This window comes from Theobroma umbraticum, unplaced genomic scaffold (genome assembly GCF_002168275.2).
Source record: "Theobroma umbraticum cultivar Fairchild unplaced genomic scaffold, ASM216827v3 scaffold_20.0, whole genome shotgun sequence".
NCBI lineage: Eukaryota > Viridiplantae > Streptophyta > Magnoliopsida > Malvales > Malvaceae > Theobroma > Theobroma umbraticum.
Window position 1 is genome coordinate 3,282,284 of NW_018397266.1, and position 60,667 is coordinate 3,342,950.

General features: G+C 33.3%; 6 protein-coding genes across 8 annotated transcripts in view; 1 reads left to right on the forward strand and 5 right to left on the reverse strand.

The window, feature by feature from the left end:
* Positions 1–7,396: 7,396 nt before the first annotated feature.
* Positions 7,397–9,465, reverse strand: LOC110423000 (myb-related protein 308-like). Its single transcript, XM_021437080.2, has 3 exons — positions 9,191–9,465; positions 8,932–9,061; positions 7,397–8,333 (listed from the first exon to the last, which is right to left on the reverse strand). Exons 1-3 carry the CDS (start codon positions 9,318–9,320, stop codon positions 7,880–7,882), a joined length of 714 nt encoding a protein of 237 aa, XP_021292755.1. The 5' UTR covers positions 9,321–9,465; the 3' UTR covers positions 7,397–7,879.
* Positions 9,466–14,609: 5,144 nt separating this feature from the next.
* LOC110423410 (uncharacterized) lies at positions 14,610–20,325 on the reverse strand. 2 transcript variants are annotated; one of them, XM_021437633.2, is made up of 10 exons: positions 20,179–20,325; positions 19,925–20,059; positions 19,719–19,835; positions 19,211–19,339; positions 18,774–18,878; positions 17,691–17,831; positions 16,753–16,938; positions 16,460–16,531; positions 15,080–15,278; positions 14,610–14,859 (listed from the first exon to the last, which is right to left on the reverse strand). In XM_021437633.2, exons 1-9 carry the CDS (start codon positions 20,302–20,304, stop codon positions 15,117–15,119), a joined length of 1,173 nt encoding a protein of 390 aa, XP_021293308.1. In that variant the 5' UTR covers positions 20,305–20,325; the 3' UTR covers positions 14,610–14,859; positions 15,080–15,116. The 2 variants fall into 2 exon arrangements, with proteins under 2 accessions (XP_021293308.1, XP_021293307.1); XM_021437632.2 differs by having other exon boundaries at positions 18,774–18,950.
* Positions 20,326–27,420: 7,095 nt separating this feature from the next.
* Positions 27,421–31,234, reverse strand: LOC110423053 (multicopper oxidase LPR1-like). 2 transcript variants are annotated; one of them, XM_089784687.1, is made up of 5 exons: positions 31,153–31,234; positions 30,818–31,038; positions 28,195–29,652; positions 27,821–27,911; positions 27,421–27,721 (listed from the first exon to the last, which is right to left on the reverse strand). In XM_089784687.1, the coding sequence occupies exons 2-4, from the start codon at positions 31,034–31,036 to the stop codon at positions 27,858–27,860; spliced, it is 1,731 nt and encodes a 576-aa protein (XP_089640813.1). In that variant the 5' UTR covers positions 31,037–31,038; positions 31,153–31,234; the 3' UTR covers positions 27,421–27,721; positions 27,821–27,857. The 2 variants fall into 2 exon arrangements, with proteins under 2 accessions (XP_089640813.1, XP_021292832.1); XM_021437157.1 differs by lacking the exon at positions 31,153–31,234 and having other exon boundaries at positions 30,818–31,125.
* Positions 31,235–34,007: 2,773 nt separating this feature from the next.
* Positions 34,008–42,677, forward strand: LOC110422953 (nucleotide binding protein). The gene is given in 8 exon segments (XM_021437020.2): positions 34,008–34,488; positions 35,042–35,203; positions 36,002–36,188; positions 38,000–38,422; positions 39,643–39,810; positions 39,812–40,051; positions 40,971–41,260; positions 42,170–42,677. Coding segments are annotated over 7 exon segments (1,830 nt in total). The 5' UTR covers positions 34,008–34,096; the 3' UTR covers positions 41,229–41,260; positions 42,170–42,677.
* A 915-nt stretch (positions 42,678–43,592) lies between these two features.
* Positions 43,593–46,417, reverse strand: LOC110422955 (Heavy metal transport/detoxification superfamily protein). Its single transcript, XM_021437021.2, has 3 exons — positions 45,819–46,417; positions 45,561–45,636; positions 43,593–44,961 (listed from the first exon to the last, which is right to left on the reverse strand). Exons 1-3 carry the CDS (start codon positions 45,855–45,857, stop codon positions 43,895–43,897), a joined length of 1,182 nt encoding a protein of 393 aa, XP_021292696.1. The 5' UTR covers positions 45,858–46,417; the 3' UTR covers positions 43,593–43,894.
* Positions 46,418–59,611: 13,194 nt separating this feature from the next.
* The window catches only part of HIPP20 (Heavy metal transport/detoxification superfamily protein), a 2,188-nt gene continuing 1,132 nt past the window's right edge, over positions 59,612–60,667 (reverse strand). Inside the window, exon 3 of the mRNA XM_021437022.2 lies at positions 59,612–60,332. Coding sequence (XP_021292697.1) covers positions 60,040–60,332 — 293 coding nt within the window. The 3' untranslated portion in view covers positions 59,612–60,039. The remainder of the gene's footprint in view (positions 60,333–60,667) is intronic.

The window sequence follows — 60,667 nt, forward strand, 5'->3', positions numbered from 1 at the left end:
CACTTCCAAGTTTCAGTCTCTACCAACCCCTAATCTCAGGAGTTAATCCAGCAAAGGGTCTACTCCATGCTAGCCATAGCAAGAGCATTTTTTCCAATATTCTTGTTCATTTCTAGTCAAACAAACAGAAACTGGAATGTGGATTTTTGGGTTGATTTCGTGTTGAATCCGAAAGATGATACAAGTCACACTTCACACCCTGCTATGTTGGCTGGCTGTTTTGACAAATCCCATTACCTTTTAAACTGTCTCCCAAACCAAAAAGAATCTCTCCTTTTCTTTTCTTTTTTCAACACGCAGAATGCCAAGTTTCTATCTTTGGATATTATAATTATTGCCATGTTCCCATAGTGAGCTAGCTTGCACCCAGTTTGTTTGTTTATTGACTTTATTCCCTTTTTAATTGTTCAATGAAAAGAATCCAAGAGAGAAAAAAAAACAAAAAACTTAAACTAACTAATCTCCTCGCCTCGATTGCATTGCTTACTCCTTACCTGATCCTTATTTTTATTACCAGGGAACTACTGCCAAACCAAATTTTTGGGTCCGATACATGCAAAATTCACTGAGGAAATGTGTAAATTTGATAAAGTGATCCAAATTTGATAAAATGTCTAACTTATCTGAATCCAAAGTTAAATCAATTCGTTTTATTATAAAAGGTCAATAACTCAAAAGTGAATGATCTGTATCCATGATAATTCGATTTTTTGTTAACCAAAAATAACTTGAACTAATTAACATTTAACAATAGATCAATTGAAACTAGTTAATAGCCTACCAAACAACAGCTACAAAAAATTAGCATTTAGTAATATTGTTCATTTAAAATTTTATTAAAATAGAAGAAATTATACATTTTGTTTATCAAATTTATTATTTATTCAACCCTTTTGACATAAAATTTCAGCATTTCCATTTTCCATCACACAAATTATTTTAAGGCACTCGTTTCTTGTACCAATTAACGTGGGATCCACTATCGGAAAGAGATGATTGCGGTACACATAAAGTATTTGGTAATTATTTAAGGACAGAATTTATTAATTTCTTGATGGTTTGGGCATACGCTGTTTCAACTTTTCTAACTTATATGTACAAGTTGTTTGTGTATATATATACACATAATATACATGAAACCAGATTCGTTTGGTATTAGGTATATTAAAAATTAGATGTGGTTTCGACAACTTGTTCGTTTGGTTCGGTGGACACCCATAATTATTCGTGTCTTAGGCTCTAACAGTTGTCTTCGTGACTATCCACAAAAGCTTTTAAGCATTCCATCCTGTCTCCGTCTATTACGAATCCAAAGCAAAATGGGTCAATTAACTTGGTTAACCCATTGCAACTTGGGTAATTTCTTAGATTAGCTTTTTATTAACAAGTGTAGCACTTGGATATCTGATTCAATGTTAAATGTGTCTTATCTCTTCTTTCCAAATATCACATCTTGTCAAGAAATAAATTTATTAGTAGTAACAAATATGAAAACGAAGTAAAAAAAATAAAAAAATCAATGAAATATTGGCTCAATGTCAAAGAGGAGGTTTTAAAACCATGCTAAAGTCTTATGTTAAGTGTAATTTTTTAATTTCTTTGTTAATTTTTTTCATCCATACAATATATGATCTACATGAGAATTATGTAATTATAATTGAAATTTTACTTGTAATTGTAGTCCCATTGAAAACAAAATATATCAAATAATATTTTAGAAATCAATTCAATCATTACAATTATTATAATAATATAATAATAAAATTTTAAATAATAAATATTCAAATTAGGGACAAAAGAAAGTAAATATAATCGAAAGAAAGAAATCAATGATTGTTGCGTTTTCACGGATACAATAAAAGAAGTTAAATATGTAAATAAGTTCTTGAATTATATTAAAAAAGTTATTGTAGTTTATATTTATTTATTACATTCAAATAAGTAAATGAATTCTTATTTTGAGTTAAATAAGCTCAATTCCTTAATTGTTGACTTACTTTCATTAATCAACGTTACAATCAACAATTTTGATGTCATATTATTTGCCCGTAACATATTAACGTGTCATTTTAATGACATCAATGTCACATGATAGATAATGTGGGATAAAAAAAATTACTGATTAAAAATTGAGTTTTTTTCTCTTTAACCTATTCAAATATCTAAAAATTATTAGTTAAAAATTTGAAAAAAAAAACTTAATTGCTTCAAACTGATTATCATTGTTTCTTAATTGATTACTATCCTTTTAATTGAAGTTACCCTTTCTAACAAAAAAAAATCTAATTTTGACAATTGAAGTCATAGTTGCTTTATTAAAAGTTAGGATAGAGAAATTTAAGAATACCTAAAAACGATTTTACGAAGAGGATAGCAAAATTAAAATTGTTGTGTTTGGGATTTTTGAAAGTGATTATTGGAGGACAGCAAGAAAATGGAAAACTTTTGTAGAGAAAGAGGGGGGCAATCAAAGATTTGTAAGATATGAGAAGTAAAGAAAATATTTATTATGATTATCCATCTCAAGTGTAAAGCTTGTGCCTCTCAACTCTTGTAAACATCTTCTTGTCAAAATCGTTTATTGATATTTTTAGATTTTTCTGCAGTAACCTTTAGTAGCGCAACAATGGTTTCAATCTAACTAGAAAAGTTGGATTAGGTTTTTTTGTTAAGAAGTATGGTTTCAATTCAAAAGATAGTAATCAATTATGAAACCATAGTACGTAATTAGTTTGAAACAATTAGATTTTTTAACTTTTCCCTAATTAATAATTTTTAGACATTTGAATAAGTTAAAAGAAAAAATCTCAATTTTTAAGTAATAATTTTTTATGTCACATCATTTATCTTGTGATATTGATGTCATCAAGATGACATAACAACATGTCACATGACAAATGATGTGGCATAAAAAATTATTAACGACATAGTTGATTAACGGAAGTTAGTCAATAGTTAAAGAAAAAGATTTATTTGATTCAAAATAAGAGTTTAGATACTTATTTAAATGTAATAAAAAAAATAAAGACTATGTTAATTTTTTTTGTATAATTCAGAAACTTATTGAGTATTTAGCCATAAAAAAAAATCTGATGGTGTTGGTTCTTTCTGGGATATATTTCCAATGTAAACATGGTGACATGGAATTATCAAACAAAACGTGTAAGTGTGTGGGATATATTTTGGGCCGCACCAGGATTATATTTTCCAGACCAGTGTGATTGCACCCAGTTACTTGGAAACATGGGCCTGAGTTTGTCCATAAACCAGCCTAATATTTCAAAAGCCAATAAAGATTGCACCAAGTTGGTTATATATATATATATATCAATACAGTAACTGATTAATTGCAATTCCTTGTTTACATCAAAGACCCTTTGCCAATCACCTTGAATTACAAAGAATCCAACCCTAAAATTTTAAATGTGATTTTTGTGATCGACGAGGAATTGCTTCAATTAATTTATTCATTCGGCTAAATAAAAGATCTTATAATTAAGTATCGATTTTCTCGTGAGCAGAAAACTATATATCTATGTCTTGGGCCAGGGGTTGGACCTAGCAGTCTATCTACCTCCGAATTTTTGCTAAAAAAATTGATTATGCAGGAAAATATTAGGAGAGCATCATAATTTCTCTTACATTTATTGCTTGATGGTGTGTCCGATCAGATGCGTAATTGCATTTTATGAGTCATTATTTATTTATTTTTCTCGATCGAAAAGGGATTTTATTGAGTGTAGAAACATGTTGATAGAGTCTGGTCAAAGAAGGAGAGACCAGAAAGCAGAAAGTGATAAAACACACTCAGATACAGTAATCAGACAGGGTTGATAACTACCAAAAAAAAAACCAATCTCAGCAGAAACAGCACCAAAACAGACAAGTCACTCAACCATTAATGAGAAAAGAGGAAGAGGAGCAGCACCCTCAATCAACCACAGGAAAATCAAGTAAGAAACGATACAAACAACATGCAGCGTGTAACAGATCTCGTAATTACTTCCATTCATGGAACTGCAATAGCAGGTACAGTTTCTTGCCCAAAGAAAACTATCTATCAGATTCTAGTTTTGTCGTGGGAGAGGGGAGCACATGAGAGGTGCCCTGGGGTAGTGCTGTTATCTTCTAACTAATGCTGATAAATACATAACACCAAAACTTTAATGCCCTTAGCCTTAGCCTTAGAAAGTGATGAAGCAACCAAAACCTTAATTATCGAGTAAGTATTTTTGGTGTCTATTCAATACAATGTTAAACAATAGATATTTCCAACATTTTTCAAACGATGATAATAATAATAATAATAATAATAATAATAATAATAATAATAAATGTCTACGCTGCTTATTCTCAGATACCGAAAGTCGCAAACCGTCCCAAAAAGATGGCATTTATATTGTGTTGCAAAACCATTGAAGGAAGGGAGTTAAGAAACATAAATTTTTGAAGACAGTACTTCCAATCATACAAAGTTGCTTGTGGATTACTTAAAGTCTGACAAGTTCAAGGATCCATATTTAACGGTCTGTCTCCCAAATGCAGCTGGCCTTAACCTTAAATTTCACGAGGAAAAGACACCACACCAAACAGCGAGCATGCTTCAAAGGAAGACTTGTAGGTAAGAAAGATTTAGGAAACTCTCATGTCTCACATGGATCTAATGCTAGTTACCAGCTTACCTATCGCCATGGAAAATGGGAACTACATTTCCCTCCTCATATGTGTGGCGTATACAGAAAACTAGTTTTAAACCTTGAGGCTAATATTCCAGCGTAATAGCCTTTGTTATTGAATTGCATTGAAACGTAGGAGCTTTTTGAGTAGGAAAGTGGCACATGCAACACGTGTCATCATGAACTACGTTACTACGTTCTTTTCACTTGCCATCAAATTTTTTTTTTTTTAAATCTTTTCTTCTTTTGGTACATGCCATCCGCTTTTAGTTTTGTGTTAGAATTTGGATCGATCCATCACCGTGCACACCGCCTTTTTCCTTTGATGCATGCATGCAAGATGGTATTCTTGCTTGATAATATATGAATGTCAGATTCATTGGATAATATATGAGTTATTTGTTAAATTTAATAATTGTTTTGTCAAATATTAATTATATATGATATTATAAAAAATAAAAACTAGATTATTATTAAGAAAATTAATAAGGTAACAACTCTACAAATCCATTTGTGTAGGTTAAAAATCTAGTTAAATTTCCCAATAGTCTAAACTATAATTTTACAGCACAATATGGCTTGAAATGATGCTATAATATAAGATGTAACAGAAGATGTTTATAATATGGCTCTTTCATTTATTGTTATTCGAGTAATTTGCGTTCTAATTAAGCAAGCCATAATGTCGAATAAGTTATTGCTCACATTAAACTAAGACGGCTCCACTTATTATTTATCCTCAAGGAATTGAGGGAAAAGGGGAAAAAAATGGAATATGATAATTGACTTTGTTGAAACGCTCATGTTGGAATGTTAGATTCAAACACTTAACCTAAAGGCGAGAATCTCAATTACCTCAGTAAAAGTTCTCTCTCCTAAGCTCTCTTCCTAACCTAATACTTGGATTTCAACCAAGAACCCTACGACTTGGATTGTGGAAGATTTTGGACAACTCTAGTAGTTGTTGCATAGATGAGAAGGATTAAAAGGCAATTTAAGAGTAGATTAACAAGTAATTAATTACTTGGAGGTCGTGAAGTAAGCATTGGTTAAAAGGTCTTGGGAATTTTTATCAGCAATGAAGTAGGTGAACCTAAGGTTTTGCTTGGTAGAATGGAAGATGATGAAACGGGATAGTTGAAAATGCGAAAGGAAAATGAATTCCACTAATGCCTGGTATAAGAAAAAAGTGAGAATAAAGAAAATAAGAGGGAATTATCATTTTTCATCTTTCATCGTAGTAATCATTTAGAATTGGAAAGTTTAAAGGAAAGAAAATGGAAAAGTTGTGAATCAAGTGTTGCATATATTTACAAACTTGTTTATTATTTTTTAGATTCTACTTTTTTATCTCAACTTAGAAAGGACAGATTAGATACAATCAGATTGAACTCAAACCTGACTTTAAAAAAGGAAGGCTCAGCTTGGTCCATGAGCACCTCTCCTCTCTCACTTTTCCATTCATTTTCTATCCACTCTATTATGCAATCTAAGGGCAAACCTATTAGTTTGTATGCATAAGGGCACTACTGTTTCATAGTTTATGAGGTTTCTTTCACATCTTTCAGGGGTTCTACAATGCCATTTTTGTATGGGTTTCAGGGTTTGGGTCTATGTTTATGCTTGCCTTTTATGTTGGGAAGGCTACCTATTTTACTGGTTAATGATGCTCGGAAACTGGAAGTATATAGTCGTTTATATGTGGGTATAGCGTCCAGTACCCTATTCCTTTTCTTCTTTGATGGTGGAGTATCTTTACTTCCCATAGCTTAAAAAAAGCATCTTCATAATTTTCAAAAACAGAGAGAGAGAGAGAGAGAAAGTGGCAAAGAAGGGAAAGTGAAGTGGATTAATTACCTATAAATGGACTGAAAATGACTTACTCAAATTCAATTTGAATGGTAGATGGATCAACACTCTTGTCAAGTACCCAATTATATATCATGAAAAATGTTTAATTATCCTGGGTGAATTGTGTGACAAGCGTGAAATTTAGAAATTGTGACCTCACCTTAAGTAGTTTGGCCTGGTGCGTACGTAACCCGGTATGTGTAGAAGCTGAAGTTAGAATACATCAGTCATACATGAAGGTCCTTTGAACGTTTGGTACTTGAAGAGAAATTGCAGGGATTTGAAATGCAAAATTAATGGAAAACCTTGTATCACCTCCGACTTGTTATGTTATCCTCAACCAACCATGCATTTTCCATGATGAATTAATTTTACATATAAAACGTGTATATATATATATATATATATATATTATATGCATAGTAAATTAATGGTCTTAGGGTAGAGACATGTTTTGGATGAATGGAATTGATTTTCCGTTTTTCCTGAGCATAAGGATAGATATATGTTGATTCCATGCACTATCCTTGGATTAATGCATATTTTTTACTTTGAAGAGACATTAAAAGGCCTCCCACAAAATTATATAATCGTAATGTATATCCTAAGATCATCAGATCCTTTTCTCTTGCATGTCGTGTGGCCATTTCCGATGTCTTCATGACTAAAATTTTGTTGTGGACGTAATAGATTCTCTATTTCCAGCATTTATAACAACATGGTAATCAAATTGCTGAAGGTTCTTGTTTTGAAATTTGAACAGCAACCTAGCTGGTAGAGTGGATACATTATTTGTTACAAAGAACAAATTAAGCCATACCCATGCAAAAATAGCATCAAAACCAGTACAAGGAGGAGAGAGAGCAACATTAAATTATAAAATTAGATCATTCTCAGATCTATCAGGTTTAAAGCACATACATACGCCGCTTAATTATTGCTACATGCATGTATGTTGATGTAATGGATTTTATATTAGTGTACAGCTTATTTACAAGGAAACAATATTACCCAGTTAGCTCGGTGATTACTCACCTTTTGAATCTCTCCCCAATGTGTGTATGCACCATCATGCCTAGGTAGTTTTAGGGATTCCAAGCACTGCGTTCAGTTTCAAAAGTGTTCATCTGTATCTATTTTCCCTTCCTTTTTGGAATAATTATTAATTATCTCCAATAGCTGTCGCTTCCAGCTTTCATCACCCTTTTTTTCTTCGGTTTTCCACATGCCTTGGAGAGATGACTAAGATTTAGATAATGTGGACCTATATCCAATTCATCAACCTAACCCAGCCTAACTAGTTAAGGGTTTTAATTTGTCAAATTATATCTCCCTTTGGACAAGCAAATCGACTACTGAAAGAGAACAAGTGTGGGAGATGGGGAGAATTCCAGGTCCTTTGATATGTTGCACTCTTTGTGGTTTTGTTCCTCTTCAACTTTAGCAACGGAATTAGGAGCTGAAGTACTGATGGTGAGATCTAGGTTCAGGTTCAGATCAGGGATAAGCTCACCATATGGCTCATCCTCCAAGCAACTTGCAGCATCAGAAACTTGATCATTGTCGCATCGCGATTTCACTGCTGGATTCTTCTTGTTAGCTGCTGGGACTTTAGAACCAGATGAAGTTGCACTGGTATTGGAATATTTATGTGGACTTTGAGGGCGAGGAAGCATAGTGATGCTCAACCGATGGTTATTTGGATCAATACCCATGTTCATAAGCTTCCTTCTCAAATGAGAGTTCCAATAATTCTTCACTTCATTGTCCGTTCGTCCAGGCAATCTTCCAGCTATCAAGGACCACCTGAAAACGTTTCCACCATAATTGTTACTCTATAAAAGAATAATAGGCATAAGTATAGGAACAAGCTCTATATATTGTTTAAGCGTTTCGGGCTGTGTAACCCAGGTTAGAGATTCATAACTTCGTAATGCATGCCATTAAGCACATTGGCAATTTCTCTTGTATAAAAAGGAAAAGGAAAAGAAAAAAAAAAAGCTCTATTAATGCTTTTTGTTACATGAATTGACAAACAGAAGACCATTAATAAAACTCTTTTTTGGGTTGATTATGTTACTGGATCTTAATTTGAGTTTCCCCTTTTTATTAGGAAAATCATACTTGCATTTCTCTAATGAGACTCCATCTTGGTTTTCAAAAGATAAAGAAAATACTTTTAACACAAGAGAATTAAAATTAATTTCGGCTGGAAGAGACAGCGATGCCCACTAGTACAATCAATAGGGTTCCTCCTAATTGTATATTGAATCAATATGCACCTACTTTTTACGTTATTTTCCCTCTTATATGGTTAATCAAATAATTGAGAAACTTTTCAACAACGGAAATATATATATATATATATATAGCAGCTACGATGTTGAGAATATCGTATTCGTACCGGTTGCCTAAGAGTGCATGAAGCTTGATAATGAGATCCTCTTCGTCTTCAGCAAAGTTGCCTCTTTTAAGGTCAGGCCTTAGATAGTTTATCCATCTCAGCCTACAACTTTTACCACAGCGAAGAAGGCCTAAACCAATTGAATGAACAAGGTTAAGGAAGAAGAACAATATTTTTTTTCTCGTTTTTCACAATTTTTCTCATAAACAAGTGTTCTAATTTGGTTTTTCACTTTTTTTTTGTCCATTGAGTTACGTACCTGCAGCCTGGGGGAGAGTTCGCCAGCAACCTTCGCCATGTTTCTGAATGTAATTTATGAGCTTCTCATCCTCTTGCTTGGACCATGCCCCTTTATTCGTGTCTTGCTTATCACAGCACGGTTTCCTCATTGCCTCCAGTACAACTAATTACCCCCTTAACCCTAATAAATCAAAATGGCAATGGAAAGAAAGAAAAGGAAGAGCGCAAAGGAAAAGAAGAGGAATTGTATAAGATATAAAGAGAGTATATTAAGGGTTGATGTTGTAATAAGTATAGAGATAAAGCTATTGTAGCTAAAGAGAAAATCAAAGACAAAAGGGTTGAGTTGACCGGTGGTTAATTTGCTCGTGCCTGATTGCACACTCGAGAAGGCAAAGGAAAGTTTGAACAATCTTTTCGTTTCTTGGCATGTGTTTGTTAGTTGCCGTTAAGTATAAGTCTTTGTCCTTCACCAACAGTCACTCTACTCCCATCCTTTTTCAGATTCATTTCCTCTCTAATAAAATGAACTTAAACTTATACCTCCATAGAGTTTCGTCCCTCTGCATGTAAGGCTAAGTTGGTAAATAATTGCATGATGGGCCATCTCCATCGGTGAGAATGGGGGTCGTCGCCAAAGGGGGTTGGCACTATCACATGTTTTTGCGTTGACTGATGGTTGTTTTATCTTTTCCTTTAACGAATAACTTTAATATATCTGAACAAACAGTCCCTTTATTTTCTTGTCTGTTGTCTCTGCATATCATAGGTATATTCAACCAATGTCCTCCTCTTCTTCTAATCCACAAGTATCGTTTTTTGCGAATAAAGTTGAACTCTCTGTTTAGCTCTTCCGTACGAGCTGATTCTTCATGGGATTTTTTTTCAGAGAGAGCATCACGGAATATTTGTATCAGCTCAGGTTCCTCACAGTAATGATTATCAACTTTCTAATCATGGCTGCTGATTAGAATCCTTCACTCTTATTAAAAAAAAATTAATTTCTTTTTTGGATATTAATGAACATTAATTCGTATTGGAGAAACGAAAATCCTAAATTAATCCATTTAGTAGATTTATATGGTATGTTGATTTAAAGCTAGCAGAATGAATCCAAAAACTCATTTGACAAGGCTTAAATTCAAACTCAGACTAAAGTTAAATATTTAAATTTAAAAATAAGTTAATTCGAAATGATTCAAATTTAAAATGCTTCAAACCGAGAAAAAAAATTGAATTTGAAAATTATGTTGAAATAATTATATTATAAATAATTTAAAATTTATCCAAATCCAAAACAATCCAAAGTTGAGATTATTTGAATTCTAAAATGAATCAACAGAACTTGCTTGTTTTGTCATCTTTGTATTGAAATTATAATTGATTAATTAATTTAAAATTTGGTTGCATTATTAATCCATAATTTTTTTTTTTTACAGAAAAGACGTATTGAATAAGATGGAGAATTTTATTTAACGGATACTATAGAAAAGTAATTAAGTTAGATACAATGGCCTTGAACAAAACCCTCGGTAAACTTAATATAAAAAATCCAAGGGCCTCTGGTTATTCCTTGAAGATTCCTGATTAACTAATAATTATATAGATGAAATACTGCTCAAACTCCTTTATTATGCTGTGCCAAAAGGAAAAGAAAAATTCCTTAACACTGTCAGTATTATACTGTTCGCTTTCACTCACATGACCTTCCGCTGTGAAGACTGCAGGTGTGTTAACATTTTGATTGGTAGTTTAAGCATTCCCTCGCAATAACCTAACCCAATATATATCTTCAACTTCTCTTTATCCTGTTGTCCCATGCGACATCTTTAGTTTTGTGTACGCTGGAAATTAAAACTGCTCCACTGACAGGCCATTCACGTGGACTTTCTGACAGCAGCCGACCATTGACAATGTTTCGAAGCAGCTAATTATCCTTCACGGATAATTCAACAACCATTACACATGATATGATAACCACCTATCTATATTCATAGCAAACTTATCAAACCTTCTTTTGTCTGAACAAATTAATAATAATTCTTAATTTTATAATGCTGGGTTCTTTCTTTTTTTTTTTTTTTGAGTTTTATAAACTTTTCCATCACCTTTAGGCTTCACCCATGCATATAGTTTTTGGGTAAATTGTCCTGTCAGTCACCTAATCTAATTTTGAGATTTTTTAATTTCTTCATCAAAATTTGAAACATAAAAAAATAACATTTTGATTATCAACATTACATAAATAATACATTCTTGATTATTTTGTCTTTAAATTCTAATAAACCTCTGCAATGACGTTTTACATTATCATTTTGTGCCAAATTGGATAAGCTAAATCACATGGAAATAACAAAATCAGATTAAAAAAAAGAAAAATTGTTATGAATATATATGAATGTCCGGTCCAAATGTTCAGACTAAACCAAGCAATTTAGATAGGTCAAACAACCTAGCAGATCAAATTAACTTAATAGTGCAATTTGATTTGAATTTTTAAATTTGATTATATTTATCTCGTAAATCTTATAGAGATAACCTCCACCTCATTTGTAAATATACATTCAAAATAAGATTTTTAATTTTCTTAATACTTTATTATATAGCACGTTATCAATAAGATTCTCAAATCTTTCAACTTTTGATATCATTTAGTTTTTATTATTATAGTCAAAATTTTATTTTTTCAAGCTTTAAAAAGATTTTAATAGTTAGTTTTTAATTTTTAGATTTTAGCAAATCAAGTCAATAGCTTGATATCTTTTTGAAGTTTTCATCTCTAAAAATTAACTTTAATGTGCATTTGCTATCATATAGTATGTATAATATTTTGTTCTTTTATTTATTAAATTGAAATGAGAATTTGCTATCATATAGTATGTGTTATATTTTAATCCTTGATTTATTAAATAAGATTGAGCACATAAATAGATATAATTATATATGATCTTTTTATTCTGATGTTGGAATATGTTTTACACAATACATCAATTTTTTGTTGATTCCCTTTTGGTGTTTTCATTCTCTAAAAATAAACCTTAATATAAATTTTACTATTTTGTAGTATTTATCATATGTTTTCACTTGATTTGTTAAATCAGCTTGAGTATTAAAATATATGTTATATATAGTATCTTTGTTCTAATTTTAGAATATGATTTTTTTGTTGAATTCTAACTATGAATTTACGTAACATATGTAAATCTATTTTTGATATTATAAAATTTTATATAAAATATTTTGAATTAAGCATATGAAATTGACCCTATATGATATCTATTTTTGTAATAAGTGGAAAATATTGTACTTGGATAATCAAAAATATGTTTTGTTTTGGATTTCTTGTCTTTTTGTAGTTAACAAAATATGGATTTCTTGTCTTTTTGTTGTTAAACAAAGTAACAAACGATTAATGAAAAATTATAAACTGAAGTGAATGCAATATCATTTAATAATTATAGCCATAGACATGAAAAATATCAATATAATTATTGCAATTGTGGTAGTTATACTAATCATTATTCTCATAATATGAATATTTTTATTTTATAAGTTTTGATCGAAATTACACGGAAGTTTATTGGCTTTCAAAATGGACACTTCATTTAAAAAAATATTTTTCGTTAGACACAAAGGCATAACTGTTCGTCAACCGTTAGCATATCCATTAACTTGATGATATGGTAAGGGTAAAAATATAATTTTATCCTTAATTAATTTTTAAAATTATTATTATATAATTTTATTAATTTTTTTATTAATTAAAAAGTTCTCGATCTAAGGAGGCGTGCCACAAGTGTGAAAGACTGGTTCAGAAAATAAAGATTCTTGAAAAAAAAAAGAACAAATATTCAAGATGCTCAAAAATAGGAAACAAAAACTCCATAAAAGACCTTAACATAATTAATAGAATTCCAAAAAAAAATTATGTACCTAAAATCAATAAAAATATAGGAATCTCAATAAATTATATCATGACAGGAAAAAGATGAAATTGGAATGAAATAAATGTCAATAATAGAAATGATTAGCCGATGTGAATTGAATTCATTTGCAAAACGAGAAATTTTTAAACTTATAATTCATACAACAAATAATATAAAATGAGTAAGATCTAAATGGGTATTTATGAGAAAAGAAAATAAAAAAAATGAAATTGTGAAATATAAAACACGACTTGTTGCATAAAAGTTTACCCAAAGACCTACGCAATTGCATTTCTATATTTAATTAATCTGGCAATGTATGAGTAGATTGAAACATGTCTAATGAATGTAACTACAACCTATTCTTATGGCTCAATTGATATCAATATCTATATCAAAATCCTTGAAGGATTTAAATTGCTTGAAACATATAATTCTTGAATAATTTATTCAATGAAATTAAATAAATACTTATATGGATTAAAACAATTTGTACGCGTGTATTATAATTTTCTTAGTGAATCATCTTAATAAATATTTGTTGAAAGAATGCTATAAAAATAATTTTATATCTTTATGTATTTTTATAAAAAGATTTGGATTTGAATTTGTCATAATTACTGTTTATATCGATGACTTGAATGCCTACTAACACCTAATGTTCTTAGGTTTGATTATTTAGTTTGATTTTGATTTGATTTCTTGTTTATTTTAGCTTGTGTTGATCAAATACTAATTGTTTTAATTTGTTTTGGAGCACGTGAAGCACAGGAAATACTCCAAAGGAAGAGAAAAAGGAGTAGAAACTGAAACCAAGGAAGAATTTTGTGGTTTTCAGGCGAAACACATGTATCTCCTGCTAATTGACTAAAATTGATACAAATCCAGTTCTATCCGGTTTTATCAGAGGATTGGTCGATTCTTGACCAGTTTGACATCCCTCTAGTTTAGTTACTCCTTCATAACCAAATAAGGCAACGATTTCCAATTGAACCGTTCCCATCCACAGATCCAATCTAATATTCAAAACACTGAAAAATTATCAATAAAATTGAGATATGTAAATCATATAAGTTTTCTAGTATACTGTCAAAGGGCGATGTTAGCTGCCATTGACAATGTAATCACTTACATCAACATGGTTGAAATTTTCAAATATTTAAATTTCCATATTAGGAGATTTGTTGAACCCTAACTAGGTTACCCTCTCTTCTGAAAAAGCAAGCTTATGAACAATATATTTGAAATACTTTAGATGCTTGTAATGTATTATATATCCTAATTCCAAAGTGCTGCCTTAATCGTTCTACATGACCATAATGCAGAGGACAAACCAAAATATCTGGGCTTTAGCTACTTTGTAAAGGCAATAGCTGTGGTTAAACCCTACGGTCTGAATTCTATGCAGGGTCAGTATCATATAAGCTTTGTCACAGGCACTGCTGCCTCTGGAAACAATCATAGCATAAGTATTAAGCCAATCTGATAAAAGAAAAAAAAGTATACTGCATCTTCATCAAGTTAAACTATTTTACTAACCAGTATAAGGCAGTCGTTGCATTGACTTACAGTTTTATGTTCCATCATAAACAGAACAACATTTCTCAACAACCTCTCACCAGTGGTTGAATATTGGTACTTCCTGTCAAATTGCAATGATGCTTCCAAAGTGATAGCTTCAGATTCAACTTTGGAGCTGCAAAAGCCAATCACGGTGCTTCTTACCAACTCACATGACTTGATAGCATGAATATTGAATCACCTTTCAACCAAACCATAAACGTTTCAGCACGTTGAATTTACTTGGACATTATTTTTGGCAAACAAATATCACTGTATCATACATGTAACAATAAAAATTTTCAACCTACGAATATTTTATATTCAATTGAGGTCACACCCAAAAGATGCTGGAAAGAAACAAAAATTCTTGTACCAAGTGTGATATGAATCAAAAAATGATGGCTTCATTCAACACATACCTTCAGTTTTCAACGAACACTGTCCATATTTTTATGATTAAGTGATGGATGTAGCTCTTGAAACTGCAAAGCCATTAGCCGGGACAATGGAAGAGCAGTTAATGTTATCAATTCTGTTTCTACGGAGAGAATTTGGGTCTATTCCTGCCTTATGAGCTGCAATAACACCTATAGCTTCCCAATAGTTTGAGACCTGGACCTGCACAAAAGATGTCATTGCTATTGTTATCAAGTGTTTATGCTTTTGATTTTAACACTAACTATGATTCCACTGCATTAACTGATTGAAATGCTTGCACTTGATTTGTAAACAAATGATGGCTTCTTAATGCATCTCTCTTTCCATTTCAAGGAAAAAAATCTTCATCAGAATAAATTTTGATAAACCCTGAAACTAGTTTGCCTTGTTTAACAGAATAAAATTATGCACTCAAAGGATTGAGAAGGTTTCTTTCCTTAACTTTAGAGAAGCAAACTCAATGGAAAACAATCTTTTTCAACAATAGGTGTTTCTAGAGACAATAACTCACCACTGTTGTAAGGTTGATGGAGGCAATTAAAACTGAAGGAGGCATATTAAACTAAGCTAATGAAAGACTTATATGCCTTATTTTACAACATGAATTTGGATTTTATTTGTTACAGAAAATGTGATGATGACTACACATATTATGTATCGACTGTAAAAGATTTAAAAATACCGAAGTACTATTTGTGAGAGCATGAGATGAATTTCAAATTCACTTTATTATCCAACCATTTCCAATTCACTATTTTTTTTTTTGAAAGGCAAATTCACTACTTAATAGAGATGTAACAAACCACATATTTGAAAATATAATCATAAGTGCACAAGTTTACACTAATTTGAAATCCAAATCCTCCATTTAACATTCAAGTTCCAAACACAACCATGATGTATTTACTAAAACATAACTATGATAGTAAATATCGATATTACATGATCCATGAACTGTTTAAAATGTTGCAAATTAGGCTTATAAAGCTTTCCAAGGTTATACAGCTTACATGGCACTTCTCAAGAAGTAAATAAAATTTTGCATTTAAATTAATTGCAAAATCTGACACCACAACATTTTATGCAAATGCACAAAATCTGCTGTTTAATGAGTTCAAGGCACACGAAAGAATAGTTTAGAACATGTGCCTTGAGTCACCCCAAGGAACCTCTACAACCACCTTTAATTCCCAAACCTGAATACCTAGCTACTGAACCAGAAATTAAACCAGGCAGTTAAAACAGAAAGAGGCTGTTAATATGAGCATCCTTTCTATCAAAAACCTCTCTAAAGAAAACTATTGAATGAAAACAGAAAGAAATTGAAAACAAAAAAATTGAGCCAAGAATTAGATGCATACCACTTTGATCCCAAGTTTATCTGCAGTGTCATTCAGAACTGTTTCATTTTCCTCCACACAGATTATTAGAGGCTGGAAAGGGGTGACAAGGGGAGGGGAGAGAAGAAAGAAGGACTGTCATTATATTTTAATTGAAGCTAATTAAAATTATCATGGTTAAAATTAGAAGATGTTTTGGTTGATCAAAAAAGTAAGATACCAAAAATGCTAAAGCATATTTCTCTTTAATGAATTTGCCAGCCATTTTGAACCAGAAAAGGAAAAACATAAAAAGTTTGCCTTCAAATTAGTACCTTATTTTTCTTGTTTCTTGCAAAAGCAAGAGCAGCATCTCCTGCACAAGCATCTATTGGAAGAATAACGCTGTCAACATCACTTGCCAAGATACAACCCTTCTCCAAGAATTCAGGGTTTTTAACCAAGTACTGTGGTGCGTTACTTAGCCCCGCAAGCACACATGGCAAAAATGAGTATCCTATCTATTCAAAAGGATTGGAATAGACATAAGCATAAAAGTGTGCAGGAGAGTGCATTCCTGCATGCATACATGTGTTTGTGAAAAGTTTGTATCCATGAATATTCACACAGAAATTGGCAGAATAATCCACCATATGTTTTCTTTTGCATTGTCTAATCTATTTATTTATTTCCCATGTTATAGCATTATGCTTTCAAACCCTCCCTTATTCCAATTACTAAGAAAAAGAAACTTATTGATGCCATCAAAAGACAATAGCGTTCATAAGCTTTGTTACTCAAATCTGTGAACATGGCATACACCCTTTTTCATCTTTTCTAATTTTTATTGGCTTAATCAATGAATATTTCATCAATCAACCTTCAAAATATTTCCATCCACAATGTATTTTGGCCCTTTTGCCATCTATTTTAGTTTATTTATTAATAATTCAGGCTCCATTTGACTGTTACTTTTGCTACTTGTTTTTGGCTTCTGTAAGTTAAAAACAACCACCAATTAAGGGCTTAGTTCTTTAAATTGATTAGCAAGAAATAATTAACATCTTGAAGAGGACAGCTCCTAAAGATAGCATGTTTTTCTAAGAAGATATGTTACTCAAGAATAGTAAGAAATGGCTTATGCTGTACTTAAGTTCACATGCCAAACCCACGAAAGAAAAATGAAAAAGAAAACACCCAGTCACACATAAACATGCACACGCACATGTAGAAAGGGAGAGAGCAAAACTTCTTTTCCTCAAGCTTCACAAACCTCCTCAGCAGCTGATTTTGGGCTAAGCGATGAGGTCAAGGGAAGGGGAGATAGTGCAGGCGCATGTGCACAAGGTATCTGAAATTCCTTCACCACAAGATGACTTATTACTGCCTCCACTCCAGCCAATATATCTATTCCCTGGAAGCGTGTGCATGATAAAGAGTCAAATAAAAACCAAATCAAAACCGTATCAACCTTCATAAGTGGCATTAGCAGTATCTGCCATCCCTTTTAATTTAAACATGAAAAAGGAATTGGTAGCTAATTGAACTTAACAAGAGAAAACCACATACAAGAATGATCCATGCAGGATGGAAGGCAAGCCATTTGAAGAATAAAATTATTTAATATTTTATGGGTTTAATTGTAATTATTTTACATAAATTTAAGATATTTTAGATAATTTGGGTTATTTTATTAGTTCATATTTTGCTTATTTCTCAACTATTAGGGTTTAGCTTATGAAAAACCTATGTTCTTTCACTTTCTAGCAGGTTCTGATTTATGAGATGTTGACTTTTGGATATTTTGATATTTAGACTTTGAGAATTCTTGAGATTTTGGAGATATTCATACAGATTTTTATACTATCACTGGAGTGTTATTGTTTGAGAGTACATGTTAAACATCAATAATGCTTATTTAACTTAATACACTTTGTAAGTGTAAGGCAAATATAGCCATGTCTCAAGCTAAGCTCATGGGTACAGAGAGATCATTTAAAATTAATTCCAATGCAAATCAAATCACCAACGACTTACTAACAAGACAAAAAGAAAGTTGAGAATAAAGGGAAAAAGAGCAGCATTACTAGCATCTATTCTTTTATCTGTGACATTCAAAAGCCAAAAATATCAAAACTACTTAGAAGACTTCAAACCATGCTAATTCTCAGGTAATTTGAATAAATTTATAAACAAAACAACTGATTGCAGCTGCAAAGTTGGAGTTTTCAGCAAAGAAAAAAATCACAGAAACTTCCACCTTCTTTGTGCACATATACCAGAACTTCCAAATGGTAAACATAATAGATTCTTTACACCTTACTCACAATGTCAAGGAGAAGAATAATTGCCTTACAATTCCTTGTCTATAGTCATCAAGATCATCAACTTCATCATCTGGGAAACGCCCAACAACCGCAACAGCATCCACTTGCGATCGTTTGACTAAGTTCTTAACAGCCTGCAGTAAAGAATTAGGGTGTTTAATCCTACCTGTTGATTGCCCAGTTGTTGGATTGACCCACTTTTCCACCTGCAAAACTTGTTTTAGTTTATAGAACATCAAATTATTCTCTTCTTTCAACTTTATAAAGTCAAATTTTCTCCAACTAAGATCAACAACAACAATATTACACAGTGACATGCCAACTCCAACCTTCAGCTGACACAACGAATCAGCACAAAAATTATCCCTAAAACATTTGAGCCTGAAACTTTTTATTTTTCATTTTCACAAATGGCAGATTAAGTTCAACACCTAAATATCTCTTCAAAGCAAAATCAAATTGGTACCTGTAATGGGGTGTCAGTGACAACATATTCAACAACTGGCAATCCAAGGGAAGCCCTTGAGGCGTCAGCCACTTGCAAATGGCGGATTCGAAGGTACTCTTCTATGCCAGCATCAAGAACCAATCCCACCTGCATCAAATCAAAGCTCAGTACAGTTAAATGCTAGCCACTAACAACAACCAGATATAGAACATATCAGAGTTATAATGCTTATTATATCCCATCTCAAATTGAATAGTCATCTTTCTTTTTAAAATGTCCCAAAATTATGTGTTTTTTTATTGTGAACACTCAAAAGTCTAAACTCTTACTTTTTCCAGTTCTATATGAATGTTTAGCATTAAAAATTACTGAACATCTGTTTTAAAGTTTTAATATTATGATTAAACAAATTCAAAGTTCTTTATTAATTTGCATACCAAGAAACTCAAATGTGACAATTGAACTTGAAAGGGGCATGATTAAAACAAGCTAGGCATGAGTATTTGAGAATTGGGTAAAAAAAAACCTTGTTTTGATGAACAGGTTGCAGAGCCCATAAGCCTTGTGCGAATCTGTCCAGCGCATAACCTTCAACGTACATTACATTAGGCATGGGCCAGTATAACATTGCCGCATTAAGAACCTGCAGAATTTTAATAAATAATTCCATACCTCTACATTAGCATTAAATTTATTTCTAGCGCTAAAAAAAAGAAAAAAGAAAAGTCTTACGTTAGGATGTGAAATGAGACAATCAACGACGGAGGATAAGGCGCGAGCAACAGGCAGAGCATCGCCAGCAAACCCTCCAATGCTGGCGCCCACTCCCGTTGGCACTATCATTACGCTTACATAGTCCCTCTTACACTGAATCCCAACCCCAACCCAGGAAAAAAAAACACTCCTCAGAAATTATACGTATGTGCTATCAAAAAGAAAAGGAAAATTCTTTTGAAAATTTCCGTTAAGAAAATGAAGTCACTGACCTTGTTTATGGAGTACGGAGCGTAGCAGGTGATACTTGGCCGAATGGGCGGTCGTGATTTGGTAATGAATAGATTATGGGTGGGCAGCGACGTACGGTATAGATGGAGAGCTGTGGCTGCTGCCATTTAAGGCGGAAAAATGGAATGTTATGCTAGCCGTGACTACTGCGTCTTTTAAACCAAGAGGCAAGAAGGAAGATAATGCAAGTGGATTGACGGTCTAGCCCCTCATAACATTTTTTGGACTTTTTTTTTATTTTTACTTTGATTTTTTTTTTTTTTTTAAAATAAGGCGCATTTCAGTAAAGACCAAATCATGAAATCATTACATCAGTCTCAGTGACTCATAATAACTCCACAATGGTAAAATCTAGTTGGACAAAAAACGCACAAGAAGAAAAAAAAGAGTACCCTACCTAATATACACTCATTTTAATTCAATTAACATCAATAGAACACAAATATATTCCTCATCCTGACGAGCAACTCAACTAACACTGGACAGCAACTCCATACAATTATCCCATAATAAGATACCCTCCTAAGTATGCTTAGCATAATGTGCAATTGTATAAGCTGCTTGATTTACATCCTTTAAACAATAATTAATTTGTTTGCAAGGAGACTTTTCCGTTAACGTGCAGCAATCCTCAACTATATGGCTTAATCTGCTCGTACCGCACCTATCACCCACCTCCTTTGACAACTTGTTGACAATCCATCTCTGCCTCATCTAGCCTTAATTGCTGCTGATCGCATATAAACAATGCCCCAGATAAAGCCTTTCAGCTCGACTTCTACAATGGACAACTCTTGTGAATAAACATTCAACCCAAAAAGCACCACTATACCGTAGTTATTCCTAACTATGAAACCCGCGCCAACTTTCACCATTTGGTTAGCTTTAAAAATGGCAACATCGACATTAACTTTGATACTAGTGGGCTTCCTCTATTTGCGCACAGCATTCGCCGCCCCATGTTGATTAACTCTTGTGGACATATTTGCCTCACTAAATTGCCATTCCATGTTAAGACCCAGCTCAATCACTGCTAATGGGTGCATTATTTCCTACTTGAAAACTAAGATGTTCTGTGCCTTCCATAATGTCCAGAAAATACAAATTCTTAACAAGTTCTTGACTCTCCACCAAATGTTTCCCGAATGCTTCAATGCCAAAATTTCCTGCAACTTTGGCTTTCCAAAAATCAAACTGTCATCAACAAAAAATAAATGGGTAACATTGGGACCACCTCTACTTACCTCCACTCCCGAAATGCTCTTGTTACTTTTAGCCAAGGACAACATGGTTGAGAATGTTTTTGTAACAAGGACAAACAGGAACGGTGATAACGACTCTCCTTAACGAAGGCCTCTCGAAAGAATAATTATATCTTTTGAATTACCATTGATGAGTCATATCTAATTTAATTATAATATTACTCACTTTCCCCTGTCTTTTGTTATGCAAGTAATGAGTGCTCTCGTACGCCACTAGCACATTATCAGATATTAGGCTTCTAGGCACAAAAGTACTTTGATTCTTAGATACAATACATGGGAGTAAGACTTTCAACCGATTAGAGAGCACTTCTGATGCAATTTTATAAATCACATTATATACACTGATGGGTCTGAATTGACTTACTTGTTCAGGTTGACATATTTTCGAGATCGGAGAAATGAATTTGTAATTAAACTCACCAAGATCAATTCTTCCATCTAAACAATCGACAACAAATTTGTGTACTTCATCCCCTAAAACATGCCAATATTTTTGAAAGAACAAAGCAGGCGACCTATCGAGTCCTGAAGCCTTCAAAGGATTCACCTAAAACAATACAGTCTTTACTTCCTCTAATTTCGGCTATGAATCTCTCATTCATCCCATCATCAACTCTTGAATGCACTCTATCTAACACTTCATCAATCAAAGAAGGTTGAGATGTCGCACACAACTTTGAAAAGAATTCATTAATCTCCATATGCACATCTTTTTGCCGCTCCACCCACTCTCCATTATCTATTTTTATGCCTAAATGGTATTCTTCTTCCTTCTTTCTGTTGCTCTGTGATGAAAAAACTTCATATTTTTGTCACCATTTTGGGGCCAATCCACTCTTGCCTTTTGTTTCCACATCAATTCTTCATCTTTGACTAACTTGTTTAGCTCATCTTGCCTACTTTTGAACTCTACAAGATCAAAGGTTGGAGCCTAAGGAAGTCAACGTGCCACGGGGTGGTTCTTCAAACCACCCACCGTGCGGTCTTGAGTTTGACCTTTTATCTCGATACTAGAACCCAAATCAAACTTAGTGCTCATTACCCGTCCAGCAAGCACTCAGCACACTCACACTCAGCACATTGCTTTTCGGTCAACCGTCACACGCATACGCACACAGTAGGCTTCAAGCCAGCAAGCAAACTTGCGGAAAAGAGAAGGGAAGAGAGGAAAGGGCTGCAGAATTTTTGAGAGTGAAAAAGAAAGGTTAAGAATTGTATTCTATGACATTACTACAAGGACTTATTTATAGCCAATTTCTCTTTAAAAGAGTTCCCTCCAAAAGAGTTTCCTCCAAAATAATTCCCTCCAAACATTTTTAAGAGGGAAACTAAAATTTCAGTAGCTCAAGCCATTAAAAGGGTTGGTGTAGTGGGCCGGTATCATTTTTGGCCTCTTGGTGGATCTGGCGACGCACAGGCTGTGTGTCTGAGCGTTGGTGCGTGCGGGCCGCGCGCGGGCAATCTGTTTGGGTGCCATGCAGGCCGACGTGCCCATCACCCACCTGCTTGGGGGCCAGCGCACCTAGAGCTTTTTCGTGTCACGTGCCCATGCTGTGCGGGCCTGTGGCCCTCGACTTGCATGCCGCACACCCCTGTTGTGTGGGCCGACGCGCCTGGGCCACCCGAGCGCAGTTTGCCTGGCTCTGCGCAGGCTGGCTCGCCCAAGGGTCTGTGCTGCGCGCCCCTGCTGGGCACCCTGCACCTGTCTTCTGCTAACCAGTGGGGGTTCTCTCCCAGCAATACTCCCCCATATATCGGTACTTCGAAACACCCTCAGGCCACCTCTAATGTGCTGAACTGCTGTCCGTGACAAACGCTTAGGGTACCCATTAATTTTTTAAGACACTCTAACCACATTAATAAATAGGATACCCAAAACCTACAACTACTTGAATATTTTTAAATTTATTACTTTAACCCAAATCCTAATACATACTTATTACTCGATAATTACCCAAACTCATTTAAATACTCAGTAATTTTAAAAAATTATTAAATGCTTTCTATAGGCACCTAATTACCCAAAAATAAATCCGTATCCATATATAATAATATTTTTCATCTATATTCAATATAATTTACTAATAATTAGATTTATAAAAGCACACAAATAATAAAATTTAAATTTAAATACTAAAAAATAAATATCTCAAATATCAATTTAAATAACTAAAAACAAATATCCAAACTACAACTTAAACAACATTACAAATTTACAATAAGATAACAATATTACAAGTTTAATTAACTATATGAGTTTGTCTTTAATTACATGAAATTAAAGAAAAAACTAAGTAGGTTACAAAACTATTCTAATCTCACCAATTCGCTTTAGGTATATATATTATAATAAATAATTTTATAAATTATAATTTGGTACTATTAACACAAAATAAAAAGTAAATGTATTTATATTTAACATATATATAGAATAGTAATTATATTCCTTATAAATTAATATAATACATAGAGTATATTTATTAAAACACATTACAAGTTAATTAATAATCATGGTTTCATAAATTAGGTTAATTAACAGTATAGATTTATCTTTAATTACATGAAATTAAAAAGAAAATATAATCAAATTCAAGTATTGGGTAGCAAAGGGGTGGTACCCAAACTCTACCCGAACCCAATATAGATAGTGAAATTACTATCCAAACTCATCTCAAACCTAATTAAAGAGTAATTTAACCTTATATAATTAAGTTGGGTATCCGCAAATACCCTATAATAGGATACCTATTATCATCCCTATTGGAGCCATCAAATCACAAACATGTTGAAGCTCTTTTGCCTTTTTCGAAATTTTTATGTGTACCTCATTCAAAGGATTACTTTTAAACATCTTCATTTTCTCTTCTCTCCAAGTTTCCCATAAAATCTTCAGGGCCATGATCCATACTACGCCAATCTTCTAAAATTAATATCTCCAAACTTACATCATGTACCCAAGTTGCTTCTAAATGAAACTTCCTCTTCCATCTAACATTCTTGACATGAAACAAATTGACCCTTAAAGCCAAGTGATCTGATGCGCCCACCACTTCATTAAAGACTGCCACAAGAGGAAATTTATCACACCATGGAATTGACGCCATTACCTTATCAAGTCTGCATTTGATAAATTCCTCTTCCTCTTTGTTATTCCACCATGTATACAGTGAACCCCAGTAACCCTAGTCTCCCAAATCACATTCAGCACAAACATCTCTAAACTCCCTCATTTGTATTTCTGATCTCTCTGTACCACCCTCCTTTCCATAATCAAATATAATTTCATTAAAGTCACCCAAGCATAGCCATGGGATCTATGACTGTGAACTCAGTAATCTAAGAAGATCCCAACTCTTCCATCTTTCCAATGCGTTTGAGTAACCATAGTATCCTGTCAACCTCCAATTCTCCCCATGCAATCTCAGAATCAATATGATTTTTATAAAAAGATTTAATAATAATATCCATACCTTTTTTCCACAATACTGCAAGTCAACCAGCTTGTCCCACTGCATCCACAATTAAACAAGAGTCCATTCCTGTAATCAACCTCACCCATTCCATCTCCACAAAGTTTCTTCTAGACTCCATTAGACAGACTACGTCGCAATTATTACTTCTCAAGTATTAAATTTTAATTATTAACTTTTTCTTAATCGAATATGATTTAAATTTTTATTATTTACTTTGTTTTTAATAATATTTAAAAAATTATATATTAGTGAAAGGGATATAGTAACAACATTTGGTTGACTTTTGGTCCACTCAGGACTTGATACATGCCCTAGTTAATTTTGACATTTGATGATTTGAAAAAGATTAATACAAATGTTGAAAATACTATAAAAAGAAACAAAAGGAAATACTAATGTTTTATAACAGTTCAATGAACCTTAAATTTTAATAATAATTGATTATTCAAGTTTAATTTAATTTTAAAATTTAATAGTAATTGACAATAGGGCAATTTGGTGGAAATCCTCTCAATATGCAAGTCATGAAGAGTTTCCGTATGAGGAACGATTTCCTACCAAATCACATTTTTTTCTAATTAAAACTTTTAAATGAGTTTAAATATATTTATAACATCTATAACACTATAAAAACGTAAGGTACATGGGGGGTTCGGATAAATACAATGTTGCAAGCATCAATTACAAACTACAATTTATAAACCCAAACAAATAATCTAATTACAAACTACAATTTATAAAATATTGCAAACATAATGTTGCAAGCATCAATTACAAACTACAAAATTATAAACCCAAATAATCTTATTACAAACTACAATTTATAATTATAAACCTAAATCACGACAAAGAAAAAAAGATATGCTCACGGTGAAGAGGCAAAATGCTCACGACAAAGAGAAGAAAAATGACGATGATGACAATGGCAGCTCACAATCACGGTAGAGAAAAGAAAAGCGACAAACTGCAAAGAAAAGAAAAGCAGTAGTCGACAAAGAGGTAACGGCCAACAAAGGGCAAAAAGGAAAGAGTGACGAGTCTAAAGAAAGTTAGTAAAGAATGTCCCTTAGCCATTTACGGTTTTTTCTAACGAAGATTGCTTGAAATACTAAAAGGTAATTAACAAGGGTTTATATAAAGTATGAATTAGGGTTTTGCATTTGACTTTTGACTTATTCGTCCATGTCCATCATCTTAAATTGCACATTGTGAAGGGGGTTCTTATGATAGGGAGAGGAAGTGTTGCAAACAAATAAAAGATGAGTCGGAGGTGATGGAGAGGAAGATCAGAGTAGTTTCTGAAATACTAAATATTTTGGTAAGTGAAAAAGAATAAAAAGAGAATTAAAGAGAGAAGCTATGGAGGAGAATGTGTTAGCTTTCCAAGGGATGAGAAGCCCCTAAATGAATTGTGATGCTCTATATATAGTGCCAAAAGTGATGGCTACTCAAAAAATAGGTTTTAATACGCCTAATAAATGACGTTATTATGAAGAGTTTTAATGGAAGTAACGTTACTATAACACATTATGTGGACATTAAGGTGGTGATTTTATGACATATAATGTGAGTGACCGTTGAAGTAATTAGATGCAATAAAACTTGTTATCGAGTAGAAGGTAATAGAGAAAATATATACAAGAAAAGCTATATGAGAAAAAGTTTAGAAAAAAAGATGTATATGAACATGTATAAAAGAAGAAGGTGTACATGAACAAGTACACTAGAATAAGGTAGGAAAGTAAAATACTTGTACTTCAAGAAAAAGTTAAGAGAAAAACCTCTTAACTACTATTATATCTGAACTATCAAGCCAATCTCTATAGAACAACTCAACATGAAAATAACTTATGAACCCTATCACTTATTTCAGATTATTTTCACTGTTATCCATGTGAAATAATTATTTTATGTGAAATAACTGTTCTACTTGTATTAGTTGTTCCATATAGAGTGGTGCTTCACTTATTCTAATTGTTTTGATTAAAGTAGTGCTTCACTTATTTTAGTTGTTATGTGTGAAGAAGTATTTCACACGTTTTGATTGTTCTGAAGATTACATTGTAAAATAATTTTTTAGAGAACAAATATTAACCAAAATCAAGTATATACATATTTAAACCAGCTTAAGAAGAAAAATATAGAGCTAGGTTAAGTGCTTGGGCCGATTGAATGGCTTGAAATTGAAGGAAAACCATTTATGGAAAGTCTTGAGAGCTTTCTCGCGCACCCTGCAATATAGCTAATTTTAAGAGGTCATAAGTCACTCAATTGAGCTGGAAAAAAAATGTTAATTTGGACTCTTTGGAAACGTACATGAGTCGAGTTTTTAACCTGAGTGATTTGAGTCTAAAGGTATCTGTGAATTGAGAGAAAAAGACTCAACAATGGTCGGAGATCAGTGCTGTACGTAATAGAATGTGGTCGGCTATAATAACATGATTCATTGGGACTCATTTTAAATCCTATTTTAATGAAATTGATAACCTCGGAAAGATCTTAGAGTATTTAGCATACAATAAAGAGCATAAACCACACATTGACAGCATTTCTAGGTCATCATTGACCAAAATAACATTTCTAGCTAGATCATAAAGCTATTGCTGGCTTTTATTTTGAACCAAAATCCCCCACAATTGTACACTTTAACATCAGCTTCTATGTAGTCAATATGTTGATAAAATTTCTTCCATTTGTAGCACTAATTATTGAAGAACTCAAGTTCATGAATATTAACAACTTTAGAATTGCCAGAGTCCTTCAGATGTTGCTTGTAAATAGAGTTCCTGCATCCGTGTTAAAATGAAAATAAGAGAAGAAGGAAACTAAAATATTCAATGGTAAAAGGACAAAAATTGTATCAGCTTTTGACATAATCACCGTACTTAGGTTTCCCCTGGAATGATCTTTCTGTAGCCTTTCTCATTTGATCACCTTAATGGGCCTCATCATCACATTATCTTCATGATCCAAGATCTGCATGTGCCAAGACTGAATTCTGTCAAGAAACTTTTGATAAAAATAAATTTTGCAATTTGGATTTTATAGAGCAACTCGTGAATATATATTGGCAGGCAAAAGGACAGATCTGAGTAATTCTTCATTGGCTAATCCTGACAGAAAAATATATATGCAGGTACCCACCTGACTACCAAAGGTTTTTCATTGAACTGCGCAATCAATTTTAAGTTTATTATTTAATTATATCAATACCATGTTTGAAAATGAATAAAATAAAGGGGAGAGGTGATATACTTACATGGCAATGATAGACGTAACCAGGGTGTGCGGTTGGATCAAATGAATATGAAGAGTTGGAATGAATATAAGAAAACCTAACCAGTATTTTCGTCACAAATCCTGGTGTCATCTTATAAACATTCTTCCATCCCTTCTCATGTGCTGGCACCTCTACCTTCTTGCCTCGCGCATGCTTGCTTATATGGCACTTGATCGCGTCGTTCTCTTTGGACATGCATCCCTTGAACTCCTCTTCATTCACCAGCTCCGTCTGATCCAACACTGAAAATAGTCCCAAATGAATGTGCAACGGATGATTATCCTCCGTCAGATTAATCACATTCCAAATCTCACTGGTCCCCGCTTTAGGGGTCTCCGTCGCCGGCGCTTCATACGGTTTTCCGTTGATGTAAAGATGCGTCGGCTCACCTATGTCACTGGTGTACTCGTACATTGCTATGTATCGCGTTTCCCTGACACTAGATAAATCCGGGGAAGGATATTTTATCAATATATTAGGTACTCGCCACGCATCAACCTCTTGATTTTTCTGGATGATGAATTTCATGACTCTGCCATTTGATTCATTCACTGGGTCACCCGACGGGTAAGGGTACGGTGCGTCATTAGCTAGAATAGCGTCATCAGTCTCTGACTTTGAAAAGTCAACGACCACGTCAGCAATCTCTGATGGTGCCAGCAGAGTTTCATTGGTCACTACAGGTTCCCCAAGGTAAGTTGAGTCAGCTGCCACGTGAATGAATTCCAAGCCATTCGTGAAGAAGAATCTGAAGAATCTAGCATTGCTGGCATTGATTATGCGAAATCTGTATTTACGACGTCGTACCATCATCTTCGGCCATGCTTTGCCGTTTACTATGATTATATCACCAAAATATTCGGGCTGCCATTGTGGATGTATAGAGGGATTATTTCCTGTGGAATTCATGTATATGGAACCGTCTGTGCGAAAGCTACGATCAAACACGAGCAAAGGTCGATCAAATTCGTCACCATGGGGAAGTTTAAGTGGGCCCTCAACGTCAGGATGGCGAAGAACATAGGCCCCAATCAGGCCAGCCAATAGGTTGACTCTGGTCAATCCCATGGCATGATCATGATACCATAAATTTCCAGGCTGTTGGTTATTGTTGTAGTGATATGTTTCGTTAGCCCAGGTGGGTCCCTTTTCTTTAAATCCAGCGGTGAACCATGAGTTTGAGTTTCCATCACTGGCGGGTTCATGGATGCCACCATGGAGGTGCACTACAGTTGGAACTCCCTTCTTGGTGGCAGGGACGGCGGTTGGGATTGTCGGATCCCATGGCAGTATGTGCTTTGGAGGGAGGTGATTTTGCCACTTGACATAAGTGTCAATGCCGTGGAGGGCCTCGATGGTTGGGCCAGGTACTGTTGCAGTGCTCCAGGATGCACCGTAGGCAAACACTGGCGTCGGAGGGAGGTCCCTGTGGAATTTCTGCAAAGCAGAAGGCAACAAACAAGATGAGTTCGGTTATGATGTTTCACAATCACAACCAAAATTTTGGTTTCTCCGAAAAACATATACGGAAAGAGTAATTCCTCATTCGTGTACGACAATTCTCTTTGAATACAATATTGTTCTTGGTTAAAGAAGAATTAAATACTTCCAACAGAGACAATTTGCAGAAAAAATAAACATCTCCTCCTCGGATTTACCAACTTCCTTTGATTACTTTGTTGAAAGAAGCTAGCGGTAAACAATGTGTAATTGAACCCAAACTAAAAAGAAACGAGCAAAGAGCTGGCAAACTGAATGGGACTAACCATTAAAATTTAAAACTAATTAATTAATTGAACCATGTATGGTAGGAATACAGCTCATAACTTATTAAAATGGAAAAAGCCTCCATCCGCCCACCCCCAAAACCAGAAGCTTGTGATAACATATTGGGCAAGCCCCTCAGCACTACACCTGAGTTGAGCATTGGTTTTTTTTGGCAAGCTACAAAGATGAGGAAATTGTGAAAAAAAAGATAGTGTCTAGAAAAGATAAAATTCGAAGCATCACTCTGTTCACTGTCTACCTTTTACTTTTCGAGGTGGGAAAGCATCTTGTCCAACTGGCCATAGGGTCGCAGATAGTAGGAAGCAGTCATCACAGTACCCCTTTTTATCTTAACTATAATTGGTGGTTAATACTTGTGTCAATATATGAATTTGCAATAGTTTTGGAGAGCGGGTAGGTAAGGAGACAGAGGAAGAGACTTCCTCTTTTTCCTTTTCCTGTTGTTGCTGTAGCATGAGAGACTCGATTCCTCTGTTTCCGTTCTCTGGTTTGCCTTGTAATAATATTCTTTCCAAAAACTAAAATACTAAAACATTGTTTAAAAATTATGAATACTTGCGGGTTTAACCTAAATTGTTTATAAATATTAACATGCATAATTTGAAAAGATGCAATTAACTTGATCTGGTATCGAAGTTGCAGAGTTGAGCTACAGGGCACCCACTGCCCTCAAACTTGGGCGTCCTTGTTAGACTTTGAAGGACACCAAGGGGACTGTTATACTTAATACGTAAATCAACAAGGCAGAGAAACTGCAAGATTTGAACTGGAAAATCAAGAAAGGAATTGTGAATGATAAGAAAGAAATACTTACCCATTTCTTCATGAACATTCCAATCGTCAGTGACTTAGATTTGGGATAACCATTCACTACATCGAAACCTTGGATTTTGGGCATATCTGGAAGCTCATCCACAAACATTTCCAGCTGTGATGGATTCACAAGCCTATCTTCCGCCCATGAAGTGCTGAGCTCCCCCAAGAGAGCTAAACATATGAGATGAAACAGCATAATCCTCCCCAAGGAGAACATCTCTTCATTGCATAATAAGCAAACAGAGAGAAGACTGTGAGAAAGCGTGAGAGACAAAGAAAGACAGATAAGCTTTGAAAAGAATTGAGTTAATTGGAGGTTTATTTGTGGCTTACCTTCCTTATATAGGGTCGTGGTTCACTGCCTTCCAGACTTGCAGTCCCATACTTAAATTCCACAAAATAGCCATTTTTTATCGATACTGGGCTGATATCCTTAAAAATAGATATTTTGAAAATATCAATTATGAAATTAATAATTGGAACATATTTCCTATTGAAGCCATAATTATGAATCAAGTAAAAAGCATACCTATTAAGGCCACGCAGACAACTAAAAAAAAAAATAGATGAGAAATAGTCATCTTGTGAGTAGACTAAGAAATAGTCAACCAAAAAAATCATCCTAATTATTTAGCTCAAGACCGTAAGTAGTAAAATATAGTTTTTCAGGGGAGGTTAAGTCTGGGATTGATGAAGCCACTGACTTCTTCTGAATTTGTATTAAGTTTGAAGTTTTCTTTGTTCCTACTTCAAGTCCGTTGTACAGATTCTTCTTCAATTTTAATACAAAGCTGCTTTCTGGAATATATATATATATATATATATATTAATCACATATAATGGACAAATGTTTTGAAAATATTTATAATAAATTCATTATCTCGGGCCAATCATTCTCCGCAGGGAAAAAGGGGTGCCTTTTCAGTGGTTAGCTTCGATTTCTTCGAAATGGTAAGAGACATGTTTAATCAGGGCCTGCATGTCCCGCTTTTCGTTTCTGAATGTGAATTCCAAAACGAAAGAAAAGCAAATTTTTTTCCCTTACACATAGCTGCGCCGGCAAATTCATGTATAACATTTATTTGCAATAATACTTTAAAAAAAAATTAATTATTTATAAAAATTTAAATAAATTTTTATTTTTATTTTAATAAAATTTTTATATTTTTATTTTAAATTAAATAAATTTTTATAATTAATAATTAGTTAACTATTAATAATTAAAACTTTTATATAATGTAATATTAACTTAACATATTGACATATAATAATTTATTGATATAATATGATAATATTTAATGATAATTAATTAATCATTAATTATAAAAAATTAAAACAAAAATATAAAAATTTTATTGAACATAATAAAATGTTACAGATTTATTTAAATTTTTGAAAAAAATTCGTGATTTTTTTCAAATATTATGTTTATTTATTTATTTCAGTGATAAAATTCTAATTGAAGCTAATTAGGGTATGATAGCATATGCTATTATTATTAGATTATTAAATATAACATTAGAAATTGCAGCGAAAACATGCTTGCGGTTGTCATAGTCGAAGCCAAGGGCCACCGAATTTATTCCAAGTTAAGAATATTTTTCTAGTTTCTTCCCATTGCAACTGGTGTGAGATTTTTCTGTTAAAGTAGGGGAGTTACCTGTTAGGCCGAAGACCGTAAATTTGTGTGTGTGTGGAAGCCTAGCATGGATGAAGAGAGACCGCATCTACACTGTCATAAAGAAAAATGAAAAAGTACGTCCAGAGCAGTGTATGGACCACCTATTGCATATTTAAAAAGAAAGAAAGGTCACGTTTTGAAGTTGAGATTTATAAATTTATATCAAAATTTGTAAAAGATAAAGCCACGATCAACGAATGAGTTAAAATTAAAATATTTGTTGTTCACCAGCGATTTTACTAGAATTTAGAAGAGGATAGCTTAGCCCAAGCATGGTGGGGGCCACACTCTAGTAAGATTAATGGCCAAGTCAATTTTTTAATAGATTCATGTTCTCGTTGAAGCGTGAAATGTTTTTTTGTCTCTTCGTCACAGAATTTCAAACCACAGCCAGAGCTTTTTGGTGGATCAAGTGTTACATCATTATCAAAGTCTTCCCACTACTTGACTTCATCACCTAGTTGTTTTGGCCCACCCAATCTATGACCGTATTGTTACAATTTAATTTAACGATATTTCCAAAGAAAACGAAAAACCCACTTAATTAAAGGAAATTGTACTTGATCTTTCTGTTTCTTTTCCCAAGAGGAACTGCTTCTTCACAGGCTTCTCCGTTATGAACTAACAATGATGCAAAAAATCAAACGTGATGATCAAGTGCCGATCGATCGAGACCTAACCTCTGAGATGAATGAACCCTTTTCGGAGGTGATATCTTATAGTAATTAATTACTTGGGAAACGTACTCTTTAAACTAATTAATTTTTCTCACTCTCTCGGTTGTTTATAAATAATAGGTATGCTCGTGCATTTGCTGACTCCTAACTTCATCACTACGACCAATGCCTACTCATCATTGTCATTGTTAGAATGCAATTTATATTATATATTTTTATTTTGTGCTTGTGGGGTTTTGTCCCTCTAGAGCAAGAAGAAAGAAAAGGAACCTTTTCAGGTGAAACAGTGGAGCTTTGGTCGTTACCTATAAATTGGATCCGGCTCTTCTTCGTGGATGTCTCATGTGTCAAGCACTTAAGCACAAAGTGATGAGTTAGTGACATGTTGGGTGGAGCATTATACAACATGTCTGTGTAAACAAAATGATTAGTACTTAGTAAGAAATATTTTGACATTTTTATACAAATTAAGTAATTAATTAAAATACATCGCAAATCTGTGGATGCAGAGTACGCTCATTGCTTTGGTGACTGTAAGCTTTATGTGCGAAGCGGTATGATTTTGTGAACTAAAACACTATTCACTTGGGATATAATTGTCTAATACATAATAATAGTTCAACATTTTCAGTAATTACTTAATTAATAATTTGCAAAAAATAGTTGTTGGGGCTTGGGCTAATTGAATACGCCTGGCCCGAATTGGACCTTTTCTCGTAAGGCCTGAACGAAGCATGGAGCCATGGTGATCCCTAACGGATCTGAACGGGAATGGCCCTTCTCAACCCAGCGAATAGCGACCAACTCGTTCAAAAAGTTACCTCCTCAATTCCCGCACTTTTCCTATCAACTGAAAAACTGAAAACCTCCAAAAACAAGCTCTCGTTGGCCACAAAAACTTAAAACAAGCAAATAACAAATGGCGAATCTCGTAGAAACCTATGCCTGCACCCCTTCCACGGAACGAGGCCGTGGAATTCTAATCTCCGGCGATCCCAAATCCAACTCAATCCTTTATTGCAATGGAAGGTCCGTCTACATCCGATACCTCGACCGCCCTCTCGATGTTGCCGTTTATGGCGACCACGGCTACCCTGTCACTGTCGCTCGTTACTCCCCCAACGGCGAGTGGATCGCCTCAGCTGACGTCTCGGGCACCGTACGAATCTGGGGTACCCATAATGACTTCGTTTTGAAAAATGAGTTCAAGGTCCTCTCGGGTCGGATCGATGATCTCCAGTGGTCTCCCGACGGGTTGAGGATCGTTGCCTCTGGCGACGGTAAAGGAAAGTCCTTTGTCCGCGCTTTTATGTCAGTATTCTTTATTTCAATAGTTTCTACTGCCTGCGTTTTTATATACAAAATTTTGGTCAGGAAACAGCCTGCCTGAACACTCGAAATGACATGCAGTATAATTAGTTTGAAATTTAGGCCATTTATTTTCTGTCTCTGGTGAGAACAGTTTGTGGATTGAATAATGGTAATCAGGTATTGAAGGCTCCTTTTGATTAGGAACTTTGATTTTTGCATGTAAAAAAGATTCCGTGAGAGTAAACGCGAAAGGGGAAGAGAAATTTTATTAAATATATTCTTTTGCCGTTATTTTTATTCAAAAATTAACCAAAATAAAAAAAATGTAGTCGTAAAAATTAATAATATAATTACATATAGTGATAAAACTTAATATTGAACTGTAATTTAGTGGTAAATTTGATAAAAACAAACATAATTATGGAGCAATAAAAACAAAAGTTGCAGATTGAAATTGGAAGAGAGAATGTTATTATTTTTTGAATAAAAATTAAGTTTGAATCAAAAGAATATAAAATGCTCAGATTTTGATTAGGATTTGTGATGGTTGAAGGTGGGACTCGGGGAGTACTGTGGGGGATTTTGATGGGCACTCGAGGAGGGTGCTGAGCTGTCATTTCAAACCGACGAGGCCGTTTCGGATTGCAACCTGTGGAGAGGATTTCTTGGTGAATTTTTATGAAGGTCCACCCTTTAAGTTCAAGTTATCTCACAGGTAGGTAAGAGTGTTGAATTGTCGAATGCTTTTATCATTTATCATGGCACTACATTAAGTGAATTGCTCAAGTAAGGCATTGATTTAGTGAGGGAAAGATTTCATTGATGGGTTGGTCTTGCTTTGCAGTAATATATTAGAAAAGGCTGTTACCTTGAATCGTAGTCTTAAATATGGTTTGCTTGTCATTTTTGCTATTCGATTTTTGTTGTCAGAAGCAGAAAGCAAATGGTTCATTTGGATATAAAAGCAATACTAATGTTTTTTATTTTAGAACAAAAAAAAATGCGAATTTCAGATTAAAGAAGACCTGTACTTTCACCTCTTTTTTAAGTTTTATCGGTTGGCATTTGGAATTCATCTACAATTAGCTGATTCTCATTTCCACATGCAGAGATAGTGGAGAGATGGGTTGTTTTTCTATTTATTTCCTTTTCAATGTTAGTTTTTAAAAGTAACTATGCGCTCACAATTTCTATGCCCATTGCAAATTAAAAATGTAAACTTAAAACTTTCAATATGTAAATCTACAATGCAAGTCAATTTATGATGCAAACAAAGAATGTTTCCCATACCTGCAATAATTTGATAATTGCATAATGCTTGTTACAACTATTTGTCGCTTCATTTTGGAAATAGTCTTCTACTGGTTCTTAAGATGTGGGAAAACTGAAAAGAGTGCACTGTGGAATGAACTCTTTTGAAGAAAGCATGAATTCCGCTTTGAAACTAGTCTTCTGATTGTTAAGATGTTTGTTACTTTAAGGGTTATTCAAGGATTTGTTTTATAATCTGCAGGGAGCATTCAAATTTCGTTAACTGCATTAGATTTTCCCCAGATGGCAGCAAACTAATTAGTGTAAGCTCAGATAAGAAGGGTATAATTTATGATGCGAAGACTGGTGAAACTATTGGAGAGTTGTCCTGTGAAGATGGTCATACAGGCAGCATTTACGCTGTTAGCTGGAGCGCTGATGGTAAACATGTAAGCACCTTGGTCAATATTAATTTAGTTGCTTTAATTAAGTCCATTGCTCTATCAAAAAAAAAAAAAAGCATTGCTTCATGAAAAGACCAGCGCTAAATGCAACTGTGCTTCCAATCATCACTCTCTCCTTTGTTGATTTTTTTTCCAGCCTAATTTCGTGTTAATAGCTTTTGAATTTGTTTGCCACCAAATTGATTTGGTTTCATTAGTCATGGGTGTGTGCATGAGTTGGGCCGTTGCCATCTCTGCATATATTTTCATGCAGTCTTGTTGGTAATGCTGAAATCCTTTGAAATGTCTATTTTGATCAGTTTTTGAATTTTGGCTAGATATGTTGACAAGCTGGGGATAGTGGAAGAAAAACCTTATTTTTTAGAGGATATAGTACCACCTTACGCACTCAGGAGCTTTTAGGCTCAGAGGAATTATAAAGCTAACTAGACAATAGAGCATTTTGTGATTGAGATTAAGACTAGGATTCTTTAGGTTCAGTCTAGGCGCTTTTGCTATTTACTTTTTGTTTTTGAAAGCTAGAAAGCAAAAATGCATTTGGAAATAAAAGCAAATAAAATTTGAAGAATCATAAACAAAATGTATGTAATTCTTTTGGATAAAAAAAAATCCATGATCTACTTCTATATGAACTAATTATGTTATAAATGGTGTTAAATTTTAATTATTTGCCCATTTTAAATCAATTATAATATTGTTTTTTAACATTTGTGTTTGCTTTGTAGCAATTTTTCAAAAAGCATATCAAAAAGAGAGTGGCAAAAACATCAACTGAATGGAACCTTAATTTTCTGCTGTAAAGTCAAAAAAAAGTTTTGCAGCTCTTTTCTCTTCTTTCCGAATGTATATGATGTTAGGAATCAGAAAGTGTTTCCTCCTGATATCTATTTGTAGGTCTCTTGTATACTTCAGTTCACTAGGATTCAGTTTCCTCTTTTGCAACTTTTATGTACTATTTGTTACTTATTTTAAGGGAAAAGAAGAGGAAAGAAACCAAGCATTGCATGATTGCTTTACCCTCAAATAAAAGGGGGGAAAATGGGAAAAGTAATCTATGGTTGGCCATTATTTGCAGTTTAGAATGAGATGTCTGGACAAGAGAATAGGAGGAAGTTTAAAAGGACAGAAACTGAGAAACAAATTGCTGGGAAAGATTAAAATGAGCATACAGCTTGACCTCGATGGCTTTATTTATAACTTAGGATTCAATTTCCTGCACGCTATTTGATCTTCAAGCTCAATTAAAGTAGTCTGATGAACCTTGTAAACAAATTCTATCCATGACTCACTTGGTTTTCCTTAATGATTATTTTCAGACAAGTAACAAAGAAGAACAATTAATATTAATGTTGCTTTAAATTCATGTATTGCCTTTTAAGCATGAGCTCTCGCTTCCTCTCTCCCTCTCTCTCTCTTTGCAGAACTGCTAGGTCAAAATACTTTCAGGACATTCAGTTTTTGTAAACTGAAAGCTTAGTAGTCTCCTTTAAATCCATCTACGTTTAGGTCCTCTACTAAGTATATTGTTTATCCAACAAAGTCATCAGTTAGAGTATCGCATTCACCTGTTCCCTTTTATAAAGGCATGAGAGATCTACAAGGTTTAACCTACAGTTTCACAATCATTAACAAAGGTTGACTGGAGTTTTCATCACAAGTGTCATGTTTACCTCAATGAGTATGTTGACATGAAACAAAAATTTTGGTAGCTCTTTCTTCCATTAACCACATCTAATCTCTTCATTGCAATTCTATGTTTCTTACTTATGTGTCTATTATTTTATTGATGAAATCAGGTACTAACTGTTTCTGCTGACAAGACTGCAAAGATATGGGAGATATTTGAAGATGGTTCTGGAAAAGTGAAGAAAACATTGGAATGTCCTGGATCTGATGGAGTGGAGGACATGCTTGTTGGATGTCTGTGGCAGAATGATCATCTTGTTACGGTTTCCCTTGGTGGCACAATTAACTTATTCTCTGCAAGTGATCCTGATAAACCCCCATTATTGTTGTCTGGACATATGAAGAACATAACTACCTTAACTGTACTCAAAAGCAGCCAAAAGATGATTCTGTCCAGCAGCTTTGATGGATCCATCCTTAGATGGATTCAAGGGGTTGGATACAGTGGCAAATTAAAGAGGAAAGATAGTTCTCAAATTAAATGTTTGGCTGCTGTTAAAGAAGAGATAATTACATCTGGATATGACAACAAGGTAAACTTATACCACAAAACACATTGCATTTTATTATTTGTTAAACAAAGTATGCATTGATAATCTCCGGTTTTTAATCTCATCCACCAATAAACAGAGGAAAATGTCAAAACAAAAACCTTATTCTTCAAATAGAAATTCAGTTGTTAAGGACTTCCCTGTATAAAATTTTAATTTGCCTGTTTAATATAAATATTTATGCATTAGTTGCTGTCTATGTTTGTTATATAAGATCTTTCTGGGGAAAAAAGTGATACTATGGAATCATATCAAATTTAGTTTAGTTCATATTTTGAATGCTATGCAAAGTGTGGTTAAATGTATTTCACCTAACTTGAATTGATGGTTGCATTTTGAATGGGTGCCTGGAGTGGTATAACTCAAATAGTATAGAAGCTTTATTGGAACAGCTTGTCGCAGCAAAAAGGATAATTTTCTAGCAACCTAAACTGGCGATCCAGATTTTTTGTTAATGGGTGGATTTTTGGACTGATTCTTGAAAGTAGTATTTAGGGCTAGCACTTCAATGTTTTTGAAGTATTTTCTGTGAGTGTGCTGAATATCAACTACAACTTTAAACTTTACTGAAATATTGTTGATTCTGTTAGATCCTAATGATTGGTTCTGTTTTCCTTAGTATCTATGATTATAATCTTTATGTTCAAGTACCTTAAACATGTGATAGAGCACTAGGATTTCATGAGTCTATTCTGCTCGTGAAGTTCACCTGATTATCCAGTTTAAGATAACAGAGTGCATGATAGATGAGAAATGGTTAAGAAACACTAGTGGTGGGTTTTGATCCTGGTTTATCCACTTAGGCTTGTTTGGATGCATAGTTGAATTTTCTAGTTATGTTTATTAATCAAGTAAAACTTAAGTGGGAGGAAGAAAAATGTAGAAACTTGAAAGCAAAGAGAAAGAAGTTTGCCTTTGTCAGCACCAGATAGGTACTTAATAAATAGACCATGAAAATTTCTAATGGAACTTATAATAATTGGGTATTAGATCTCATTGTGTAGTTAATTAAAACTGAATCTACCCTAAAAAGATTAATTTTACTGGGATCTCCAGACATGGGTGATCTTTTCTATCAATCAATTTCATCTCTATCTAGATTAGTGCTTTCTTGGATTAATGTCAACTGTGAATACTCTGCATCCTTTAAGATTGAAAACCTTTTTTTTTTTTTTTTGTGATAATGCCTTAGTTAATTTCAGGTATGGAGAGTTCCTCTGCACGAGGAAGAATGTGGGGTTGCAGAACATATAGATGTTGGCAGTCAGCCGAAAGACTTGAGCTACGCCATCAATTCTCCTGATCTGGCTTTAGTTTCAACTGATTCTGGAGTTGTATTGCTTAAGGGTCTACAAGAACTATCAAACATGCAATCTTGGATTTACCGTGACAGCTTCTGTTATTTCACCTGATGGAAGTGAGGTTATTGTGGGGGGGCAGGACGGTAAATTGCATATATATTCTGTTTCAGGTGATTCTCTTACAGAAAAAGCAACCCTTGAGAAGCATAGAGGTGCAATTAGCGTGATACGGTATTCTCCAGATGTTTCCATGTTTGCTTCAGCCGATCTCAACCGTGAGGCAGTTGTTTGGGATCATGTCTCCAAAGAGGTAGCTTGAACTTCAAAATATTTTTATTATGTCTTACCCTTACTAATGAAATCATGAATGGTGAGTTGACACATCCCATTTTTGAGATGAAAGACGCTGCAGTAATGACTGTTATGTTTATTCCTTCTTGGGCACTCTAATTGCCTGACATTTCCTAAATATCAATAGTAAATTGGGGAATACAATTTCAACTGAGAGATAACATCCTTCTTTTTTTTTTTTTTTTTGAAATTAAGAGACAACTTACTCCTTAACAAGAGTGGATGCTTCAAGCAACAATTAGATTATTGTGGGATGCAGATCCAACAGTCTCATTCCTGTAGGGACATAGTCTTGGAGAGTCGTCTTTTGTTTTTTGGTTATCCTCATGTTTCTCAGTAACATTGGGACATGCTCCAAAGCCTGTTTGGCATGGCAAGTATCCTGGTCTGCTGGGACTCTTTTAGGAGTGTTTGTCGAATCATAATGGTGGTTGTGGAGCTTGTCTAATCATTCCTCAGTTATCAGGTTGTTTATGTTTGCATTTGGCGTCAACTGCTAGGTAGAAACCTGTTTTGTTAGCTATAATTCCATGGTATGAAGCATCTTGCCATGTAAGGCTGTGGAGCAAAAGCTCACCGCTTTCTAAAGTTTGCATTTTTTTTTATAGCAACTGTAATATGTTATTTGTGAACTGGAAAACTTGTTTTAATTTATAATTAGGATATCATGAACATCAATATGCACTTCGTCTATAAGCACTCTTCTAGTTTTGTATCTTTGTTACAGGTTAGTATTAATCAAGAAACAGATCGAAATAAAGTGTCACCAAGAATAGTGAAATAAGTTCTGAATATTTTGAAGAACAGGATATCTTAAAGTGTTTCTAGCAACTGAGTGGATGTATTAATCATCATTTTCTGCAATTCATGTCTTGCAGGTGAAGCTTAATAACATGTTGTACCACACAGCTCGTATCAATTGCCTTGCTTGGTCTCCTGATAGCACTATGGTGGCTACAGGATCACTAGACACTTGTGTAATCATATATGAAGTTGGGAAACCTCCTTCAAGCCGCATAACTATAAAGAATGCTCATCCTGGTGGAGTTTATGGTTTGGTTTTTACTGATGACAGCAGTGTGGTCAGCTCAGGAGAGGACGCCTGCATTCGTGTTTGGAGGATAGAGCGGCAATAACATAAGTACCGGATCAGACACGTATGATGCAGGTTAGATCTTTAAAGTTTGAGTGGATGCACATTCTTTTGCTTTCTTACCTTGAGATATTGGTCTGAAAGAACTATGATGACAAGCAAAAACTTCACGTTTCATGTAACTGAAGCAGTTCCCATGTATTAGAAGAAGTTGAGTTAGTTGCATTTTGAACATATTACATAAAAATAGTCATTTCTTTCAAAAATTAAAACACAACATGAGAAAATTAGGAAGGAAAAAAGACAAATTATATGATTTGCCCGCATATGCGGTACAAAGAAGTGAGGAGGCATTCTTTTCATGGACTTCAATAAGAGGCCCTTATTTTGGGCTATGCACACATTTCTGAATTAAAATTATTTTTCGGAATTCCAAAGTAGTTATTAAGAAAAGCATGGAATCTTTCATTTTTCAGTCTAGAGATAAGAGAAAATCTAATAATTCAAGCTGCTAAGGTCTACATCAACGTGTTTAACCTTGTTGTTCTCAATCTAAGGGTTACCAACTTATTATTCTGGCATAAAGCAGAGCATGTCATCTACTCGCAGTTGTTACCATAAGATGGTTTTACGACTGTTTTTCAGGACACAATTTCCATTTTCAGAATTTGTGCCAAAGAATAAAAATGAGAGCCAAGAATGCAGGTAAGCAGCTTCATGAAGGGTTTTGTGAAAAATGTGTGCAATATATTTCTTCTCACACGGTTTCATCATGTAGCACATCCTTGAGAGAGAAATAGCAATTTCTATGTGTATTACGATAATTCTTTCTTCTCTCATTACTTTTTCAAAAAGAAATGCTTATGGCAACTGTCTTTCATCCTTTGATCTTCAATTTAATTGGGGGAAGAAACTGTGTTTATGTCTGTGATGTGATTGTGAAATCTGGTCATGTCTTTATTTATTTTTATTTTCTTGCTTTAGTTTGAATACATTTCAAGCCACTCAACCCCGAGATAGAAAGGTTGGTTCTAGCTGCATTAGCTGCTTGTGGAGAGTGGACGATTGGGGCAACACGGGAAAAGTTCTATAATGAAATAAAGCAGGCAGCATTTGAATATGGAGGTGATGTTGATATTCTACTTTTTTATTTAGAAAGAAACGAATTGAAATCTTTATTTGATTTTGGTTCTCTCATGGAATTTGGTTGTTGTTCATGACAGTTCTCTACTTCTCTTGCTATTAATCTGTAGTATAATAATGTTCTAAAAGTGATGATGTATTTTGCATAAATTCATTTATTTATTTGTTCATATTGCGGGAAAGCTTTTGAATCCAAAAAGAAGTAATAACTTTTTCTACCAAAATTATGTAGTGAGGGAATCGAAATGTAACATTTTATGTACTAAATTTTCTGCTTATTATTATTATTATTATTACTATGCTAAATTCCTGCCTACTATTTAAGCTTTTGCTAAATGTCAGGGACGTTAAGCTATTGTGTGTGTTTTGCACAATACAATTGCTTAAACGTTATACTTGTGCGTTAATTTGATGTTTTTTCTTATTTAACCAGTTTTCCTGTTTCATTAAAAATAGTTGACCTCAACCATGTCTATTAGCAGACAGTATTCGTTCTCTGTTAGCATTGTGAATTAGGATTGGTTGTCTTCTAGGAGTGTAATATGTTTTCTCAATTGATGGAGTAGCAGGGGGATCATCAAATAGTAGATGGGTTCTGCAAAGGAGGCGCCAGCAGATTCCATTAATGTCATGTTAATTCTTCTCGGAGTATCTAGAATCCTAGATGCCCCCTTGCAAAGGCTATCATAGGTTTAGGATGGGGATTCCTTCTCGGAGTTGAACTGCAGAAATTCCTGTTGCAGTCCACTCTGTTGTATATCCCATAGGGTAGATGCTTCATGCGGGTGGAAATTTCTCAAGTAATGATAGAGAAATAATCAATACAACCGAACCAAGGAACTCAAATTGCCGTCTGGGCACCAATTTTTTAAAAGTTATAAAAGATAACATGAGCTCCGCTGCAAAGCCAATGACCCAACTGTTTTAAACAATAAATTATTGGTCGATATCTTTGCTTGCGATGGCAAAGCTTTGCATTGCAGTAGTAGGATCGCAGGAGTAGGATAGTGATGTTGGGTTGGGTGGTCCCGTGGCTATAGTTGAAAGACAGCTTCACTCTAGTAATGCACGTGAGAGGCACGTGCATATCTACCTAACATACACACTTTTCAGCACTAAACGTAACCCATTTTGTCAAGTGTTAACCCAGCTGTTCCTATTCTCTGGCAGATAGTGTCATTATGTCTCCATGAAGATACAGTAACCAATGTCACCTCGTCTAGTATTGGAATAAAATAAAGCGACTCCAATTTGACCATAGTCATACCAGGAATAAAATATAGCGACTCCTCCGCTTATTTACTAGTTTTGCGGTTCACACAGTCATTCCAGGAACAGGGAAAAAAAAACAGCAGGCAGACGCTGGAGTGAATTAAAAAAGAGAACATCTACATAACAACTACACAAATACACAGATAAGATCCACTCACACATCCCATTCCGGCATCTCTGCTACCCTCACATCACACAGTAGAATACTGTCAAAACCTACTAGCTCCACTTAGAGAGAATTTCCATGTCAAACCCCATGCATTCTCTCTACATATTTTTTTTTCTTTGTTCTCATTACATTATTGAACAGCTGCTGCTTGTGTTGTCATCACTGAACATGTGGGTTGCTGCAGAGTGATCAGCAGTATAACTGGGAGCTTCAGGGTATGAGTATGGAGGAGGGCCATAATTATAGTAATACCCAGTGCTAGGAGGAATTAACGGGGATCTATGATACATCATCTGGGGTTGTTGCTGCATGGCATGCCTGTTCTGCAGGTTCATCATGTTCATCATTGACGACGGATAGTTGTAGCCATTCATGTTCATGAGCATAGATGATGGATATTGACCATTAACATATCCACCATTTGGAAAACTTGCTGCAGAAGATCCCTGCAACCCATTGTTGGATTGAACTTGAAATCCTCCAACTGCATTGGGATTGCCTCCTAACGCAGCAGCATTAGCAACATTAGGACCATTTCCATGAAAACCAGAAAGACCCATCATGGAGTTAATGTCATTTCCCCTCTTGCCCTCTGCTGCATTGATGTTTAAACCACCCAACTGAGCATTATTCATCTTCAGAGCAGCCAAGGTTTTTTGATCTAGCACACCTGGATTTACCTTCATTCCCATATTCTGATTCTGGTTTCCTTTCTTTCCAGCATTCACATTACTAAGATTGTTGTTCATTTTATTATTGTTGTTGGAAGTTGCAGTAATGTTTCCAACACCGTTCTTGGCATTATTTGCATCAAGTGCTTGTTGCCTAAGCAAACCCAGCTGACCCAACTGACCCAGTTGACTTGATTTGAGAAATTGCAGCTCATCCTCTTCATCCTCTTCGTCATAATCATCCATATAATCATCATCTTCCTCAGAAACGAAACTAGGAAACTTCTGCTGGTTCTTGAAGGCTTCAAGGCCTTTGATCAAGCCGTGCTTTGGGCCTTTGTTGTTGTTCTTGTCATCCTTGATGAAGTTGTTCTTTTGCTTTTGGTTTTGGTTGGACTTCTGGGACCAAACCTCAGCATGTTTACCAGCTCTGACCAGTTTCTTAATCAATGTTGCAGAATCTACACTTCCTGAGACTGTGACTTTCTGCTGCTCTGCATCTATGCTTACTTGGTAAACACCTGGAACAAAGAAGAAAACAACAAACAGAAAATTACACAAACAGATTAGACATGCACATGCCACCAACTATTAGGACCAATCAGTCGCAAATTTTCCTAGCAATTCTGGAAGACGACAAATATCAATCCTAGTAATCTATAATTCAAGAATGTTCATCTTCTGTGATAATGCCTGAAATGAAGATGAATTGGTCAGTCCAGATAACAAGCCATTACATCCAGACAGATTTGAGAACTCCAAGTATTTACATACTTCCTTCTCTTATCCAAAACACAGACCAGCCGGAAGATCTACTGATGGAACTTCCGACAAAAGCAAATCATTGTTCTCGTCTCTTTCAAACTATCGAGCAAGGTGAGATAGTTTCCTGATATTTTACTCTTCTCAGTGATCAGAATACTGTGCTCTTGAGATCATTGTTTTGAACTACTAGCAGAGCATTAGTGATTATTTTGGCATCTTTTCCTAATTTTCTCAGCAAGCAAGCAAAACTACTATGAAGAACATGTTTATACAGAAGAGAAAAGAGGTAGGAGAGGAGTGCCCAATCAGTCACAAAACAGAATCATAGGAGAAAGCTGATAACAACAGTGAGCACCTTCAATTCTCTGAAGGAGTTTCTTCACTTTCTGCTTACATCCATCGCAGTGTATGTTCACTTTGAGAACACAAGTCTGCGGATAAAAATGAAAAGAAAAGGAAACAAAGCAAACAACAAAAACAAAGAAGTAAGATTCTTTAGAAGAAAAGACCACCAGCATCCACCTTTGCACAAAGCTGTGGATATAGATACACAAAAAATAAATCATAAAAAGACTTTAAAAGGACAGAAAAGAATGTGGTAAAAGAGAAAGACCTGAATCTTGAGTAGCTTAAAGTCTTCTTCTTTAGTCATCTCTTCACCTCTGTTTTGAATGAAAGACTTGCTCTCTATGAGAAATACAGGAATAGATAAAAAAAAACCCAAAACAAAAGATAACGCACGTAAGCTAGTGAGATAGTAAGCAGGGTTGCATGTGAGTTTCTTGTTCTACAACAACCACAGATTCTTTCTTTTTTGCTTTTGCTTGCTTGTTGCTTCCTTCTCTTCTTCGGTTCTATTCAAAAGAGACCAAAAGAAGAGCACATGGGATTTTTAAGTTTGAAAGCTTTCCTTCTTTATTGAAAAAGAGCCGGAGAGAGAGAAGAAAGTAAACCAACCCTACCACGGCTACAGGCCTACACCATAATGCCGAAGACAAACAGCAGAAAATTCACCAGCACAAAAGGGCAAGAAAGGGGTAAGCAAAAGAGAGAAAGAGATGGGAGGTCAGAAGAGAGGATACTGAGCAGAGTGAGTGAAATATGGGAGAGAGAGCCAGAGAAAAGAGAGAAGAGAGAGGAGAGAGGAAAAGGTGCGGGGGAAGGGGGAGAGAAGAGTGCTGTGTACTACTGCTCTTGGAATTCTGAAATGATGTGATTTAACGTTAAATACTGAGGAGAAACAATAAAAGAAGAACAGCGACTTGACAAGCCGACTTCTATCCCTGTCCGGTTTGTCACATGTACCTTTTTTTATTTTCTCGTGAAAATGAGAGTAAAAATTTGCCTTTTTAATGAATTTTCTTTGTTTTTTTTTTGGTTTTTGGGGGTGAATTCTTCCCGAGTTGGTTTCAAATTTTCAAACTATTTACCAGTACTTTTAACGGAGCGTTAGGACTCAGAACTCACAAGGAGTTAATTGCCTGTTGGGACCAAGGGCCTTCATCTATATCTGTTGGGAGATTGAATGACTTGTCGGTTGCCCTTTCTTTGGTTAATAACAATATTATCCCAACTTGTCTACAACCTGGACTATTGTCTGAATCCACAATTCTCTGTTGAGCTATTGATTCCTATGATAAATGCACAATTTCTGCATCTCTCCCTTTTCTTTCTTTGTGTTTTTCAATCTCTTCGCAGTACTTATTTCCGTTGTAAGTGAAAGACGAAGATTCTCTTAAGCTTGGTAAGCAGAAGAATAAAGTGATTCAAGTCCTCCTCCTTGATTTAAGTGACTCCATGATGGCGATTTCAGAGATGGGTGCGATCATTGATCATGTTGAGGCCGTTCCTTTCTTTAATTGCTTCTTCTTCCCACCACGTTAAAAGGGATGCTTATGTTTTGCCTCATTCTTTAGCTACGCCTTGATGGTCGATCTTCCTAGAAACACTTATGTAATCTTGTATTGGACGGTTTAATGAATTCTTCTTGTTCTTATTCAATTCTTTTGGGTTTTGGCCCTTGATTCCAATTTCAAAGTTTTACATTTAGTGCTAAAGATATTGTTTTCATACAAAGTATTGATTTAAATGGAAGGAAGAGGAGGCGCTTTGATTTGTTAATTGTATCCCTATCGACCGTCGCAACAAATTGTAAAAGAACACATACAGAGTTACAAACAGAACATTTGCTTGCTAGAATATGGGCAGAGCCCTTAAAGCTTTGCTCAAAACAGAAGGAATATTAAGGTTTCTTTAATTACTTTGTGGTCCAATCGTTTTGTTTTCAAAGTCCTGTCATTTTCTCAAAATGAATTCCATCAATTCGGATAGGTTGAATGTTTTATTTGAAGTCTTTTTTTCTCATCCTTAAAAATGGGTGTTTTTAATGAATTGTAAGACAAGATAAGATTTTTTTATGAGATTTAGATCTAAAACTTAATATCTCAAGACCCCTTTATGGATGAGTAATTTCTTGTAGTTAATATTGAACCAAATCCTTATATAGATAATAGCTTCGTAGTTTTGAATGATGAGCACTATTGATAATTCTTTTTGCCTTTATGTTGTATTTAGATAAGATATTTTTTAAAACTATATTTAGATAGGATATTAACAATTATATAAATTAATATGACTATTATCTGGTTTATAAAAAAAATCATAAAATTAATTAAACATATTAAGATTCTAAATACATATATAACTATATTTTTTATATAATATAACATTATTTATATATTTATTAAACAAATCAATTAACATTATATGTTAAAAGTATGACATGATAAATCTATTTAAACATTATTAACAAGATTAATTTATTAAAATGTATATTATAAACAAGTTAAACATATCATATTATATGAATTGACATGATAATTTAATTAATTAAATATGTTAAATACATTATTTATAGATTAAATAGATATGAACGAACGTGAAATTATCGACTCCTAAAGAGATCTTAAACGAAGTGGTGTTAAAGTCGTGAGATCTATCAATGTGTCATGCACATGGGCAATAAAGTGTTTAAATGTATTAGGTTAATATTAGAAAAAGTTAATTTTTTTAATGAAAAAGGGCTGTAAATGGGAAAAAGTAAAAAAAAAAAAAAGTAACAGAGCAGTTACGAAAGGAGAGAAAAATGTGAGGGCTTGGACTCTAGTATTGTGGAGCCTGGAACGGCTAAAAACAAATCAAAAGAAAAAGAAACGAAAGAGTGAAGGAGAAAAGGTTAGACTTTTTTAACTTTTTATGGTTCACAATTCCCCATCATACTTCCTCTTATTTTAACCTTTTTTGTGTATTGGATAACACAGCCAAAGCATTCAACGTATTCAGCAGTCAGCAGCAAGCTGTGTGGGTTGGAGTTTTGTGGACTTTTTTGGGTCTCCTCCTCGTGTCTTATGTAGCTTTTGTTTTTTTGTTTCCCAAAGGCTAAATCCGCAGAACAGCACGCAATCACACAAAAAAATATAAAAAAACTAAAGTAAGGAAGAACGTAGAGGAGGCTGGCTGGGGGGTGGCGTTGGTCTGTGCTATGTGTGTGACTGTGTGTTAGGTCCATCATTACTTGTTCCCCATACCTGTAATTTCCACTGGCACGCTGTCTCGAACCAAAACCCAAAAAGCTTTGAAACGCTTTTATATATTATATTCCTATCTATCTCTATATATATATATATATATATATGCAAATGTAAAAAGTACTCGTAGTATTATATTGCTGCTGCCTGCCTGCCTACCTGGCCCTCGGCTGGGGAGCCTTTGCTTCTTTATCAAGTCTAGTGATTTGTATCGGTGTTGTTTAACTTTTATCCAAAGGGTTGAGTTCCCCAAAAAGAGTTAAGTGAAAATGAGAATGGTGTGGGGATGGGTGGAAATCCACTATTTTTGGGATTCCCTTTCCCATTCCCATGCGCCGGATCATCCATCTAATCCTTTTGTCCTTGGACCCAACTTTCATAATTCATCTTCTTCGGATTCTGACTTGTGTTGGGGATACCCTCTTTGGGCTGTGACTCGCATCACTTGACTCACCTTTACCCTTTTCTGATAGCCACATTTTATTAGGCACAAGAATTACTAGTAAAAGAAACAAATATATGGTAGCAAGTAGCTGTTATGAAGGGTAAACCCTGGTTTATTGCAAAATCCTTGTCATGCTTAAAAAAAGGCGTGGTAAAATAAGTTCTTTTTGCTATTATAGTTATATTTAATTTTCACATTTATACATTATATATAAAATATTTTATTTTCATTTTTCCTTCTTTGTTTTTTATACTTACCAAATAATAAAATAAATAAATTGAATAGATAAATAATACATTTTTTAATAAATAAGCCATAAACTAAAAAAATAATTAACAATAAAACCTAATTGTAATATCTACTTTTAAACATATCATTTTATTTCACCAAAATTTTTTAAGTCGAAATTATACTAAGTGAATAGTTATTTAATTGGCATAACCGGTGCAATAAAGATTATATCTTTTTAGATAATTTAATGCTTAAAAAATAAAACTAAATCAAGCAAAATGTTTTCATTTACAAAAGGGCCAAACTCACTAGATAATGTAGTGTCGACATGTTGCAAGTTCTTTCTTAATTTCGGTACGTGATAGATATGGGAATCAACCAAAACTGAGATATGACCTGAAGAAATTGAAGTTATGGTGGAATACCATTGGTAAATGTCATCCATAAGAGCCAACTTACCAGTTTGATGATATTGACTCTTTGCTGTTTAATTGTTCCGTTTCTCACAAAGTACAAATTAATTCAGCCAACCTAGTCCTACTGTCATTGTTGGTTTATGGTCTCCCTCTACTGCTCTTACACTTTTGTGAGGTGGGATCCTTTTGTGAATTCTTAATTTGTCGATTAATGAATAGCAGTTTTGGTAATAGCCAAGCTTAGATTTCAATTCATTTGTTAGCATTCATATATGAGAATGTGTGTTACAAAGTTTTTATTTATTCTGAAAATGATGGTGCTCAACTCCTCATATGGATTAAAGTTTCAAATGGTTTAGTATAACTTTCTTTTTTTCCTTTTATGCTTTTCACTGAAAATTCCAACCATGATGTGCGGAATAAAGGAGTTAGAACTACATGATGAATATTTGGTGAAAAAGAAACACAAAACCTTCATTTTGAAGTGGATTTTATTTTATATTATTGAGATTGATCCCGTACTTTACGCTCGAGTGAGATATAAAATGTTAGATGAATTTACATAGAAAAATTGCTTACATTTTGAGCACAAAATGTTACAAAAAGGTGATGGCTATGAACAAACTTAAGAGCATGGTTTGTTGTTTTGCTTGGTGTACAACAGTTATCATCAGAGTGTTCAAATTGCTATCATGCCGGTAGTCAAAAAATATAAAGCAATGTGGGTTATAATTGTTGTTCAAATGTCAGCATGTTTTTCTATCAATGGCTGGCCAACTGGTCTTTGGGAGGGCTGGTTTTTGATGGCTGGATCGATTTGGATAATCCTCTGCATGTGACAAAATCAATAACATTAATTTGCTATTATGTTAACGGCAAGAAAAAGATTATACATCTGTTTGCAGTAGGAAAAAAAAACAATTTAATCTACCAAGTTTAACGTAAATACTACCAAAAATCTCTAATTACATGTTTAAATGAAATTAAGCGGTAGCCAACGCTCAAATACAGGTTATTAAAGACCTATTCAATTTAAGAATCAAGGTTCGTTTCGTATAATTCAGGATAGAAAATCAAACGTGAAGATAATGACATAAGTATGTACATGTTTACATGGTGAAAACCATGAAAATGACTGAGTTTGTAGATCAGGTAGAGTGGAACGTTTTCACATGTTACCTTTGAGGATTAAGTTTAATGTCATGCAACTAAAAGAGCAGGATAATGATCAAATGAAGCAGGAGTAATGTGGGAAAAACAGCAATTATATGGTCATAAGCAAATCTTAGGTCAGTAATATGAACTCTTTTATATGTTGTTGTGATTGTCGGCATCAGTTAATGATCATGATTGCAATAACCCTTTGTTTGGATTTTAATGATAGGCATAGTCTGAGTCAAGATAGGGAATAAAATAATGTTCAAAATTTAAGTAAGTCATACCAGCGAACGCAGAGCTGATATCCATGATTTGATCTCATGGAGGTCAGTGTATCATTAAGGTTTAAAATTTGATTTAAATAATTAATTGGAAACAGAGCGTTATATGAATTTTATCTGGTCCTGTAATTTTTTTGGTTGGCTATTCTTCTTCTCTGGTGTTGGTTGTGGGAAAAACCCTCTGGCAACTTGACTGTCAATCGGTGATGGCACAAGTTGTTCTTCTAGTTATTGTATTAATCGCGAAGGGGTTTTGGATTCTAAAGCACCAATAGAACTTGGACTATGTCATTGTTGGCTTGTCAGATTATGACAATCAAGCATTTTGTAGTTGCCGATTCTCTGTTTTAATTGCTCTGGTGATGAAACTCACTGTGAAAATCTTGTCTTGCTTGATCAATGATTTCGGAGGTGTAGACAGCATCATGTGACTGATAGTTTTGTAATTATTACACCAATCAAATTTTATGGTAAATTCAACTTCAAAAAAATTTACATGATGAGAACAAAACAAATACAAGACAGTAAGTGTAAAATGAGACAGAAATTGTAAAGAAATTACGAAACATTGTGTTATGCACAATAGTCTATAATTGACATACCAGCCAAACTATGAACTGGGTGTGTCAGCTAGAACAACAGTTTCAAAAGTGACAAAAGTGTATGTCAACTCCAGCAAATGTATAGAAAAGAGATAAGTAGTTATATAAATATTGAATACCAATTAGTCAGATCAGATGCTTATTGAGATATAATGATTAACATGTAATGTTATCTATCAATGCAAATCAATTTGATTAAACCGATGAATACTTACAAAACTCTAGTTAAAAAATTGAGAAAAATTAAATGAGGAAGTGAGTGTTAAAAAAAAAAGCATTTAAACAAATGAATAATATATAATAAACAACGAATAAAAATTTTCAATAATAATAAAAAATGGGTGATCAAATATAGTTCTTTAAATATATACATCATTTATAGCTTTGAAAATATGTGCAAAAAATTTGATAAGAAGATAGGCAATCTATCATATATCAGTTTGTCATCAACTATGGCTACTATTGTCATAGGACAATGAAGTGATAAAAAGTTTAGTCATTATGGTTTTTTGTTTCAGTTAAGATCATCGTTCACAATTTGAAACTGGCAATTTACACCACGGATGAGTGACATAAAATAGCTGAAAATTCAATATCATAATAATGGAGTTAGTTTGTGTCAGCCTTTATTCTATCATAGACAATGATAAGAACTTCAGTCCATTATATCTGATAGGATTTAGGGTTTGGTATTAAGGGTAGTTTGAACATGATAAAGATAAGATAATCAAGCATGGAATGCATGAAATATAAACACTAAGTAAACATTTATGTTGACTAAAAAAGAATTTGTCATTAATATAATAATAATTTACATAAACAATATGAATATCAAAGTAGTGGAGGCAAATAATACACTACAATTGAAAAGAAAAATCACTGACAAACTTTTACAAAATCTGGTGATACTTTGTCTCAACGCCAAAAGGCAAATCAATGTGTTCACTACAAGATAACAAACAAAGACCAAATTACGCTAACACGAATAAAGAAACATTTGTCTTAAAAACCTGGACCTTCATTTGACAGGACAAATGCATCATAATATTTTTTAGAAATAAGGCAAAAGTAATTAATGTATATCGGTTTATATTGAATTGATAATTCACACCAGATTTATTATTTGTGTCAGCGGAACATAAGATTATAACAGGATTTGTAGCAGACATTGTAAATGTCGTCTAACTAATGTATGTATTTGTAAAATGAGAAGACAAAAAATAAAAGGAAAAAAATAAATAAAATCCATTTTAATACAAAGGATAATTATATGCTTGTATATGCCACTGCATGTATTGAGTAAACAAGATTGGCGCCTGACTTGGAAGCCATGAGCATGATTTGACAGTGCAAATGCATAATAATATCTTAGGAACAAAACAAATTAAATTAATGTATCTTACACTATATTAAACAGAAAATTGATGCCAAAGGTCTTATTTGTGTAAGCTAAACATTAAATGAGAATAGGATTTATAGCATATATTGTAAATGTTAGGTCAGCAAAGAAGAGCCTCATATTTTTGTGGACTATTAAAACGTATAAAATATAATTACTATATGTATTTATAAAATGAGAGGAGAGAAATTAAGTGAAAAAAAAAAGAAAACAAAATTTTAATGTAGAAAATAGCTATTTGTTTATATATGTTATTGGTTCTATTGAGTTAACAATAGTTACATTATCATAGGAGGATCCAAATTTGGATTAGAGAAAATATTTTTATCATTGTTAAAGGAAGAAAAGGTTGTACACGGTTTACCAATCCTGTTTGACAACCAATCCTTGCCTTCATAATGAGAAGGATTCATTCACATCAAAATTGGACCATCAATGAGAGCACAAACCCTTGCTGCTCTTAACCTTAAACACCATGAAACAATTTATTTGATCAAAAATAACTTCATATGTAAAATAAGATAATAAACAAACACCAAATGACATAAACATAAACATTAAAGCATCTGGCTTAACAAAAGCTATGAAAATCAAAATCAACCTCTCTGGATAAGCAACATTCATCACCAAAAACATCTTTGGGTGCAATATGTGTGAAAGAATTAAATTTAGAACTCCATAGGGCCAGTCAAACTTGACCTGATGTGAAATAGAATCTTATGCAAAAGTTAAGCTTAATTAAATAAGTGGTTATTTCATCTAAGTTTGTCGCAGAAGAAAAATCACAAAGAAATCAACAACAAAACACTTGAAAAAATTAAAGACATAAAATATAAATAATACAACAATAATACAAAATTTTAAATAAACATATTTAAAAAAAACAACACAGAATTAAGTTTGAACGTCTATACAATTAGTTTTATGAAGTAGAATGATTAACTCCAAACAAAATGTAATTCCAAAGTTAAATTCACCTATATAAGCAGTTGCTTTACCCAAGTTTATTGCAGATGTAAAGTTAAAAACAAATCAATAAGAAAACATTCTACATAATGGGTAAAAACTTCTTCTTTGGTCAGTTTTCTTTTTATCAAATATTGTACATCAAAAATATTATTTAAAAAAATATTATTTAGATAAGTTTCTAGAAGCTTTAAGAAATTTTTCTTTCCTTTTTATTAGTGCTAAGGCTGAATTTTGCATCAAAATAATATATACAATGTATTATTTTGATGAAAATAATCACTAATATAATAAATTTTTTTTATCTTTTTACTATTTTTTTTGTATTCCAAGCTTATTTTTACCAACTAAACATTGTAATAAGTCATAATAACAATTAGTGTTTTATTCCCTTCACTGTAACAAACTATATAATAATTATTTTATTTTATTTTTATAAAATAACTATTTTATTCTATTTTTATCTATTTCGTCGAATAAACGTACTCTAATGGCATGTTTGGTGTAGGGAAATAGTTAAGCCATTCCCCCCTTATTCCTTTCTATTTTTATGTTTTTGTTTGGTTAGTTTTTGAGGTGGGGAATAGCCATTCCAAGTAATGGCTATTCTTCAAAATCTTGGTTTAGCCGTTCCTCACCTCCCTATGTTAATGGCTATTCCATGACTATGGAATAGAGTCAAAAATTTATTGGACAAAAATGTCTCTATTTATTGAAAATAATTACAATCTACAAATAGAAAATAAAAATAAAAAAGTATAAAGAAATTAAAATTAAAATTAAAATATATTAATAAATTAATAATAAATTATTGATGTTTAAATTTTTGATGAAAAATATAAATTAAAAGATTAAAAAATGAAAATACAAAAAGAGACAAAATAAAAAGAAATTGAAAAAAATCATATTAATAGTTTAATAATAAATTGTTAATATTTTAAATTTTAATGAAAATAAAATTAAAAGATTAAAAAATAAAAATATTGTTAAATTATAATAATGAATAATTGTTTGGTTTATTAAATTATAATAAAAGGTAATTTTGTCATTTTATCATTTATTCTTTAACTATTCCAAAGCTATTCCTTCTTAGTAAATTATAATATCAATTTCTACTCTATTCTATTCCATGAACCAACCAACATAATTATTATTTTATTTTATTCTCACAAAATAAATATTTTATTTTATTCCGTAAACATAGTAAATCTTATATAAAGGAGAATGGTTTATGGTTTTCAGGAATGACCATGACAGTAAGGTTCGGCCCATAGTCAGTATATTCTTAAAACCAATCCAATTATGTATTGGACTGCAGGGCTTTTACATTATAATTAATGGCTCACGTGTCTCCTGGGCCTGCTGGAGCCTTCCTAAGAAGATTTGCATAGACAAGGCTTTCTGTTTTGTTCTATTTATTGGTTATAATAGAAAGACTATTATGAGATTTGGTTGAAAATATATGTATCCCTATTAGTTTGAAAAATACTCTCTTATCTCTTCTAAGATTTGGTTAAAAAAACACTTTATCTTTCTGAAAAAGTAATGATATTAGTTACCAATTTGACTTTAAATGAAAAAAGACAATTATAATCAACTAATCGATTACGTTGTGAATTTTATAATTTTGATATCATTTTGAAAATTTTGAATTTGTTTATTATATGTTAATTTGATATATAAATTTTAAACACGTCATAAATTTTGAAGATTAAAGTGTGCATAAAATATATTAAGTACTTTTTGTTTGTTTACAAATATTTAAATAAGTAAAACTATTTTATGCACGGTAAGATCACAAGTTAGTATATTTATACATAAGGAGTGAAAGAGAGATTTTCTCCTAACTAATTAAATTTTAAAAAAATATAAAAGGGCATGGTGCTCGTGGTTACTTCAATGAATTGATTGCCAAGTGATAATCTTTTTAAATCAAACAGAGAAATAATAAGATAAGATATGCCAATCTACATTTTGTCTCTAAGCATTTTTCTTTCCTTTTCAAGAGATGTAAAGGTAAATCCTCAACCAAATAAATTTCTTGAGGATGAAATCATGCAAGATACGTAGCAGATTCAGTGCATAAATTACTTTTGTTTTCTCTTTTTATCAAGGAAAACGAAACTTGCTACGTACATTGACAAGCATGTATATATCCTTAAAGCTCTTCTTTGAGCCCAAGATGATTGAGTATTAAAATACTAATACAATCTCACCTAACAAGATTGGGATTTGCTTCTAAATCCTGATAAGCATAAGGTTTAAAGACATTAATACTTTTTGTACATCGCAACTTGATTGGTGTAAGACCTTGTGGTTGCACTCTATTTCCATTAAATTATTTGCTGTATATTTATGACAAAAATCTAGCTAGTGCCTTTTTCCTGTAGGCGACGACTGTTGAGTTTAAAGTTGACTAGAATTCTATATTTTATTTGATTAGAATTTTAGTTTATGTACAACATTAAGTAGTTGTATAGTTTTAAACTTCTTATTCCACATAGAATCCTAATCACATTCTACTTTAGACTTTTATACTATAAAAGTATATCTTTAGGCTTTAGAATGGTAAGTAGTGCTTTGAGAGCTTTAGAGAAGTAACACTTTGTAACTCTGTCTTTTACTCTAGGTGGAGCTAGAGTGGTTTGGATGAGTGTTCTTGGGAAGAAAGAGTGTACAAGGAATCTTGGGTTGGTTTGGGGAGCCATAGAGGTCAATTTATTGTACTTTAATTTCTCAATAATATAAGAATAGTTTCACTTCGTGGACGTAGGCAAGAGACTGAACCACGTAAATTCTTGTGTTTTTCTGTTTGCTTGATTTTTTTTAGTCTTATTTTTGTTATTTCTTGGGTAATTTCCACAACAGCGACATTTTCTGTATGGCTTGCTCTACACACTTTTATATTTATCTACAAATTGAAAATGAACTACTGACAGTCACAGGAGGTCTATCTCCACACACTTAATGTTATTTAAATACGAAAATGTTATTGAGTGCATATAGGTGTTAGCTAAGATCATATTTATAAAAAGGAATTTAAAAATTAATATGGTTTTTTAAATTTAATGAGAATAATACATTAAAAAGTTAATTATGTATTTAGCACTCAAATTATTATTAAACATTCGATTTAAAAATTCAGTATTCAAAAGTTACTTTTTGTTAAATAATTTCTACAAGAGTAGTTTAATTAGTCATCATTTAGGTAACGTGTTAAAGAATAGTCAACAAGAACAAGTCACATGTCTGATGTCTGATGTTTATTGGCTGCTTTTTTATCACGTTATCCACTTGATGAGTAGGGTTATCAAGGTGTGTAGGCTTAATGGAATGGACTTTGGAGTATTTGTTGTGAGATTATTTTTTCCAAGTACCAAATCTATAATTTCGTATTATTTTAGTTAACCCTAACAAGGTACTCCTTAATCAGACTTTAACTATTTAGTAATAGGATTTGCCCTCGGCAGTTATTTGCAGGGAAAATATCAGTCCGAGTGCCCTGGGAAATCGGCAAGTTCAAACTTTTGGGCCAACAACACGTGGCGAATGCCCGAAAGGCTTGAAAGCCTGGGATGTTAATCATTTGATGAAAACCTGGGATAATTCCAATTATATATGCTTACTTATTCAACTGAAAAATTTTGTGTTTAATCATCATTGCAAGACTTGATTTCACCTTCACCAAACTTAGAAGATTGATTTGGCAAGCAACCGACCTTTTGAGAGTGTTTTAATTGTTAAAGATATCATCTAGTGTCAAATACATTGACTTTTTTTAATTTTTGATTATGATTATATATGGGTCTAGTAGTTTTTAAAATGAGTAATTTATTTTAAAAAATATTTTCAGGGGATACATAAGTTCTGTCGTTAGTCAACTTTTAATGTTTCTATTAGATTGATGATATAATAATATTTTTAAAATAATTTTATCTTTCATTAATTTTAAAAATTACTATTATATAAAGTATTTTTTATTTTAATTTTTTTTCTCTTTTTTGAAAGAATAACTCTCAACCCAGCCACTCCGTGGCAGATTGTAGGGAGCACCAAATTCTGAGGTGCACGGCCAGATCTCACACTCCCTTGGGGAGATCTAGCCGGATTTGGTATTCTATTGTCAGATTTAGTCACAAAGTAGTCAATCGGTGTAAAAGAGTGCCATTGATCGACCTGAAAAGAAAAGAAAAGAGTAAAAAAAGAAAATTAATATTTTAGATATTTTATTTTTAGGTATTAACATTGTTTACACATTTGAAGTGAACGGTTCATTTTAAAAATTAATGGAGTACAGGCAATTGTGGTCAAAAGTAGAGAATGTTAGTATATTTTACCTTATCATCTAATTAGATAATCTTGAATTTGTGGGAATCCTCACTTGACATAATTTATGCAGTTTTTGATAGTGTTAAATATAAATGGTAGTCATTTATGCCATACGAAAAGCATAAGCATATAAGAATTGGGATATATCTATAAACTGTTACTAAACTTAATATTATGAATTCGATGATAAATTAATGGAGGTTTTTTTTTTAATTCAAGAAAGAGGAATTCGAACTTTATTCTCCAAGTGAGGGATTATATATAAACTAATAAGTCAAATGCACGAATGCTGATAAATCAATTAATGGAGGTTCATTTTTTAAAATGTGGATGCTCCATTAATTTTTTTGATATTCTAATCTTTCTTTTTTATCTATTCTTTATTTTTATAGCCATTATAGTTTTTTTCTTGAAAATGTTTATAATTTATGATGATTTTGATAAAATAAATACAAATATCTATTTATATATACTCTTTTCCATTTTCCACTTTGGATTTGGAAATGGAGATTAAGGAAAATGATTTGATTTTTAATGTTTTTAATATTTTTTAAACAAATTTCATAACATTGTTAGTTATACTTTTTGATGTCAAAAGTTTAAAAAAATTATTAAAAGTTAATATGAAATATGGAAAATTATGACTTGCAAATGCTTTTTAAATAAGAAAAGCAGACATGATTACAAAACAGATTAAAACAGAAAAGTAAATATTCAATTTGAAATTAAAAAATATAACCTGACTGGCCACACAGAATATATGTAGCAATTTTTTAATAGCAAAACACGTAACTGTACTGGTCTTTTTTGCCCCCAAACTATCGGGCAATGCATGGCTGTCCATTTTTAGGAGGTAATAATTATAAATAGAAATTACAATAATAAATTTGAAAAAGGGAAAAAAAATAAGAATTAGTTAACTTTCGAATATATATTTGATAACCTATTTATGAAAAAAATCATTAATCCAATCAATCAAAATCAATATAAAATTAAATCAAATTCAACATGATGGGACTTTCATCAGCCCAAACTGTTGCTTTTGAAATTGGAAATTAATTAAACAGTTCCCGCATAGAACAGAAGCACGTCTAATTGCAGGTGATCAGTATAAAAAAACTAAAGATGACTTGAATTTTCAACTCCTCTTTAAAGAAGGGATGGGAATAAAGTACGTGCTAAGCAGGGCTACATATATATATATATATACATATATTTATATATATAAGCATATTCAGTAGAAGTATATAAACAGCCATATGGAATTCAAGTGTAACTACATGAAAAACCCTACTCTAAAAGCATTCAAAACCTCCCTTCACAAAAACTCAAAACACCTAACTCAACCTGTCGTCACAAGAGCAAAATTAACATGTCCTAAACAGCCATGGCGTTTAAAGTTCTTCCATCAAAACCGCGCCTACATGATCGAACATGCATTAGGATTTTCGTCACTAAAGAGAGTAACGAACTTCTCATCCATTGCATTTGGACTAGGCAAAGCTTGCACAGTGTTTTTAACATAGCCTGACGGTGCCTTCTTGTCATAAGCTTGAGCAACGTAAGGGTAAGCCACTAAGTTGTAAGGGACGTAGGGCCAAAACTCAGCTCTCTTTCCTGTACTCTTCACTCTCTTTAGCACCTTGTTTGGCTCAACGTATCCGGTCACGGTTACTCGGCTTTGCTTTCTGTTCACGTCAACTGATTTCGCACCTAAACAAGATTATAAGGCATAAAAAATATGACTTCATGGAATTTACTGAGAAAACAAATGAAAACAATGGAAAGAAGCAAATTGGGGTATAGTTTTAAAATATGTCATGACAAGGACAGAATAATTACGACGTGGAAGGGGTAGATGACGTAGCTGGTTTTGATTAAATCAATCGACGTTAAGGGTCTGTTTGGCTTGTGGGAATTGGTAATGCATTTATTGTGGCAGTCCAAGCCTCTCGGGTCTTTAATGTCTCCAAACAGAAAATAAAAGATTTTTCCAACTACTGTTTTGTAGTTTCCAGAAAAAACTTGTTTGTTCTTATCCTTATCAA

What these genes read in the sequence shown, in the direction of transcription:
- LOC110423000 (XM_021437080.2), bottom strand. Translation starts at nt 9,320, where the DNA reads ATGAGGAAACCGTGCTGTGATAAGCAAGACACGAATAAAGGGGCATGG. An exon ending in AACTCTCCCCCAGGCTGCAG is followed by an intron (nt 9,062 to 9,190) that starts GTACGTAACTCA and finishes CAATTGGTTTAG; the next exon opens with GCCTTCTTCGCTGTGGTAAA. An exon ending in CATGCACTCTTAGGCAACCG is followed by an intron (nt 8,334 to 8,931) that starts GTACGAATACGA and finishes AAACGTTTTCAG; the next exon opens with GTGGTCCTTGATAGCTGGAA.
- LOC110422955 (XM_021437021.2), bottom strand. Translation starts at nt 45,857, where the DNA reads ATGACTAAAGAAGAAGACTTTAAGCTACTCAAGATTCAG. An exon ending in TTAAGCTACTCAAGATTCAG is followed by an intron (nt 45,637 to 45,818) that starts GTCTTTCTCTTT and finishes TTTTATCCGCAG; the next exon opens with ACTTGTGTTCTCAAAGTGAA. An exon ending in ACTCCTTCAGAGAATTGAAG is followed by an intron (nt 44,962 to 45,560) that starts GTGCTCACTGTT and finishes TCTTTGTTCCAG; the next exon opens with GTGTTTACCAAGTAAGCATA.
- LOC110423410 (XM_021437632.2), bottom strand. Translation starts at nt 20,304, where the DNA reads ATGGCAGCAGCCACAGCTCTCCATCTATACCGTACGTCGCTGCCCACC. An exon ending in ATGACTATAGACAAGGAATT is followed by an intron (nt 17,832 to 18,773) that starts GTAAGGCAATTA and finishes ACACGCTTCCAG; the next exon opens with GGAATAGATATATTGGCTGG. An exon ending in CAAAATCAGCTGCTGAGGAG is followed by an intron (nt 16,939 to 17,690) that starts GTTTGTGAAGCT and finishes CCTTTTGAATAG; the next exon opens with ATAGGATACTCATTTTTGCC.
- LOC110423053 (XM_089784687.1), bottom strand. Translation starts at nt 31,036, where the DNA reads ATGTTCTCCTTGGGGAGGATTATGCTGTTTCATCTCATATGTTTAGCT. An exon ending in GAATGTTCATGAAGAAATGG is followed by an intron (nt 29,653 to 30,817) that starts GTAAGTATTTCT and finishes TCTGCTTTGCAG; the next exon opens with AAATTCCACAGGGACCTCCC. An exon ending in GTTACGTCTATCATTGCCAT is followed by an intron (nt 27,912 to 28,194) that starts GTAAGTATATCA and finishes TGGCACATGCAG; the next exon opens with ATCTTGGATCATGAAGATAA.